Below are 52,827 nucleotides of genomic sequence, written 5' to 3'. Positions count from 1 at the left end.
CACTAATTGGTGCATCTTCTGTATTGGAAGGTGCTCCTGGAGGTGGCACCGCTGCTCTGTCAAGGTTTGACAGTGTCGCATGTGATGGGAATGCAGCTCCTGCCCATGAGGTGCTCTGACCTGAGCTCAGCCCCAGGAAAGCCTTCAGCACAGACCAGGCCAATGTGGTCACACTTTCCATCCTGCGCAAGACGCACTATTTCATATTTACCACCACCCTCCTTTATCATTGCCGTGCTCTCGCGGGCAGTAGCAGCAGCTGTTCCCACACCCTCATCCCTATTTGGGATCGCTCTGCACTTCCCCAGGGTAAATGCAAAACCAGAATTTGGCCCAAACACCACTCTGGCTTCGGGATGCAGTTGCGGGGTGCAGGGTCCCTGCCGGTCTCCCCACGAGCCCCCACCAGCCTGTGACAGGAAATAGTTATCCCATTGCTGCTTAATTGCCGTACCAGCCACGCTTTGCTTGAGGCCAAGTGCAGTGCCATGCCTGCAGCTGGCGGGAGCTGCTCTCCATAAATCATGCTCCAAGCATGACAGAAAGGTGTGCCTGACTTAGGAAGAGCTCTGGCTGACCAAGGAAGCCTTCCCAGTGCCACCTACAGCCACCTTGATAGCAGATATGTGTGACAGCTCCCACACTTCAGGCAGTCCCCCTTCACCTGGGGGACCCAGAGGAGCTGGATGGAGGCACAGGACAGACGTGCAGCCACGGCAATTCTTTTTATCCCTAGCAATATTTCCTACAAAGTCATATTTCTAGTTCCCTCTGCAGTTGCCTTACTCCGTTGGGTATTCCTGAGTGCATGGTGCATTAGGAGCTGGCGACAGGAGGGTGACCCATGCCAGTGGCTTGGACCCATGGGACCAGCCATCCTGGGATCCTGTGACACCCATGGCCCAGTGCTACTGGAAGAAAACAAGCCCTTCACCAGGCAAAGGAGCCAACAGCGTGGGGGAGGCATGTGGGATGCTTTCAAAGTCAAGGAGTCCAGGCTGTCTACCAGCCCTTCAATTCACAGCTTGGCGGTGCAGGGGAAGAGCAGGACCAGCCTCAGCCCAGGGGGGGCTCTCCTTCCTTCAGCTTCAATCCCATCCCTCCAGCTCAACCAGCATTTTCCCTGGAAAAGGCAATTGGGTAAAGAAATCCACGTCAGGCTAAGGAGGACAAAGTCTATGGTGAAAGCACGTTACCACGCACCTGGCATCTCAGCCATACCCATTGAGTAAAAGCTCTCCAGAAGAGCCTTGGGTCCTGTGCCAGGAACATCCGAGCCTCCAAGACACAGAGCGGGACCAAGGACAAGCCACTGTGCTCTTTGTGCTTTGGTCCCCAAATTCCAGCCTCGGATGTGCTGCAGGAGGAGCTGTCTACGCCTAAGCCAGGGTCATCACCCTGGCCCTTTAGCCTGAGTGCCACAGTGTGGGCTTGGCCAGGCATGTGTGGGAGCAGGTATGGTGATGAGCAATTCCTCAGAGAGGTTCTTCTGGCTCTGAGGCAGCATGAGAGTGCTCCTGTGCTGAGAGACCCTCAGCAGTCCTGGCACAGCCGTGATAGGAGACTGTAAGGTTTAAGTCTCCTTAGCCGTTCTTTTCCCTTAGACCAGCTTCCTTTGCACACAGCATGGAGCCATTGGTCTCCTGGTGCTCAATGCTGTGGATCACCCGTGTGCCAGCTCCACTGCCTTGAAAGCACCTAGCAGGGATGGTGACTTTGTAGAGGATCTCAGGGCAGCTTGGGCACTGGGGACAGCATGGATAGATGTCTGAGCTGGGATTCTGGGGCAGGCTGGAGTTGGGGACAATCCGGAGAACCATTTGAGATGGGATACCACTCCTGGGGCAAGTCAGGACAGACATCCTTATCTTCCAGCAGGAAAGTCCTCTCCATGGCCTGGAGGTTCCTGTGCTTTCTGATGAAGGCCTCCAGAGATACAAGCTGCCTTGTCAGCTGGGAGCGTGCAGAGGGCTGGCATGCGCGTAGCACTGCCCAGATTGTCCTCTCCAGCACTGACCAAGGGATGAGGTGCTCTTCATGCAGCAGAAAGCTGAGCCCCACTTCTTAGCACTGAGAGGAGCTTTGTGGGAGGCAAAGACCTCGTGGCAGGTCTTCAAGGTGCACAGGGTGCCTGCACACCCCATGCCTTTTGCAAAATAGTCAGGACAGCTTTGCTTTGGGACAGAGCTGATGTGCAGAAGCGGGGTGAGATGGAAGGGCAGGTGAGATAGAGTGAGAGGCAAAAGGAACCATTTTCCGCTGAGCTTTAGGGTGCTGAGCTGCTCAGGGTGAGCCCAGAACCACCCAGCATGCAGCTTGTGTGGGATACGAAGGCATGGGCTGGTGCCTCAGCAAAACTCAGGCAGTTTGCTTGGGGCAGGGTTGGGAGCCGTGGTTTGGAGCAGGTGAACCTTAGACGCATCAAAAGAAGCTCCACAGATGCTCAGCTCCACTCGAAGTCACCCTCCTCTCTTGCATGGGGTGATGGTTGGCGCAGAGGCACCCATGGGCCTCCAGCAGGACTGAACACCCCATGGGTGGACTGCAAGTGCAGATACCCAAAACCAAGTCTAAATCTCCATCAGAACAACTCAGGCATCCTCACGGTACCTACAGCCCCTCGCACAGCCCTTGGAAGCCCGAAATCCTCCCTTGTGAAGGTAGCACTGCCATCGGTGGTGCTGCTGCCTGTCCCGATGCCACGACAAAAGCCATCTGCAATCCATCACCCATGGGTGTCTGCTTCAGCAGCACCCCTGCAGCCCAGCACTATAGGCACTGACTCCCAAGTCCAGGCAATGTGGGTGATGCTTACCTCTCCTGTCACACACTTGGGCTTTGAGCTCCTCTCCCACAAATGAGAGACCTTGGTAGAAGAAACCAGAAATAACCTCTGTCCCTCTCCCAGCTGGAAGAGGAGGGGAATCCTGGTCCCTGAGTTGTTTCTGTTTCTTACCCAGGATAAAAATATATTAACTCTTCTGGTAGTAAAATCTCACTAAGCTATGGAAACCAGCTCACATGTTGCTTTTCGTGGACACTTGCATCTAGAAGGTGGCTTAGCTTCATTCAGAGCCCTTCCTCTAATCCATGCAGGCAGTCCTTCCTCCTTCTCTGCCCAGCTGCTCTCACGGGCTGCTCTACAGGAGAAAAAGGCTCCTCCACTGGATAATTTCAAGAGGAGAAACCACGGACAGGCTTTAGAGCCCAGGATTGTCTCAGCCAAGGACACACTTCCCCAGTCTCCAGCCTAGTCCCTGCTGTGCAGCTCTGGGGGACGGAGGAGCCGTGTGGCACAGAGCTTTGGGCACTGCTGCACTGCGTGGGTTCTGAATTTGGCTTCCCATGAGTGTACCCCGAGGAGCTGCACACACATTGCATCGAGGGGGTCTGCGAAGCCCTTGCTCCCCATCCAAGTCACCAGGACACACAGGTATGGCAGTGCAGCTACATTGGTCCAGAACAGAAATTTGGGAAGAAAACCCCATTTCAGTCAGATAAAGGAAAAGTACTTTTAATGATTTTATTCAGGACAGTTTGGATTTATTCCTGACAATAGCTCTGGAAGCAGGAGTTTGTGATGGAAGTCTTTGGAGACCAACAATTAGACAGAGGCAAATCAAACAACCAGTGCAAAGATCCACAGGATTGCATATATGATAATTCACAGCAAATTGTAAAAGGGGATTTAGGCCCAAAACCTGAAAGAGTAATGTCATAAATACCTGCTCACTTTGCATGCTCAAAACAAGGACCGAGGAGCTTCCAGGCAGCTCAGTGGCAAAGAACCTCTTCTTGGCCTCACAGGACTGGGACAAGCCCAGGATTCCTACTGCTCTCGGCCCAGACAGCCCAAACTGCCTTTTCCAGTGTGTGTTGCTTAATATATGTCAGTTGCTATTTCGGGCTTTCTAGATAATGAGCATGGTGAAGTGCACCCAGAAACAAAAAGCGGAAGAGCTCTCAGGACGAGTTGTCACCACCAGACCTGAAACAATCCGGTGGTTATTTCTGCACCGACTGGCACAGCCGGGCAGTCTTCAAGGCGAGTCCAAACAGACTTGCAGGGCAGAAATCTCGCTGGAGGTGCCAAAGGTGAGCTCAGGTATGAGCTCAGAGGAGCAACAGCTCAGGAACAGGTCCAAAAAGCAGTCTCTGGAGCACACGGTCACGTAGGAGCTGGAGAAAGCAGAGTTCTGACTGCCCACGCATTTGGGGGAAGAGGAGCAACAACTTCTCTCAGTTCTCCCAGGCGTCCAGCACTGCCTCTGCTCTGCACACCACCAGCCAGGAGCAAGAAGAGTGAAGAGCTGAAGACGGTGAGCCTGGAGAAGGAGTGATACACGGCTACGTGTACCGCAGGGACAGTAACCCGGTTATTATTTCCTCCTCCTATTTACATCCCACAGCCTCTGTTCTCATCTCACAACTCCTTAATGACAAGTATCCCAAATGAGAACATGAGGAACAAAGCAGCTCACAATTAATGGCAGGTTGCTTGGGCTTCGTTGCCTGTGCCTTATTCACAGAACATTAGGAACAAGTGAAGCATCTGGAGGAGAACAGAGACCACGTTGCAGAGGAGCCCAGGCTGCCGTCCCTCTACCTCGACCAGGACAGAGTCAGTGCAGGGCTGGGAAAGGACACCTTGGCCACAGCCTGCTGTAACGTACTCCTCCATAAGCCCAGAATTTTGCAAATCCTGAAAGTAGTACTCGGTCTCTGCAGTAAATCACTACAGCAGGTTGACTTTGGCCACAACTTGCTTGCAGCCCATCCTGGAGTACTGCTTGTCCCCTGTAGTGTAGTAACTCAGCTGACTCGCTAAATTTTCAATATGCTTCTGGTCAGGATACAGCCCTTCCCTCCTCATCTCCTCTAGGAAGCAGTTTATGATGTGGGTCTTCTCCAGAAGAACAAATGGGATGATGTCTGCAGATTTCCAGAGAGGGTGGGCATCAATCAGTACAGGCTGGACGATGCTCAGCAGTTCTTCAACTCCCCTTTGCTGATGCAGAAGCTCGGCAGACGCATTCTGGATAACAAACTTTGTTATTTCAGCACCTCCTATGTTGCTTATTAAAATGTAGATGGCATTGAGGAACTCGTTAGTTTGATTGGGTTCAAAGAATCGGCTGAGAGCGTCCAGCAAGACTGGAGACATGAGTTCAACCTCATCCAGAATAAACAATGGTATCTTCTCCTCTACTTCGGCTCTTGTAACCATGTCAGAAATCTTCTTAGACAAATCTATTTCACAAGTAAGAGGAGCCGCCCCGCTGGGGCAGTGATGCATAACAAAGTACTGAAGCACAAAGTCATTGTCCATGACCGAACGAAAATGTTTGGCCAGCAACCAGCCAACATGACTCTTCCCAACTCCTGTTGGGCCATTTAAAGAGATTACAAGAGGCTTATTGTGTATGTGGGTAGCCAGATAGTCTTTCAGTAATTCCATAATACTTTCCACAGCAACCTTCTGCCCAAATACTTCCCGGTGCATTGTTTTCTCTAAACCATCTAGGTCATATTTTTGGAGGTTATCATCCAGGTTCTCTATCGCATTGAGAATCTGGAAGAAGATAATGGCAATGAGCAAGAGGAGGCAGCGTTTTGCCTTGCTCTTCTCCTCTGTTGGAAGGTATCGTTTTGTTTTATCTGGATACAGGACTATCCTAGATTTCCTTCGATTCTTTTTCCGCCTGCATTTTTTCATCGCATACTGCTCCACAGACGTGTCAAAGGTGAAGTACTGGGAAGTTTCAGAGCTGGTCTGATTAAAGAAGGACATGGAAGGGCCATACAGGCTAGTTCGGTTCAGGGAAAGCTGCCTTTGAAGCAGCCTCGTATGGACAAGCTCTGAAGACTTTTCTCGAGGGATCTCTAAATGCAGACGGCTTTTCTTTTGCACCCGGTATTGTCGTCGCAGGCGGATGATTGCCCGCAAGGGAGAAGAAATAGAAGACATTTTCTTTGAAGCAGCAGGGATTTCAGTATCCGGTACTTCTTCCCCATCACTCTCATAGCATGACGCCTCTCCTTTTGCATCACCCTCGGCACACGGCATTTCCCCTTCCCCATCGCTGTCAGTGCCGGGCATCTCTCCTTCCACACTGCTCTCAGCACAAAGTGCTGCTTCTTTTGTGTGGGTCTCAGCGCAGGGCATCTCTCCTTCTGCATCGCTCTCAGTACAGGGCACGTCTCCTTCAGTATCGCTCTCCGCACAGGGCATCTCTCCTCCCAGATCCTCGGTGGCAGAGGACACTTCTCCATCCACCTCAGCGCAGGGCAGCTCTCCGTCCATCTTGTCTGGTTCTTACAGCCCATTCACATCATCTTCTTTTTAAAAGGAAAAAGGACAATGTAAAATCAATCTTTGTAAGATCAGGAAGTGAACGATAACAACCAAATTAGACAGATATCCCGCTTTCTAACAGGCAGACCGATTACCTGCAGCAATCGGCAATGAATGGCAAGGTGGCAGAGAGAGACCTTCAGACCTAAGCTAACTTTCTGGAAGACACTCTGGACGCACAAAACTACAGATGAAATTCAGCGTAAATAAATGAAAATTGATGCATATCACAAAGCCAACCCTGCCTTCACATGGGGAAGGAAAGCCCGGAGCCGGCTGGAGCCGAAGCCGGGGGCTCTGCTACGTGCTGGAGGCAGGACACCGGGCAGACAGACCCACGGTCTGAACCGGAGCTGCCCAGTCCTGTTTCCTTACAGCTGCTAAATATAAACAAGGCACAAAACCGCACGTCTGCACCAGCACACGCACACACGCGCATACACACCCCTATAGGAAACAGTCACTCGTGCGCTCACGGAGACCTTTCGGGGCATGGGAGCGTGCACGGGGGCACCTTGCTGTGCAAACGCTCGGGCCGTGCAGGTCGTGGTGGCACGGCATCTCCCGTGGGGGTGATTTTTCCAGGCTGTGCCGACAGGTAGGCCAGGCAGCACCGGTCACTGCCGGCACGGAGAGGAGGTGAGGGCAGCGTCCGGCCAGTGCTCAGCCCTCGGCACGCCGCTCCCCAGCCTGCCCCGGACCGGGAGAGCTCAGATGGGCTGCAGAGAACCGACGGGGTTGTGGCTGAGCCCACCCGCAGCACGTGGCTCTGGGGCGAGGAGCAGGGCTGCCCCATGGCACCCCGACCCTCCTACCCCCACGGTCCTTCCCTGCCCCCTGTGCCCACACACTCACATCCCTGGACCCGTGGCGGCTGCTGTGTCCTTCCCACGCGGGACCCTGGAGCCACACAGGAGAGCGCGGGGACACGAGCATCCCTACGAAAAACCATCTGCATAGGAAGCGCATGGACAAACCTGAGTAGGCAAACAAGGAGGAAGAGGAAAGAACACGCTCTGGCAGTGGGATGCAATGACAAGAGGCACGGACCTGGCGAGGAAACCCCTCAGAGAAAGCGGATGCGACTGTGTGGCAGGACCCCACACACGACCACCTCCACGTGCTGCAGCGCCGGGGATGGCTCCGTCCCTGCGTGGCACGAAGTTGGTGGAGGCAGAAGCTGTGTCACAGTGGGAGGGTATTTCCCCACCGCCTCCGGACAACAGCAGCACTGACGCAAGGGACAGTTTGCCGCGGTGACATTGCCAACCCCGAGACCAGGAAGCCAGCACAGGCAGGGCAAGGAAAGCTGCTTTCGTCAGCTACCCAGAAAAATCGACCCTGGGTCTTGCCAAAAGCACCATGTCTCTGGGGAGGAGGAGGAGGGCCCCGAAGGATTTGTTATTAACTTGTTTCAGCTCAGCAGGAAGTAACCAACCTGCAAAATGTCACGCTCTGGCGAAGGTTTTACTTCCCCCACCACCGGGCTGACGCAGGCGGCTGCCTGCCGGTGTGCAACAAGCAAAGGGGCGGCCGAGGAAGCTACACGGGGAGTTGCAGGCGCTGGGAAACGCTCCCGGCCGCCTCCTCGCTTTGCCCCGCGCCTTTCCCAGCTCCTCCGAAGCGCCGGGACATGCCAGGCGAAGCCTTCGCCCCCGCCCCAGGGATGAACTGGGTTCTGGACCATGTGCCGGCAGCCAGCTCATCACGGGAACCGAGCCCGGGCGAGCGGCTCCCCCAGCACTAATCACTGGACGAGCTACTGCCGTGCAGCAATTAGCCCCGAGTGCTAACTGCTGGCCATGTGCAGGATTTGGCCTTGCCCAGAGCAAAACCAGCTGGACAAGATTCCTGCAAGCCGGCGCGGAGGTGCCACTGGGCAGCAAGGCTGGGGACCACTGCCACCCGGGGTGCCAGCGCTGGGGATGCCACCGGGGACCCCGGGCTGTCCCCATGCCACCCTGGGGTCACCCCCTTGCTTCTCTCCCTCTTGCACCCTTCGCCTTGCTCACACAGCGCCTGAAGGTCCCCAACGGGTCCCCAGAGCTGCTGGGGAGCAGCTCCCGCAACGCAGACGGGCACAGGCCATGGTCCCCAGGGAGCAGGGACACCGCAGAGCTCTGGGGCCAGGACAACCCTCCAGGCCGTCACACACACCGACACAGACACGCGGCGAAGCTTTCTCAGCCCCATATCCACGCAGGCGTGGAGGGAGTTGATTAAATGCGGGGGGGAGATGTGGGAGTGCGTGGGAAAAGGTTTAGGGAGCACACGGGCACTGGCAGGGAGACGTGAGATGCCCCCAACGCTCCCCCGCAGATGCTGCCCACCCACAGCGGGGTGCTGCCCCTGCCCGTAGCCCCGGCTGAAGCCCACCGTCCCACCAGCAGCGCGTCCAAGCGCTCATCAGCCAGGTGATGCCCCAGACCCTCTTTCCCAAAAGCCGAGCGCCCAAACGCCGCGTCCATCCCGCGGCACGGGATGCCCAACCCTCCTGATGAGCCGAGCGAGGCAGGGTGGAGGGACCAAATCCCGTCCTCAGCAAGAAATCTGTCCAGTCACGCATATAATAACCCTATTAACGCCATGACTCAGTTCCTAATACCTGCTGGTATTTACACAGGGCTCGAATTTTGTAAGAGCAGCCCCTGCTTGCCCGACGTCAGATCGGGGCTGGGGCAGGTAACTGTGCCAGCCCGGCGGCGCTGCCAGGCCGCAGAGATGCGCTTTCAGCAACTTAATTAGATATTTGGTAAAAACGATAGGAAAAAGAACCGGGCAATTAGGTCCGCAGTATCACAAGCGCTCGTGTAATCACCGTTAGTCTCTTCTCTGTGCCAAGTCCAGCTGCACCACAGGAAGACTCACACTTAGCTCCTGGAAATGCTCCTGAGAAACCTCCAGCTTTTCTCCTTGGGCTCTGCCCCCCCCCCCCATTTGCATCCGTGTGTCACCCTGCTCCTGCCAAAGCAAGGTTTCCACAATGCAGGAGCCTGCGTGGGCAGAGGGAGGCAGCCGGGCCGGGGGCAGCCCCGGGGCAGCCGGCGTTCCAGGTACAAAGCACCCCGTTTGCAGGAGACATCGGCCCAACGCCAGCCAGAGAAACGCATCCCGGGATAAGTGCCGACCGCTGAATCCTGAGGACAGCGTCGGAGAGGAGGGAGCTACGCCCCAAACTCGGGCTCTTTGGGTTAGCAAAGCTGCTGGGAAAAGGGACCGGCTGGAAAGTCCCAAAGGCGGATCCCCCCCCCCCGCCCCGGCTGGAAGCCAGCCCCTTCCGTCCCAAAGCGTGCGTGTTTCCAGAGGGAAAAGCGGAGCAAAACGGCCTCTTGCAGCGGGGCCCATGGATCCAAGGGCATCAATGGCCTGGAGCGGAAATCCTGTGTCACAGCAAAGGCCCCAGCACCCCAAGTTGCAGCTCCCCGGGGGCACCACTTGGGAACAAGCTGAGAAACACGGTTGGCTTCGCAGCTTGAGCCTGGGGCGCGCAGGTGTTCACCCTCCCCAAACGCACAGCGCAGCAGTGACAGCCAGGGTGATGCAAAACCCACCTGTGCCACCCCGAAACCCCGCCGGCCCCGCTCCCAGCCCCAAAGACGGAGACTGACAGGAAGGGCAGCAAGCGGAGGGGAAGAGCCCGAAGCATCCGAAACCCGCAGGAACAGGAGGGTCCCCGTGAAATTGGGATGGGTTTTGCCAGAAAGGGGCCATTAGGCACGAGCAGGAAGGCGGTGGCAGGGATGGAGCTAGAAGTGGCTGAGGGGTGCCCTGGTGACCCCCCGCGGGGTGGGGAGTGGGATAGGGGAGCCGGACCGAGTGCAGTTACCCGCAGCGTCTCCCTCAGGACCGGCCGCTGGCGCTTCCCTTCGGCCACCGAGCCCAGCCTCTGGCCTCGGACAGGCCGGCTGCTCCTCTGCCCCCCTCTCTCTCATCTGTATAAAAACCCGACCGCGGAGAGGAAATAGCGAGGAGGAGTGGCCCGTGGCGACACTTCCTTCTCCGCGCACCGCAGGACGGCCGTCGCTGGCCGGTTTTCTCTCCCCCCTCTTGCTCAAAGCCCTCCTTGGTCGCTGCCGTCACAGCGGCATCGTGCGAAGAAGCACGAATCCCAGGCAGCCGCGGTGGGACGGGGCAGCGGGATGAGCTCATCGCCCGTGCGGCCTCAAAAGCCCCGAGTTTGGGCAAAACATCCCCACCCTCCAGGACGTAATTAGTCTGGAGCCTCTCACCAGTAAATGTCAACGCGGTGATGATGCACAGAGAGGTTATCGGGGCTGACCCCGCGCCGGTGCGGCTCGGGGACAAGGTTTCCCTAGCAGGGAAAACAGAAAGCGAAAATTGAATGAATGTGGGAAAAAATAGTGAGCCTGGAAAAAAACCAGCAAGCCCAGAGCAGTTGATGTGTCTGTCCCCAGCTCCTGCTCTGCAGCCCCGACTCCGCTGAGGCTTTTGGCCCCTTTGCAGCCCTCAGCCCCGCGGCAGAAGGACATGAGGATGGCTGGGCCAGGCTGCACGGCCGCTGCGGTACTGACCTCTGGAAGAGATGGCGTGGGCACCCCCGAGCGCTCGCTGCAGCAAAACTCCCTGGGGAAAAACCACTTCTCCCATCAGCTGCAATAAGAGAGAAGGAAGCAGCAGGGTTTTTTCCGTACCGGGCAGTGCAAAGGCTCATCACGGCAGCTCCTCCTCACCGCCGCCTGCAGCTCAACTTTCCTTTAGCCCTACCGAACCCGCCCCGACACCCCCCCCGCCTCTCACTTGTGCTGTAAAACCCGGCCGAGGCTTTTCCCCGAAAACCAAGCCCATTGGGCAAAGTCAGGGCAGCCCCAAAGCGACCTCTTGCCGGTCAAGCTCCTATTTTTGGATAAACCCCCCACTGGAACCTGCTCCCTACACGAGCCGCTGCCCAGAACCCAAAATATGGGAAATAAGAAAAAAAAAAAACAACCAAACCAACCAATTTGAGGTGTTCTGGAGCATCTCAGCGCAGATCCCACCTTGGCTGTGATGCATATGAGGGTCCCCACATCTCGCTGGGGAGGGGATGCTCTGAGCGGGGGCAAATTCTCCCCGACTGCGTGCTGGGCAGCCAGACGCGCCTCTGCTGTGGCTGGGGGGGGGATTTGCCTAACAAATCCTTGCAAATGTGGGGATTTCTGTGTCACGAAGGTGCAGGAGCTCAGCCGGAGGATGGCCACCAGCACGGAGCGGCTGGCAGCTGCTCTCGGGGTTGGGAAGCTCCGGAGGAGCTCAGGCAGGGGTTTCAGGAACAGCCATGAAGAGAGATGTTTTTCTGGCTAATTCAGGTTTTTTGCAAGGGAAGAGCTTTCCCCAAGTAGCGCGGTTGAAACCCATTTAAAAAACCAAAAACAATACAACACCCCCCCCACAACCCCTACAAGAAGCGATTAGAGGAGTGAGAAGCTCCTGGCCACCACCCGAGTGCTGTCAGCAAACCTCAACAGCCCAGAAAAAAATGTATTGCTGTACCTGGGAAGGAGCGTGAGCCATCCCCAGCGCCCCAGGACGGCTCCGAAACACAGCAGGAAACCCAGGGAGGGTGGAAGCAGGGCTGGAAGCGCAGTCACAAGGGACACTCGCCCTGCTCGTGCAATGGGGTTTCTAAACCCCTCCCAAGCTGCGAGGACAGAGAGAGATGCCGGGGGCCACGGCCGGAGCAGAGGGTGAGGAGCTCACGGTTACGGGGGGGACGTGGGACCGATCTGCATGGGACCCCCACGGTGCTGGGGGAGCTCGATGGCGTGTGGGGACAGGGACCCGAGCGGGGCAGCGTGGCCACCACCAGCCCCTGTCTGACCCGGGGAGGAGGGGGGCAAGCACAGCCGTGGGGTGCCTGTGCGGGTGACAGGGCAATGCACACAGGGTGATGCAGGGCTGGTACTTGCGGCTGGGGACATGGTCCTGGTGTCACCGCCAACCAGCCTCCAAAATCATTGGCTCAGTCTGGGGCGGCTGCCAAAAAAGCCAGGGGGAGCCCCTGGGGGGAGCAGGAGGACGGGGCAGGGGCATCGCTGGCACCAAGAGGTGTCCCACGCGGGGACGCCCCTCCGGCATAGCCCATCAGGCAGGTGGGGACACGGGGACACGGGGACAGGACCATGGGAACAGCCCCTGCTCGTGTTCCTGGCTGAAATACCTCCTTGTGCTGCTGCTGCCCCTGCCACGGCCCCGGGGGGCGGCTGAGTCCCCCCCACGGGGTTTGGGGACCTCCAGCACCCCAAAGCGGGGGGAGAAGGCTGCTGTGGTGCTGGGTGCCATGGGGGGGGGGGACATCGGGGGGGACGGACATGCAGGCACCGGGGCAATACAGCGGGGTGGGGGCTGCGTGGGGGGCAGCGCAGGGGGGAGCTGCACACGGGGGGGGCAGCTCAGGGGCAGGAGGGGTCTGCACTGGGGCCAGCCCTCTCTCCCCCCAACCCCAGTCCCCCCCGCTCACCTTGGGGCCGCAAGCCCTGTCCCCTGTGTCCCTGCCGGTGCCGGGCTCCCCCGGTCGGGCCCTGCGCGGGGAGGAAAGGGCGGCTGGGCCGGGATCGGTGAGGGGCGGCTGCGGGTGCCGCGGCCCTTCCTGCAGAGCCACGAATGCAAATCCTGCGCAAACATGGCCTCTCCCACAGCTCTGCCCCACCGTGGGACACCCTGGGGGAAAAGGGGCAAGAAAGCCCCGGGGACGGGGAGACAGCGACCTCTGAGCTGAGATTTCGGTACCAGTCACTGACCGGTACCCACTGGTTTGGGTACCAGAAGGTGACGGGCAGCCCCCGATTTTGGTACCCAGCAGAAGCATCGCTGGAGGTCAGGACGGCCGCACGGCCCCTTGCTGCTGGGCACTGACTTATCCAACAGTTTTAGATTTTTCCTCTATTTTTTGTCACATTGCCTTTTTAGCCGAAACACCCCCGGGGCTGATTAGCAGCAGTCGCATCCCGCACACGTGCCAATGCTCCCAGCCCCTCCGCTCCCCAGGAAGCCAGAATAAGGCAAGTGAACCCCCAGGGACAAAAGGTCCCTCTGGGGGGGGGCGGTGGGAGTCAAAAGCCCAGAATGGGTCCAGGGTGAACCCCAGCAGTGCCAGGACGGGGGGGGGGTCCCATACCCACAGCACTGGCCTCACCTGGAAAAACTCCGCAAAAAAAGGCGGAAATCTGTCAAAAAAGAAGATAAAGGCGGCTGAAAAGGTCACAGGCTTGGAGCTGGCAGGAAAATGTATGTAGAGGTCAGAAATACACCCCATAGATGCAAAGGCTGGAGCAGGCAGGGAGCAGGCAGGGAGCAGGCAGGGAGCCCTGAAACAGAAAGTGAGAGCCTGCAAGCAAAGGGGAAGGGTGCCCGGGGGGGGATACAGAAACCCCCGAGCAGCCCCGCGGGCCCCGACCTCGGAGCCGGCCCCTCCTGTGTCCCCAGAAAGGGAAGAATCCAGGGACTTAATAAAATACCCCAACCCACAGTGGGCAGCAGCGTCCCTGGCGTGGGGCTGCCCAAGCAGAGGGGGGGCAGCACCCCCTGGCCGGTGCTGTGCGCAGGATCCGGCCGCACGGGGTCATTCCAGACCCAAAGGTCCTTTTTCCGAGCACCGAGCTGCCCTTTTTGCGGCGCTACCAACCACCCCTGACTCCACGGCTGTGCGAGCGATGGCTTGGGCTGTTGGGTGGGTTTTTTTTCCTTTTATATCACCCACCTTGTGTTGATCTGCCCAAAATTTCTTCTGCTGCTGCTCCAGCCCCTCGCTTCCACGGGGTCCCTCCGCGCCGTCAGCCCTCCTGCATCCTAAACCCAGCGCATCAGCAAGAAGCACGAACAGCAGCGAGCTCGGTGTAAAACCAGCAGCAGATCTACGACTTCCCGGGCAGGATACGGCCCTGGGGCCATCGAGTCGGACCCTGCGCTCTTCCCAATCTCACTCTTAGCAAAAATTTCCAACCTTTGTAAGCAGCCCTGCTTTAACATGTCCAAAATAACCCAAACAGTTTATCCGTGGGCCGGGGAACATCCCTTGTAGTGATGCCGCATCCTGCTTGGGTTATCGTGGTCCTTCTAAACAGTTTATAAATAGACCAAGGTAAATGAGGGCGATCGCTCTTTTTGAGGGAAAGCAAGGGTTTTTAACTAATTTCTTCTTTTAAAGTCATTCAAGGAGCACCAGTCCAGATGACCACTCCTAAAACCCAAATTAAATCCGCTGCTTCTTTCTCCTCCAGCTGAGCTCCATCCCTATCTCACTAAAATGGGAAAAAAAGGAAAAAAAGAAAAAAAAAAAAAAAAAAACAACAAAGAAAAATGGGTTTGGCAGCTTCACCCCCTCATGTGCCGGCCTCGGTGGCGGCACGGGGCTCAGCACCAGGGCAGCAAGCAGGGTGGGTGCTGGGGCGAGCGATGGGAGACGCAGGGAGCAGCGGCGCGCGTAAACGCGTGTTCACAGAAAGGGTCTGCAGCGTGCAACGCGGGTGTCCGTAAAACATCCCAGAGGAACTGAAGCCATTTCCAAGCATCTGAGGAGTAAAGAAATGGGATTTTGCATGCATTTTCAAGCTATATATTTTTATTTCTCTTTCCTCCAAAAGTGGAAGGGATTTGCAAAGGCGAGGGACCTGGGACAGGGCTTCACCTTGGCCGGGAGATGCAGCGCCGGCCTGAAGCAACACGGCTGCGCCGCAAACGGTGGCAGAGAAGAGCCCGAAGCCCTTTTTTTTTTTTTCCCAGCTTCCTCCGTTCAGGCTGAAAAATTGCGTTTCCAGCTTGTTTCAATTAATTTTAAGACTTTTACATTCCATAAAAGCTGAAGCACTCATTAAACCAGAGTATTTCCTATTGTCACTCTTTGAAACAACCACACTACAGCTCAGCCGGTGGCTCTGGCTCAGCCGCGCCGGGACCTCCCGTGGGGAGAGAAGCGGCTCCAGGTCCCCTCGGCGGCGGCGGCATTCGCCTCCCGGCTCAGGACAGACGCACTCATCACACCCCAGGAGCTCATCCCATGGGGGGAGCGTCAGGGCAGGAAAGATGCTCATCCCACGCCCCGACCTCCACGGCCCCGGGCACGGCGGGGAGGGCTGGATGTGCCCCTGGTCGCGTTGCGGGGTGGCTGGGAGCGCTGCCAGGGATGGGGCAGGGCTGGGGCACGCTCGCCACCCCCCCGCGCCCTGCCTGGGGCGTGAGGAAGCGCCGCAGGAGGAATATATCCACCTGCACCCACACAGAAATAAATAAACAAACTTTTTTGCATCTATAAGCAAAGCCAAACCCGCCGGGGCCCCGGAGTCACTGGCAGCCACGTTCCCTGCCCCAGCAGCCGCCCGGGCTCCTTCGATGGCCAGGGACAGCCCCAGCTGCCAGCAGCCCCGCTGCAGAGCTGGTGGCGGCTTTGATCTGGAAAGATCAGAAAGATGCTTGCCCACCCTGTCGCAGCCACAGCGTGCCCAGACGTTCGACGGTCAGCCACGAAGCGCAGAGCGAGACGTGCCGTGGCACATCCCGGGCAGCTCCGGCTCCCATGGCCAGCAGACACCGACCCTGCCACCCTGCAGCTGCCTACCTTTCCAGATGCTTCCATGTGCTCAGTTTTCTTTCCTGAAAAAACAAACCAAACTAAAATATAAAATTAAAAAAAAAAATCACTCAAAAATAAAATAAAATAAAATAATGCTGTGAAACACAGCCCTGGGGCTCTGCACCTGCAGCACGCACAGCAAAGAGGTACCCTCTAGGGCTGTCCACACAACCTGCCCGCATCTTGCTCCTTCTTGCCCTCCCAGAGCACGTGGGTCTTGGATGGAGCCCAGGCACTTGTGGGCTGCTTTGATTTATTCAGTGGCGGGTGAGCATCTAGGCAAGAGCAGAGCAAGTGCACGAGGAGCTGAGCAGCCTTTGAGGGCATGCGGAGAAGTCCCCAGGGGTGTTTGCTCCAAGGGAGTTCCCCGTATCCGAAACTGGGGAGGGAAAACGCACCAGGACCTGCTGGAGGAGCACCGAGCCGAGACCTCAGCCTGGGGTTAAACCAGCTGCGTTTCACCAAGATGTTGCATCTCGGGGCTCCCAGGGGCGTCCCCAGCCACAGCCCACGCTGGGCACAGCAATGACGAGGCCAGTGCCGTGTCCTGGCCACCCCGATCAGCCTCCGATGACAACAGATCCAGCCGGGTTGTCGTTCAGGCATGGATTTCCCTCCCTGCCTGCTGTGATTTGGGATTAGCTGCTCATCTTCCCTGGCTTTACCTGGAATAACATCCTACAGTCACAGACCAGGGTTTATTTAGGTATTAACAGAGCCCTACAGCACAAGGGACATTTTAAGCTTCACAACAGAACACACCAACCAGCTCCTAGTGCCACAAGACCCCCAGCCCGGAGTAAAGTGCCACGGGGAAACAAGACCACGCGTGCTCACCCACAGAGGAAAAGCTGTGGACGTACACAAAGGGGAGGCAAGTGCCAGACCCCCCATTGCCTGTGGCCGCACGAAGGATGCCCACAGTGTGGGGCTTCTGGGCCTTTAGGCACTGAAAAACAAGGTTAAATGTTAAATACAGGTTGTTTTCTGTGTTCCACAAGTCTCTCGTGCACCCAGACGCACAGCGATGCAGCCAGGCTCGCAGGCTGCTCCAGTGGTGTAAGCGCAGCCCTTTGGAATCTCACTTCCCGCTGCCGCAGTGCCCACAGGCTGGGACAGAAGATTCAGCAGAGAGGAAAGAGTCCTTGGGCTGTGGAAACTCATTCTTTGCTTCACAGAAAGCAAATTTTTAGTAAAAGCCAGATTTCCCCAGCGCATTCCTCCCGACGAGCAAAACCCACCCAGAAAGCAGGACTGAGGAACCCTGAATGCTGCTAAGTGGAGACAGAACACAATCTTGATACCCAGGTTGGGAGCGCGAGGTTTAACCAACGGAGCTCAGGGATTATCCCATCCAACTGCCTCGTTGATCTCAGCGGTGCCAATAACTCTGAAGCACACCAAGACCTGCACCCTCAAGAGCAGCCGCTGCGGTGTTGGGAGGGAGACGTGTATTCGTGCCATAGTAAAATGATCCTGCCGCTGCCTGGACTTACCCTCCAGGACCAAACGGCTTGCCCTGAAGAACTGCTATGTCTCATCCATCTAAAGCATTCTTCATCCCACAATAAAATTATTCCCCACAATTTAAGAGTCCCAAACCAGGGTAAGCAGACCCTGGAGTCTTCCTCCCACGTAAGCCAAAGGAGACAGCACAAACTCTTGCTTTTGTGTCGGGTCTTGCTCATCACAGCCAGCTGCAAGTCGCTGCTTTAGCCACACACGGAGACCCAGACGGCAACTGGAGCCAACAGCCCCCTCCCAAACCCTCCCGGGGCCACAGATGGAGACCCAGCGAAAGGGAGATGGTGCCCAGCAGACTGGGGAGTTTCCTGCCTGCCCTTTCAGCGTGGGAAGGCTGGTGCCAAGAGTGCTCCGCCGAGAGGAAAGAAAAGAGTTGGTACCATCTGAAAAAGGAGACTGCTGTTTTTTATTAACCAGTGAAGTGGGCCCAGAGACTCACGTGTAGGAGGAAAAGCAATGTGGGGAGCAGGCCCAGTCCCAGAAGGTGTGGGGTGCACGGCCCAGGCTGCTGCTGAGCTGTCTCCATGTGGGAACGGACAGCCTTTTGGGGAAGGGGGCACAGCAACCCCCCGGAGCAGAGAAACTGCCCAGCGGGACGCAGAGAGCTGGGCAGCACTTGGGAGCCGAGCTCAGGCACGGAGCAGCAAGACACAGGGGAAAGCAGGGACGCTCGCAGTCTAGTTGCAGTTCTTGGGCAGGCGATAGACTCCTCCGGAGTAGATGAGTTGCTGGTCCCGGACCTTTTTCTGGAGGAAACCCTGCAGCTCCTGTATATCAATTTCTGTAACCACTGGGCCGGTCATCACAAACATCTTCAGCATGCTGTGAATCCTCTCCAAGGACAGGCTCTCCAGGTTGGTCAGCATAGCCTGGATGTACGTCCAGAACAGCTGCAGAGGGCGACACGCAAGCAACAGTAAAGCACACTGACATCTATACCATGAAGAAAAGGGGTGCTTTAGTGTCCCGTATCCCAAAAGCAGAGCAGGACTGTGGCTGGCAGCAAGTTCTGCTCTCCGCCACAAGCATGTGGTCTTTAAACAGGAAATATCCAAGAACAGCATCAGGTGTTGGGACGCACAGCTAGAAAGCAGGATTTGACGTGCAGTACGTGCACGACCCGCAGTGGATAAACACCAGTATGACAACTGCGTGTTGCACAGTGGCGCAGCGCACACAGCGTGACACATGGGTAGGAAAAGCATGGGAAGCATCCAGGAACCACCACACAGAGAAGGCAAAGGTCCAGCTGTTAGTGCTGGGTAAGCCTTTTTGGCAGTCTAAGTGCCAAAAAGCGCTGCTTGAGTGAATCCAAATAAGTTATGACTATTTTCAAATATGAAATCATGTCTCGGAGTTTTTCTTTTTTTTTTTAACTGAAAAAAAATACATTTAGAGATGTCCAAGCGGTTGCCTGGTTCAGCAGCCAGGCACTTTTCTGGAGGGAAGGCTGCGATCCAGCACCTGCGCCAGTGAGCATTAATCACAAGACATCCACTTCAAAAACCCCTCCTGCTGGACTTAGCCACTTGCAGTGGGAAATGCAAATCCAAATTGCAAATTGAATCCATCATCTCAATCAGACTGCCCAAAGCCAAAAGCACGGGATGTTTGCATCGGCCTGCCGGCTTCGCAAGCAGCCAAGACACACGGATGGGTACCTGCAGCTCTTCCTCTTTCTGGTCAGCCTGTGACGCCATGGCAGAGTCCCCCTCCTCGTCGCTGTCTATCAGAACGACCTTCTCCACCTGGTCCTTCTGCTCCTCCTCAATGACAGTGAAGGTGCCTTGGGGCTCTTCGCGCAGGACACCCTGCTGCAGCCACAACGTCATCTTACGCTTCAGCGATGTCACAGGCACCTTGAGCACTTCGCTCAGCTCTGTCAGGGTCCACGTACCTGCAGAGACCACGGACATCAGAGAAAAGCACGGAACTCCTGCCCACCTCCACTGCCAGGAGCAAGCAGCCATGTGCAGCAACTGCATGAAAGCAGGCTGGGTGCTGCGTCCGAGGAGAGCTGGAGACCGGGCTGAGCCCTGTGGTAGATCCAAGCCCATGAACCAGGTCTCGGTCCTGCTGCCAGAGCTCTTGGAGCCTACAGCCACCCAAGCAACGTGGCCTTCCCACCACAGACACGGGTGGTAACGCCGAGTCTGCCATGGCACTCACTCTTGGTCTGGAAGTGCAGAATGATGGCGGCATGCACGGGAGAGACGGACAGGGAGAGGGTGCGATCTGCCAGCTCCACGTCCAAGCTCACCAGCCCCAGGTGGTACTTCCAGTTCAGGGTCCTCATGGCCTGGAAAAGGGGGAAGGAGCCGCTCACAGCAGATCTTCTAACAGGAACCACTAAGTGCTGCATTATTGCAAACACCCCTCTACCACCAGGAACCTCTGCCAGATATGAAAGCTGCTCCCCTCCTCATGAGTCATGCAGCACTGCCACCACGAACCATCCCCTGCCCCCTCATGGGAAACATCCTCCTCGTCACGAGTTGTTGTCCAAGACCAATGCCCTGAAAACCAGTCACTCAGCTCTCTGGAAGGGTAAGCACAGGTTGAGAAAGCACTGGAAGACCAACTGGGCCACTCAGGACAAACTCCTACCAGAAAATAAATAATCTGGGGCAGGATTTCCTTGGAAGAGAAGCAATCTCTTCTGATACTGATGTGAAAAGAGGACTGTTTGCTTTGAAGACTGAGGATGCTTGAGGAGGCTGCTTTCTCCTTGCATCTCCTCCTGCATCCTCTCCTAACTAATTTTTTGCAGGCACAGAAATCAGCTGGCATCTACATCTAGCACGTAGCTACAGCAGGAGAAGAGACAGGATCTAGAGCTATGAGCTCCCCACCCTCATGGCATGCATCACCTGGGGTACATTAATAAGTCCAAGAAAGGATATAGAAAACCTAGTCTGAAGTGGAGTCAGAGCACAAGTGGACAGGCAAAGAGGAACATCTGCATGAGACACCAAATTGTGTTCAGGTTGACTGCAAAGAACCATCTGTGTGCACACACACACTACACTGGCATAACAGCTAGATCTGAATCATCCGTGTTCCAGATGTGGGCTCTGCACTCCACCAGAAAAGAAGCTGCAAGGTAAGAAAGCCAAGACCACAGCTCTGGAAGTGACCTAGATCTCTCCTTGACTTCCAGACAGATGCTCCTGCTTCCAACCCATTCTGTACACACAGAGCAAGATGCACCTCAGCTTCCTCTGTCTGACTAACTGCTGTGATCAAGCGCCTGGAGAACAGAATAATACTGCACAGTTGCTTATATTTGCTCTGTATGCCTCGCTTCCACCTTCCCGTGGTGTTTAGAAAGGCACGGATTCGGTCTTTGTCTGAGCCACAGCCAAACTGCTTGTACCTGAACGGTCCAACGTGGAGTTCAGGGACCCTCTAGAAATGAATGAAACAACCCAGGAGAGACCACAGACAGAAGAGGAAGCAACGTTCACCTAACTCCAGACTAACAGTGAATCTTAAAATGACACCATGTTAAAAGAGCTTCTTTTCAAGAGGACAAACAGGGGAGGAGAGTGCCAGAGTACTGAAGAAGAGAGGCCCACCAGGGACAGGGTGTCACTCTTACCACTATAGAACAAGCTTAGACCAGACTTAAGATGCCTAAGAACTTCCACCTCAGTATGCATTTAACTAATAAACATTGGCATATTTTAGAAAACTCTCTTCCCTAACTGCAATCACTACGACGACCCAGGCACCCCCTAGACAGATAAACCCTTCTCTTGGCAGTAGCTAAGCTAGAGCAGCTTCTAACCCCGATTCAAAGCTGAAGGACTTTGGGATTCCACCTTAACAGCGTGGGTGTACCAGCAGCTGAAGTTTAAGGGAAGTTAAAGGGGACTTTGTGAAAACCAAGCTATATAACAAAGCCTGAACAGCATACATCTTTTTTAAAGAGGGTTAAGGTTGCCTCACCTTTAATTTCTCATACTTCTTGGAATAGGCTTCCATGGCTTCCTTGACCTGCTCTGGAAGCTCTAGCTTCTCCTCTTTCAGCGGTGGCCAGAACTCACTTGACAGGATAACAGCAACGAGGCTAAACGGTGGCCTCTCCTCCTCTGGGAGCTTCTCTTCCTCATCACGAATGTTGGCGTTAATGCGTCGCGAGTCAGCCATATCCTGGAAAAGGCAGAGGAAGCTAAGGCAGCTCCTTCTCTTCCAAGTCAGTGCTGACCCTTAGTAAAGGAGAAGCTTTAACAAGGTGACTAGCATTGTCTCCAAATGATGATGGGGACACTGGAAAGGACGTGATCATGTATGTCTACTAGAAAGTCTGCTATATACTCAGAAACATTTGTGGGAAGGTTGGGGAGGGGCTCAACATGAGCCTACACTGGAGTCCCTCCAGACCTGTGTCCTTCCCACAGTGCTCCAAGCAAATGAAACTCCAGACTCCCAACCCTACAGGAGCAGGAAGAGCCCAGCTCTTCAATGCCAGAATATTGTACTGCAGGAAGGGCAGGAGAGATGACAGCACCACAGCAACCATCCCCCAGAGTCGATAACCCAACCCACAGGGCTTAAAAAACAGACATGATTTTGAATGCACTTCTGCCTGTCACAAATCAGCCCCCTCACTGGGATTTTGGGAACTCCACTTTCCTAAAAGACCCTTTTTGGGTCACTCCTCAAGTTCCTCCCCTTCCCCAATGAGCTCAAATACCCAGGACTTGAATTTAAAAGAAAAAAGTTACTTTTAACATGACTTCGCAATAGTGCATCTGAGCTTCACCAAACCGCAGCTTCAGCAGCTCCACGTTGCGGATTTCCCTGACGAGAGAAACGACGGATCAGACACGGGTCCCTCAGACAGACAAGCCTGGCTTCGTCTCCACCCCTTGTGGCACAGCCAGAAAAGGCAGTCCCTGGCACAAGAGTGTTCCTTCCTAGGAAGCCTTGCAAGGCACGTTATCTGAACAGGATGTCTCCTAGCGTCTAAATGAGGAACAGTCACTTCCTCTGTAGGCCAGCAGCTTTTTGAAGACCTTCCTATCCCTTTCATTTGGACAAGTACAGCACTGGGCCATCCCCCTCAACAACGCGATGCATTTGGCGAGCTGCTTGCCTGAGACTGCCCATCCAGACGTGGCTTGCACTAGCTGCATTTCACAGAAGGGAAAACCACCGCAACTGTTGATTCAAGAGACACAGTTGGGCTGCAACTGAGGTTTCCTGATGCTTCATCCCTTTTTCTTATTTTGACACTTTCTGCTGACACTAAGCACCCTGTGCAGGTTGTGAGAGCCACTAGAACATGCGGGATGGAGCTAAGAGGGTGTCGGGGCCTCCAGTTTCCTACACGCTGCCCTATTAGTGCAAGCCAAGGGCAGGACGGAGCAGGAAGCAGCCCAAGAAGAGGTGAGCGCATGAAATTCTAGATGCAAACCCAAAGCTGCAGAGGAAAATGGCCAAAGACATTCCTGGCTCCAGAAACAGCCGTTCATTGGATCAAGTCTAAAGCACACCTTTATCATGGAAAGCCCTGGGGGTGGGCATTTGAACCTCACCTCTCAGCGCTGTAGTTGAACTGATGTAGCAGCCGGTCAGCCAGAAGCGTGCGGTATTCGTTGATAAACAGGTCCTTGCTGCCATAGATGCTCACCAGCAGGCTGATGATGTCTGAGGAACGACGCTTAGAACTTGATTTTCCTAGTGGAATCCAGCAGACGACAGTGCGAGATTAACGGAGACCTGCCCCAGCCCAGCTCAGCTCCAGAGGACTAGCAGACGAGCCGCTCGAGACTACAGCCCACCAGGGAAAACAAGGGGCTGCCGGGACTTCCGGTCTTGGCATCTAACCTGGATCTGCATCAACCGGGTCAGGAACCCAGTCCCCTGGTTCTGAGATGTCATCGTCACTCTCCTGGCCATTCTCCAGGGTCACCGGGTCAGCTTTCGAGAGCTCATTTGCAAGATCACCGGAGCCCTCAGCATCCCCTGTGAGACCGGCCACAATCTGCCGCACTGTGTCTTCCCGAGTCCTGCCAACAGGCAAGAGAAACAGAGCAAGTGAAGGGAAGGGGAGGGACGGGGGATGCGTAGGACTGTCCTGCTGCAAGCCTCTTACCTCAGATACTTCCTGATGGGCTCACAGGCGACCTCCAGGATAACCATAGAGGGGTCAAGCTCCCGCAAGGCCTTGATGGCCGAGATATACAGAGTGATGATGTCGGATGTGTTGACTCCTACAAGAGAGGCAGACGGAGTCGGAGTCTCAGATCACGGACTAATGGCTTGGATGCAAGGAGCTTGGATGCTCCAAGCCCTCTGTTCAACCTATGGAGTCGGAGGTGAAGGGCTTGCTGCCCTACTGCCCCAGCCAAAGGGAGAGATCAGATCCGCAAGTCTGAGAAACCACTTCCAACCACAAACGCAGGCTAGAAACTGGCTGAGCCCAGATTTTGCGTTTGGAGCTCAGACCGCACATAGCAGAGAAGCCTTTATCCACCTGGACCAAAGCTAAACTTCCAGCTCAGCTCCTCACCACACTGCAAAAATGAGGCAAGAAGGGGCTGGGACATATCAGCTCCTGCTGCCCACGTGCACTCCAACGCAGAGAGCACATGATGTGCGCAGCCTGGTGGCCTCTCTCTCATCAAACATGAAATGAGATGATGGCTCCCAGTAGATCCCCACTCATGCCCAGGCTCCTCACAGTGTTACAACATATGTGGGGATGTAAAACTCACCAGGATGCAGAAGTCGCATTTCCAGAGCACTTTTCAGGGAGCTGAGCAGCTGCTGCCTCTGATTAGTCCTTTCTAGGCAGAACTTGAGGTCCTCCACAGCAGGCTTCGACTCTGGGAAATCTACAAACCAAGCAGTGATTAGAACCAGTGCCATGCTCCGTGGGAAGGCAAGAGGAGACAGCATGGCACATCAGGAGAAGACAGACCTACAATTCATCCAGTCCAAGTCCAAGAGTGAATGAACACTGAACTGGTCCTACCCTACCTCGAATAATGCTGAAGAGCTCTTCAATGCGCATGCTGGCATAGATGCGGTAGAAGAACCTTTGGACGTGGCACCGCCAGCGCTTCAAAATGCTGCTAGCTTCTGGAGAGGAGCGTGCCAAGGGACCATCTTGCAGAAAAACCCTGCTGAGCCAGCCAATCACTTTCTCAATCCACTGCACAAGGAGAGGGAGAACACAGAGATGGTGAACACCACAACCAGATGCACAACCACGTCCTGTCACCAGGCAGCTACCACAGCAAGCAGAAATGAGCAGCTAGCCAAGCACAGCATTACCTCCAGCTGCTCTCCAAATGCACCCTGGCCTGGGTTACAGCCAGGGAAAGCCTAGCCGAAAGAATATGAACTTTAACTAAAGATACAGGATACGCACTATGCAGATGTGTATGAGAAGACAAGGGGTGACCGAGGATTGTGCATAGGCACCGGGCTCCAAAAACTTGCAGACTATTCTACCCTTGCAGAATTCCATTCCACTCTATACTTGCAGAATTATTCTCTTTATGAGAATTTAAGAAAATTGACCATCACATCAGCCTTGCCCCAAAATTTCAGTGAGGAGCAAGGAAGCCATCCCAAGGACTCACAGACACACTCTTGCCAACCAAACTCAGGCACTTGAAGCCAAGACCTCAAATACCAGCCTAGTCACTGAATAATAAAATAAAAATCTGAACAGAAAGCATCAGAATGTTAATTTTTTTATATTTGAGGTTTAGTTTTCTACATAGCAATGTGGAATTGTAAAATTTCAAATGTACTCAGCTCTAACACCCAGATATTCAAAATAAATGTTTTTTTAGAATTTTATTTTTCCTTTAAACTGGCAAATGTGTAGCACTTCCTGGGACAGTATTTGAGTATTGAGTCAATACTAATCTTTTTTGACAACTGGATTTGGACAGCCTAAACCAAAAATGCTAAGTCCAGATCTGCTTTGATTATGTTAATTTTTAATGATCTGCTCAATTGAGGAAACACTGAAAGAATGCACAAGTTCTGCTAATTACAAGGCAGGACAAACCCGAGAACTACAGAACACCTAGGCATCAATCTGGGCAAAACTGTGGACAGGCTGATATGGAATTCTCCTAAAGAACAAAAGGAAAGGACGATAACTTTGGAGTTATAGTTGTGGAGTCTCCTCTGGAGAGATTCAAAACCTGCCTGGACGCGACCCTGTGCAACCTGCTCCGGGTGATCCTGCTCTAGCAGGGGGTTGGACTAGATGATCTCCAGAGGTTCCTTCCAACCCCGACCATTCTGTGATTCTGTGATAACCGACGCAAAGCAACTCAACTTTAAGGAATACAATTATTATCAAACCAACCCATTTTTCCCCATGGGTTTATCTTTGAGTGTTCTTGCTATAGCCTGATAAGCGACTGACACTCCAAACTGTTGCTGCTGTGTCTGAAAAGGGGGTTTGCTGTCAGCGCTTGTTCTTTTAGCAAGCTGTTTCCCAGTCTTCTATTCTACCTTTAGCTTGCTAGGCTTGTGCTTTTTTTTTTTTTTTTTTTTTTTTTTTTTTTAACATCTTCCCAATTTGGATACTGCTTCTACTTTGTTTTTTTAAATTGTCTCTTCCTAGTTCTGACATGCTCCAATATTCTGCAGCCAAACACGCCGGCCTTTCTGAAGAGGTGGGAGCAAGGGGACCTTCTGCAATGTCTGACCAGCGGAATGCCGTTGCATTTTCTCTGGTGCCCTTAAAATATCCTTAAACAATCTCCAGGTCACCCCTACTAGGTCCAATAAAGAGAGTGTTGCACAGCAACTAAAGGGAAGTAAATACAAAATGACCGCTGATGTTTGCAGACCACAAAAACAGCCGGCATAGCAAACAGCAAGGAAACTAGGACAACCATAGAGAGCAGTCTGGTTTGCATGGCAACCTGACTTCACCCATTGTTCTTCACCGCAGGCAACGGCAAGGTCATGCATCGAGGGACAAAGAGTGCAGAGCCGGGACTGTATCCCGGAAGAGCCATAACCTGGAGAAGAATTTTATTTTAAGGTCATACTGGGTAAACAGCCCAACACAAACTCGGCTTAAGGTGTGAGGAGGGATTTTAATTCTGTATGTGGCCCACTGGCGAGATCAATACCAGAGTATTGCCTCCCATTTTCGCTTCCTATTTTAAAGTGATGCTGAAAAATTGGAAAGAAGAAAGAAAACAGCCACACAAGTTCAAATGATGAGCCCACCTACAGAGAGGGAGGGTTCTTGGCAGGCTAGGTGGCACCACATGTTCTCATAGTTTGTAAAACAGCCACAGAAATTCCCTCATTACTACGGACATCACCAGGTGAAATACAACGGTCCATGGCACAGGTCAGAGCAAACCTTCCCCTCTAGTATAAACCAAAATGGGGAGTTTTACCCCCCTCTTCTGCCAGGGACGGTGGGAGTCACAGCTCAGGATCTGGTGTTTTCAGGTGGAATCTGCTTTTAGCCTGAGCAGCTAAAGCAGTAAGGGGAGCAGCTGCACATCCCCAGTGAAGGGCCCTCGCTGCCCGCACGCCTGCCTTACCTCCTGGAACTCATTCAGGAAAGAGTGCTCGTATTCCCCCCTGCATCTTTGCTCCATCCTCTCCTCTATCATCTTGTGCAAGATGGTCGTGACAGCGTCGGCGCTCACTCTCTCCAGCAAATTCAGCCGGCGGCTACAGACACAGACAGTGACGCGACTCAGTGTGTATGGAAGCCAAGGTACAAGCAATAAAGAAAATCTAACAACCTGAAGGCACCTTCCTCCCTGAAGGCTCCACAAATGCAGACCTAGCTCTTCGTTTAAATGCTCTGATAGCTGCATAGATGCACTACGTATGTAACACATGACACTACTGCTATCCCATCTTCCTTAGAAACAGTATTTTCTAGCCATCAAAAGCTTTTTCAGTTAGAAGAGTTTGCTCCTTTGTTGACAGAAGGCCTTAGAGCAAGAGGAAGATATTCCCATATCCAGGGAGAAGAACTTTCTGTCTAAAGACCTGCTCTAGTTCAACCACCAGCTGGAAACCAGCTGCAGAAACCCTCTGTCAAGTTCTTTGCCCATTATCACGGCACAGCCTGACCCCACGCGGAACTCCTCCTGTTTTCATATATCAAAAGAACCTGCTGCTGCTCCCCATGGGACCATCTCTTGTTCCGCGTGACAGCCACCCCCCACAACCTACGTACAGAATGTCATTGAGCTGCTGAAACTGCTCCATGGCTTTGGGGCACCAGCACTGCTCTCTCTTGCTGCTGCAGCCTGCACACAGCAGGCTCTCTCCTCCGCCCTCCTCCGTATCACTCTCCTGCTCGGTCTCACTCATGCTGCTCTCGCACTCATTTGTTCCATCTTCTCCTTTCTTCCACTGCCGCATGTATATCCTGAAAGTGCGGCTGTAGAACTGCTGGATCATTTCCTGGAAGGATTTGGTAGTGGAGAAGAAAAGGATAGCTTTGAACATGGTGTAGACCTTCTCTTGCAGCATCTGAGCGCCTGTCCCCAGAAGCAAGCCTGCCTTGGTCCACCTCTCCAGAAGTTCCAGGCTGTTCAGGTAGGGATCCAGGCGGCACTTGAGAAGACAAAACGCGTCCAGAAGGAGCGAGGAGCACTGGGGCTCCTCGGCTGTGTTTTCATACTGGCCGATGCAGTTCCAGAACTCAGGAGCTATATTTGCCTGAAGGTCCGTCTGCAGCACCTCGATGAACCACTCTTCCACAATCGAGTGCAAGTCGTAACACCGCAGCACATCCAGGGCTGCCCGCAGGTCGGCATCCTTCAGTGGCCCTGCAGCTTCGGACCTCGGAGCTGCCTGAAATACAGAGGGAATACCGAGTTAAGCATGTGTAAAGACTCCTCTAGGAGGAACTGTGGCAGAAGACACCCCTCATCTCAAAGAGCGGGGGCCAAACACACACGGACTCTGCTGTCAAACAGCACCAGGCAGATACCGTTCCTCCGTGGAACCTGCTGGAAGCCAAGCGCCCAGCTCCCAGGCCTAACACCCAAACACGTCCATTGCTGTCCCTGTTGGCGGCTGCTGCAGGACGCATGTGCTGGCAGGAGCGCCTCGAGCCACCTCCGGGTCCCCAAAAAGCCAGGCTCTAGGGCAAAACCTTCCCTGGGAAACGTTAGCTCCCTCGGGGAGTGAGCAGGAAGCAAAGCAGCAGCACGGTCGGGGAAGCAGCACATCTTCTTGGCACACGTGCTTTCCTGGCTGGTGTGATGGGGAAGAGAGGGGCGGCCGGACCCTGACAGCCCGCCGAGCAAATACGAGCCACCGCACCCCCCTTCCCCTCTTTCCAAGCCGGCAGCTCCCGCCGTTTCTCCCCCCAGCCCCAGCAGCTCCCACCTGCCCCGCGGCAGCACCGAAAACCGGCCCCAGGAGCGGAGGGGACCGGCCAGGCCGCGGGACGAGCCTGGGGCCACCTCAGCCACCCCGGGGGCGGCGGAGCGGGAGCCCGGCGGGGCCGGGGCCGGGGCCTGCCCTGGGCCCACGGGGGCTGCCAGACCCGACAGGGCGGCGGCGTGAGGGGAGCGGCGCGTCCTTCCCCGGGCCCTGCCCGCCCCCCCGCGGGCCCGGCGTCCCCGCACCCCCCCGCCTCCCGGCCCGGCCGGCCCCGCTCACCAGCCCCAGGGCGGCGGGCGGCACCAGGGCGGTGCTGAGCGTATGCCAGGCGGCCGAAAGCCCCGCGCCCGCCGGCGGCTCCATGCGGGCCGCGCCGCAGGAAGAGGCGGAGCGCGGCGGGACGTTGGGCAGGGCCGGGCCGGGGCGATGAGCGGGCCGGGGGCCGCGCTGCGGGGCTACAACGCGGAGCTGCAGGAGGGTGAGCGGGGCCGGGACCGGGGCCGGCGGCGGGGCCGAGGCTGGGGCTGACGGGTCCGTGCCGCGCAGGGCTGGCGGAGCTGCGCGCCCGGCGGGAGGAGCTGAGCGGCCGGATCCGGGAGGAGGAGGCGGAGCGGGGCCGGCTGCAGGGCCGCATCTGGGCGCTGACCGAGCGCCTGGCCGGCACCAGCGAGAGCCTGGCGCGGCACCTGGTTGCCCGCGGCGAGCTCGACAGGACCATCGCCGAGACCGAGGCGGCCTACGGCAAGGTACCCCCCGCCCGGCCCCGGGGCGACGCGCCCTGCCGCTGCCCGGGGCCGGGCGGGACAGAGCTGCCGGCACACGCAGTGCCCCTGCGGGGGGCTGGGGTTGCTGTGGTGCTGCGTTGCCTGAGCTGGGGAAGCGAAGCCGGATGGTGCCGGGGGGCACAGGCGTCACCCCGGCTTCGGGGGCCCAGCGAGGCCCTTGCCTGGCTCCCGGGGGCAGCGGGTCCCGCAAAGCCCGTCTGAAGGGGAGGAAAAATGGAGGAAAAGTGAAGGGTAAGTTAAAGCATACTGTCAAAATACATCAAAATGGTCCTTGGAACGGAGCCCTATAAAAAAACCAACCAAACAAAAAAAACCCTCCACAAAACCAAAAAAACCTTTCTCTCATCATTCGGGGGAGGAAAAATAGGAGGAAACCAGAGGCAAGACATTGACCCAGAAGACCACAAATTCATGCAGGTAACAACAACTGCGATGACAGAGCTGTTGGCCTACTAGACACTGGTTTTACCCAACTTTTAATGTAATTTCTCCTCTCTTTAATGGAATAACATCATTAAAAGAGTAGAAATGTTGGACCAGTAAAGGGGTGGGAAGGAGACAAACCGCAGGGGCTGTTATTCTGGTTCCTGGGATGCCTCTATCCTTTCACCTTTCCTGTATTTGTAACCTGCCAGCAGGGACTGCTTGATCCTGGCATAGAGCTGAATTCACTTTAGAATTACACACTTATCAGCTTTTTAAAAAAATAAAAGGATATTTCCAGCCCCCTTTCAGAGAAGCGATTCTCTTCCTTCTATTAGTAAGAAGGAGCTGTTTGGTTCAAAAGCACCCCTTCCCCTGTTAGCTGCTGCCTAAATTCTCCTTTTCTCATGTGTTTTTTGAATGTGATCAACTATGTCAGATCCTCTTCATTTCCCAAAGTCAGTACTTTCCCATGATGATTATTTTTCAGGTGAGGCTGGAGCTGTTTTCTCAGCCTACCTCAAGAGTTGATGGTTTGGGGTGAAGGGGGGAAACTCACATAAAAATTTAACAGCTTAAAAATTGTGTTGCAAAACTACACAAAAACACACCACCTTTTAAAAGAAACCTTACCTGAGATACAAGTCACAACCCCCCCAGCCTACAAATGAATTCATGTTTATTGAAATTAAGACAGTCACAGAAGGTAAAAAGCAGAGGTGGTTAGGAAAGGGAACGCAGATGTCCTGCAAACAGAAAACAGTACAAAATTCCTTCCTGTGGATGTACATCTCTTGTCCATAATCAAACTTCTTGCCTTCCCCCAGTCACAGGACTCCATCTCCATCCATGGACCAGATGGTGAGATCCCACCAACACATTCTGCTGGTTTCTCGTCCTGCGGGACACTTACCTTCATCTCTGAACACTTAGTGATTTCCACAAGTTTGCAGGAATGTAAACGATCTTTGGGACTACAACCCTACTATCACATTTTGTTACAGTTCTCCACAGTGTTGAAACTGTAAAATGGATAGGCAGCAAGATCTCCTAAACCTGTTGTAAGCATAGCAAGTGGGAGTGTTAGATTACATATAAGCTAAAAATAGAAGAAAATTAAGAAAAGGAAAGATTTAGTCTGACTTAAGGTCATTGTAGAGTTGAGTTAGTCTTTAAGCAAGAAACATAAAGTGTGCAGTTTTAACAGTGGAAGACAGGTGAAACTGGGTCAGCTGAACACAATTTAATCCCAGTCTAAAAAGCCCAGGTATCAACATCTCCCTTAACAACAAACTAAGCTTCACCCCACCCAGCTTCAGGAAGTTCTCTGCCTCGTGCTCCAACATGGATAAATCCCTTAAGGTGTTTCGTATTGAGAACATGGGCACGAACCAGAGAAATTCCTCCACAGATATTCCCGCAGTGAGATAGGACGATACATCACTGAGAATGAGATATTGTAAGGGCCTGAGAATCCCTCTTGCTGCAAGGTAGATCAGCTGAATTCGAAGGGAGCTCATAAGAGAAACAGTTTATGTAAAAGTAAGCTATTTTTATTTCTTTCTTTCCCAGATTCTGGAGAGTTCTCAGATATTGCTAGATGTCCTGAAGGGAGAAATTGGGAATGCTGGTAAAGCCAGCGAGCCGCAAAGCACTTCAAAAGAAAAACAAGCACGTGGACAAAAGCATTCCTAAACTTGTTCTGCAGCCCAGAAAGGCCTGTGGGTCTGGGACAGTTGCTGTTCTGGTACAAGGATGCTACATTTAATAAAAGCCTTTGTTTTGCAGAAGTAAATTTTCCTTTCAGATGCACTTTGGTATTAGAGATGTAAAATTAATCCTCATATGTTAGAGATCAGGGTAGGCATCCTATGAAAAAAAAAATACCCTTTATTTTGAGCACAGTGATACTGAAGCATTTCCCAGTAGGTGACTGATCAGCTGACACTTCTCCCCTCAAAGCAACATTTGCCTTGCTCTGCCATGAACAAGCTACGAGTTCATCTGGTGCCAGCAGGGATTAGAGTACAAAGCCAGGAAGCGCAAAGGTGGCACTCAGCAAGGTGTAAATTGCAGCTGCAAGGTAGAGCAGGCAAACTGAAAGAAGTAGAGAAGCCAGCAGCACGCCGGGGCACCCCATGCTCCTGACGAGAAGCACACTCTGCACCCTCACACCTCCGCTGAGCCTGTCCTAACCAGAGAAGTTGTAGGCAGAGCTAATTCATGGAGGACAGCACGCAGAGTACCAGAGCAGCATTTCAGTTGGCTGAAGGCAGTGGAACAAGCTGCAGGGTATTGTTGGCTTTAGCGTTCCTCATTGATCCGTAGCAGAATGGAGTCAGGACTAATTCAGACACCTTGTCCCTAACTTTAATTGCAAGCAGCAAATTGCAAGCAGCAGCTTTACCACCTGCATGTATTTTAAGTTGCAAATCTAGAGATAGAGCTGCCTTAAACTGGCCTGAGCTTTTCCACAGTGAAGATGCTCACCGGGATCTTTTCTGCTAGGAAAGCTGTGCATAACCTTTTCTTCATAGTCCCTGATCTCCTTCGGCTGTGTGCAGAGCTACTGGCTGCGGGCACTACTCAGTATTTAACTCCACATATCTGATAACTTACTCATCCCTTAAATTTAGCAGTCACCGGCAGTCCTGCATTTCTCCTCATTCTACCCCAGTCTCAGCATCTCGTCCTGAAGGATTTCATTAATGGGAGAAGCCTTAGCACGTGGGATTGACTGCTCTTTCCACTGTGCTTGTGTCGTGTCACAGGCAGATGTGCTGCCAGCCACGCTGCTCCGGGGAGGTCACATGGGGAGCAGATCTCCGGTTAGTGCAAGGAGGTGGAAAGTCTTCCTTTGTGGCCCCTCCAACCAACATTTAACTAGCTGATGAGTATCTCTTTTTTTTTTTTTTCTCTTTCTTTCTTTCTTCATTATCTTTCTGGAAATATTTAGGCACCGGGGGCAGAAGAGAACACCTAGAAGTAGGTATGTCCTAACGTTTACTCCTGATTGTATGTTTCAGCAGAACAACCTTCCTCCTGCTGCTAAAATACACACCAAGTGCAAGGTATGCAGAGCATTTTCAGTTCATAGACCAGTGTCAGCTTGACTAGACGTTCATCGTCTAATATATAATAGACGAACCAACAGAAGTATCAAGTTTAAAGATACCAGCTTGTGCCTTTGGATAGAGCCACATGCTGGAGTACCACTCACATAAAGCCCAAAGAGGCCGTTATCCATTCCAACCACATCTCTTTTAATCCCAGAAGTACAAATCACTTTAGCAGCAGTGTTCCATCTTTTCCAGAGTGCAATTTTGACCCTGAGTTTACAGTAGTAGAAAACTTACATGGAAGAGTCTAGCAGATTCTTTTGCATATTGGCTGCATTAAACAATTACAATAGAACTATAAAAATCCTAGAAAAAAAAAACATATTCCTTGTTCAAGTTCTGCAGAAGAAAGGAGTGAAACAGCCCTCCTGTACTTTGCATTAGAGGAGCGGAGCGAGCACGGCAAGAAGGAAGCCTCCCTGCCAACCAAGACAGATAAATCTTGGGCCTGGCCCTGTTAGATGCTGGAAGAAAGCAACATAGAGGAACTGGCAAACTAAGGTAGAATCAGCAGTTATTGGAGACTGGACGCCAGCGTTGGGTATGGACAGACCAAAGCTATGGCCAATGTTTGGGAATCTTCAAGAGGCTCAAGCCAGTCTGGACACTTCTTTACAGATCAGTGCAAAAATGACCCCTAAAGCTAAAGGCATTTATTCCCCTTCCCATCCCTCACACAGTGCGTTCAGCTTCCTTCACAAAAACGTAACTGGCACATTAATTCCATGATGGTTCAGTGAAACTAGACCCAGAAACATGCCGAGAACAAACCATGAGCCTTCAGTGGTTTTCCAAACTGACACCCAATCTAGCTGTCAAGTCACAACCACTCCTGTGAATCCAGCTAACTGCCCGGGTACTCCCAATGCTCCCACTCCAGAACCGTTCTTCACGGGGGCCTCTGACGGGAGAAGTGTTACAAAAGCCGTCCCGACCTCGTACAGTGCCTGGATGAGTGGAGTCAGATAAGCACTGAGAGAGTCTACGTCCATCCCGAGATTACACAACTGTTCTTAAGATGCTTGCCTAATTGGCAGCTGATCTTGAACAAGGAATATGCAAGGCCACAAGTAGAATAAATCATACGCCTTAAAAGTAGTAGTTAGGTCCCAGAATCCAGTGCAAATATTCTCCGAAGATGCCCGATAGCATCTAGTCCATCCTTGGCATCAGGATCCAACAAAAACCGTGGTGAGGGAGGGACCCAGAAGCTTATGTCCATGGTGCTTGCATGGGCATTCGGAAGGTGCACTGACACGTTTTGTCCAGCAGCCGCTGCTGCAGGCCAGAAGATGGAGCAATCAAAAATACAGAGCGGGCTCACTGCTGAAATCGGAGAGTCCGCCCTTCTCTGCTGGGGTGAGCTGTGGAGAAAGCAGAGTTGACATGGAGGTGTGTCACCAAATCCAAAGCAAACGAGTACCCACACCTTTGGGCAGCGAAGACTGTATTGGCACCTTGCCCAGGGCTAACGCTCATTTTAATTCCCCCCTCCAAACATGCCCTGGAGTACAAAGTGTGCCAGCTGCCCTAAGTCTCCGTTACAGGGACGGGCAGGTCTGCTAGTGACAGTGGGGCCTCGTGTTGATCCCTTTGTGATGGTGGCACACCTTCCTGGGCAGCAAACACAAACACAGGTGTTCAGTGGAAGGCACATCCCATCCCACCATCCCAGACCAACCCAAGCACCAGATAAGAGCAGAGCAGGACAAAGCCAAATCCTGCTTATTTAAAGTCTCACCATGACTTGGCTCCCGTGGGAATCAGCTTCCTTTGGGAGGGGTCCCTCTGTGGCAGGCATCTCCTCATACTTCTGCTCCTGCCACTCGCTGAACTTCACGGAGTGCTTTGGGGTGTAGCTGGATAAATCTGCTGGAAGGACAAAGCTGACATAAGTATTTCTCACCACCCCAAAAGGAGGTGGGATCAGGATCCTAGCAGGGACAGCATGGAAGCTGCCCATCTGCAGTTCCCTGTGCTGGTTGGAGCCCTGTCCTCACTAAGCCAGACTCAGAGGTCACCTCTGTTAGCATTTCTACCTGCATGGAACCCCATAAGGGTCTGTAGGAAATGTGGACAGTGTCAGACACCACCAGTAACCCCACAGTGCCAGCACCGTGCCTCACTCACCTGAGTTAGGTGTATTGGGATGCAAAGGGCGTGGAATGTAAAAGGTGCAAGATTTGTCCTCCTCTGTTTCAGAAGCATGTCCTTCTCCTTCCTCTTCCTCCTCCTCCTCCTCTTCTGCCAGTGAGCTCTCTGATGGGTACTCAAACATAGTCTGCAAACTTGTCTCATTGAAAGAGATCTTCATCTAGACAACAGCAAAGGACTATTATTAGAAAGCAGCACAAGAAACCATTGATCCCAATGCTTGCTCTGGCAAAGGCCACCTCCCACCCCAGGGCTTCACCCTGGTTTAAGGGAGCCATGGCATAGCCCCTCACCCTTCTCTATGTGCCTTGCCCAATCTCATACCACACTGAGAGAAACCACAAAAGCAGATAACCATAATCGATGGGATGGAGGCAGGAGGCCAAGAGGTCCAGAGTACCTCTTACTTTTTGCCCTGGTACATACTTTGCCATCTTCCAACAGTGATGCCCAGCAACCAGGAGGAGCTGCCAGCACGTCCCTCAAGAGGGATCGGTGTTGCCAAGGAGGAAAGGAAAGCATCCACATGTTGGGAAGGCAACATCGCTAATGCCTGCCAACTCATTTCTGTACCCATGCTCTAGACAACAAAAATATCAGTGATCATGACTACATTTTTGGGAGGGCATCCTGGCAAAAAACTGTTTAAGCTAGATAGAAACAGGGCTTAATACCAGAAGTAAGGAGATGGAAGCAGCTAAAGGAGAGGTGGTAACAGGTGGTAGCAGAGAGGGAAAATACTGGACAAGTGGGAGGCCCTTAAAGGTTCTGTTTTGAAACCAGTTTTATTTAGCATTCTCACTAATGACCTTTGCACAATAACTGGGAGACTAAGAAATGAAGACAACTCAAACATGGGAGTCAATCAAGGGAAAAACAAAATTTTATGAGTCACAAAGAAAACTAGAGAGCAAGAACGCTAGAAACGGGATGATGTTTAAGACCGACCCTTGCTCTAAGAGAAGTTCATCACCTGTGAATAACTGAGAAAGAAAATTCTGGATTGCCTACAGGACCGTAATCATCATCATGATGCTGCTTAAATAAACCCAGAATAAAGCAAGGCATTTCCACTGGAAATAGGGACTGCCTGGCTCCATCCTCCCTCTAACACCCAGCAGGTAGTACGAGGCAGCAACTGGACTCCCCTGCTTCTCTCCTCCAGGCTGAAGAAACCAGCTCCCTCAGCTTCTCCTCATGTGCCGTTTCCTCCAGCCCCAGGAGCACTGTGGTAGCCTCCACTGGGCTTGCTCCAGTTTCTCTGCATCCCTCCTGTAGCAGGATGCCCAAATCCAGACACAGTAACTCCAGATGTCCTCCTCCAAGTTGAAAGGAAAAGCTGAGGGAAGGGGTTGTTCCCCTGCAGCTTTACATGTCCTAATCATTATCCACCGTTCTACTTAGAAGATCTAGTTACAAGTCATCTCCACAGGTGAAGAGATTCAGCCTGCTCACACCAGTAAAAATGAAGGTTGAGAAAAAGCATAATAGCTCTTTGTAAGTACACCAAGAAAACAAACACCAAGGAGCAGAGAAGAACTGCTGATGCCAGCATATAACAGACAAACAAGGAGGATAAGCTTGCCAGGAATAAATTTACGCCAAAAGTAGGGAAGTATCTAGCCAACACGGATCAAGGTTGAGGAGCAGCTGCCTAAAAGCGTGTTGTGATCCCTTTATTTCTAACTACAATTAAAATTGAGCCAATAGGGTTATGAACAAAATTACAAGGACGTGGTTGCTTGTGACAGATGGTAGGAGCTGGATGGTTCAGAAGATCTCTTCTGATGCTGTGCAATAACTGGCAAGAAGAAAGTGCAGCACATTTGCCCCATGTGCCATATTTGCAGTTTCCCTCATATACAAAATACCCCACAGGCTGAGAAACGGCACCTGGCCCCAAGCAGCTACCAACGCCACCACGCGTGCTGCCCAGATGCATGTATTCTTGCAACAGCAGCAGCCGCCTCTCTGCGTCTCCTGCACACGGAGCACCGGTGCGATGCTGCTGCTGCCAATGGGGTCTTCTGAAGCCAAACCTGCAATTGCAGGGGCCGGAGCCTGCAGACCACAGCGAGGAGGAGCCACCCTGCTGCTGTGTTATCCTGCGCTGCCCGCAGACAGACACGCTGGAGCTATGTGGGTCATACGGGGCTCCAAGAGGAGCGCTGGGGCAAGACAGTGAGCATTTTACTGCTGCTTTTCAGAAAAGCAATGAGGGGAGCTTGAATCAAACCCAGGTAACAGAGAACCTAACGCCTCCTCTGCGCTGCAAATAAGCATGATGGAGCTGTGCTATTCTGCCTGAGTCTGGGATGTACGTCAGACACAGGCTGGCTCCCTTCCCCACGCTCCCAGGAGAAGATAGGATGGAAATAGTGGAGAAGGCAACCAGCTGCCTTTCCCCATTCCCTGTCCCAGCCCTGGCCAGAGCTGCTCTGACCTTCTCCAGATGATACATGGCGAGAGGAATGATTATATTTCAGAGAAAAGAGGCTGAAAGAAAATGGCCCTGAAGATGAGAGCATCCCAGTTGCTGTTCCCTGAATTTCTCACCCCTGCTGCTGACCTAGATGCTCCCTGATCCGAGCCAGACAGCGGAGCAGGCAGTGACCACTCACAATGTGGCGTCTGTACTGCGGGGACAAGCCATGCTGCCAGGCACAAAGGCCACAAGGGCGGAGGTGCCCAGGGCTCCTGGAAGCTCAGAAGCTATCCCAGAACCAGACATTGCGTGCAGGCTGCTTACCAGTGCTGGAAACCGTGCTGAAGGGCAAGAAGTACTTGGCTAAACAAGGAAAAATAAAGGGGACGGGAGAGTTGTGCCTTGGTTTTAGAGTTTAAGCTTCAGAGATGGAACTAAGTTTTCCCGGTTTTCTGCTATCAGGAGGAAATCTCTGAGAAAAATTACTTGGAGTCCAATTTGGACTAAAGTAGTGCATGTAGTGCAGGAGGAGTAAACAGACTCACCAGGGAGTAAAACCAAAGAGTAGAAAAGAGCAGAATGACCAGGAGACATCCCCCATGCAGTGCCCAGAGGCAACGTGCCAACAGCCCAGCCTAAGCCCTAAACTAAAGCAGCTCCCACTTGCCCACAGCCAATTCGACTAGGGCCAGGCTCGCTCCCCAGAGCCAGGTGTCCTGCAGCACGCTCTGCCAGCGGAGTTACTCGGGTACCTGCTGCAGAGAGTCCGCAATGCTGCAGGAGGCAATGCTGAAGCTGTTCAGAAAGAGCAATCATTAACCACAGTGGTGCCAGCCCCAGGCACCCAAGGCCCCAGCCTGGGGGAGAGCTCATAACAAGATAATTTGCTGCTTCAGCAACACCTCCAGTTGGGCCAGCGCAGCCTACGCGAAGGCTGACACCAGGCAGTCCTGCTTGGCGTGAGGCCACCTCGGTGCAAACCCCCCCTCCCTCCCCGCAAAAACCCACATTGGCTTGCTCTACGGTAACATCTCCCCACCCTGCACGCTGCTACCAAGAAGCAGGAAGAGCCCTACGGCTGCTCTGTAATAAAGCACTCGGACGCACCCAGGCAAAGCAAACACCAGAGGAACAACCAGGTGCTGGCACAGGGTCGGACTCTGGTGAACAGGCTCCACACGAGCGGCCGCCTTCCCCACACCTGCACACACCCCGGCGCGCTCAGTCGACCCTGCCCATGCAGAACGAGAGCCCCAAAACCCAAAGAGATAAACCTGCTGTGGCATTGCCCGGGCTCCCCACGCGAGCTCCCCTCCCCAGGCACGGGGCGGTTTTAGGGAAGCACAAAGCAGCTCCAAGAGAAGATGGAGGGAAACTTAGGCAAAACTAGGGGACACATGGGTCAACATAGCTGCCTGAAGAAACCCTCCGAGCAGCTATCGAGCAGAACTGAGCACTGTGCATAGGGAACATGGGCAGATTCAGTCCCAGGAACCATCTAAAAAGAAAAATCAAGAGCCTAGTAATGAATGGCACAGACAACAGGTTTGCACAGCCAGCAGCCCCTTGCCAGACCATATAGACTTTTATGGAAACACAAATGACAGGGAGCATTTTCTTTAGAAGAAAACCGTATCCCAGAAGAGCCAGGCACACTCGAGCCCAGCCAGAGAACTCTGCTTGTTGTCTCTCAGCAGTGGTTCCCCCATTTCTGCCTCAGCAGCAGCTGCCAGTTGTGGAAAGGAAGAATTTCGCACCCTTCCGCTGTGGATGTTTGCAGGGATTTGTCACTATTTGGTCAGCTGAATGCTTCACCCAGACCTGTGTCCCAAAACCAGGGTCCGGCCGAAATCCATGTATCTATATATTAATATTCTGCCCAGCAATCAGAGCCACCCTGGGAAGAATAAGGCAGGCTTTTCAGGGAATATTGTGCTGTTCAGCCACCAGATTCTTGTTGCCATAGCAAAAATCATTTATTTATTTGCTAGGATTTGAACAGTAATGAGTAATAGAGTACCCAGAAAAGAGAAGCCAGGGTAAACATTGCCCAATGAGCATAAACCTGAGTAGTCATACAGGGCTTACTTGGCAAAGAAAAAAAAAAGTCAACCTTGTTTCAGGGGATGCAGGCTGTCAGGACCCAGCCTGCGGCCAGACCAACACCACAAGAGTCCCCATGTACAGAGACACATTAGAAATAAAAATAACCAGTTTACAGAAACCGACCTGGGATGTGAACAATGAAAGTCAGCAGACACCTTGCCACCAAAAGCTGCAGTGGGAAAGTCTGCAAGACTCTGCAGTTAATGAGAGAGCAAACACCCCATGGCTTCTCCCAAACCAGGGATATCACTCTAAGTCTCGGGAGCAAATCATGGGGTTAATCTGCATCCTCAGCTCCAGACGCAATCTCTTTAGTGTGGCTTTTCTCTTCTCCACCCATTATCACATTTGCTTCTTGGCAGGTGTGGCAAAGCCACCTACATGATAATGTAGGGTGCTTTACACCTCTTAAACAGGAACCTCTTTGGCATGCCAAATCTTCACCTTATAATAGTAAGAAAACAAATTGTTCTAGGCATTAAAAGAAAAAAGGGGGGGGGGTAAAATCACCTTTTAACTATTTTCCAGCAAGAAGAGTTGGAATCAGCATATCGATCCCCATCAGAGCAGCCTACGATGGGACTGAAAATGACTGAGCCCATTTCCCCTTCCCCACAGAGTGATCGTGAACAGCCACATCCCAAACCCAGGGCTCTCGCAGGAGGCTGCACGGGGCACCACCGCCGTCCCTGCTCAGCGTGCAGAGGAGCTGGATGGGATGGCAAGTCGTGAAGCACAAGCTGGAGTCGATTCCTGCCCCTGTTAACATCACACGGTGTCTCCAGCACTTCCAAACCTGCTGCAGAGACTCAATAAGAGGGACATAGCAATTTTTCAGTAACGCAGTTATGCTACCCAGGTACTTCACAAGATCCCAACAGCTGAGTAGCACCAGGGATCAAGATTTGCTCTTTTCAGGTACTAATTTTCTTTAACCATCCTCTCTCCCCAGGCAATATAATCCTGAAATGACAAAAATTAGGGACCGCACTGACTCCCTAGGACACACACGAGCTGCTGGGTGTGACTTAGAGCAGCTGGTTTAACAGCTTTTCACACCTGGGCAGCCAAATGCCTCCTCCTTTCTCAGCAACAGCAGCAGGAGGGTTTCGGCCGATATCTGCAGGAAGGGTGGATAACAATTCACCATGAATACAAAAGAGTGTGCTGGAAATCACTGACAGAACAAGCATGGACAGAAATGAGCGTTTTGAAGAAAAATCACCTTGTGCTTCAGTGCAGTCTTACACTGAGCTTTGCTGCATTTGTTGCTGCACTGGTTGTCCTAAAGAATTGGTCGGTGAGACAAAAGCACAAGACATCGCACCAGATACCCGAGAGCTGCAGCAGCAGACAGCTGGGAGTGCATCAGCAAGGCTGCTGCTACAGAACATCCCACAGAGGTTTGCAAGAAACAGCATCCCAAGCCGGGCAGGAAAGCCCCTGAAGCACCAACACCCATTCGGTAGGTTGGTGGAGGCTCTGCCCAGCGTGAAGAGGAAGGTCGCTTAACACCGAACAACCTCCCACCTCCGAGCTCCACACTGCCATGGGGTGAGAGGGAAGGTCCCTGCACAGACAAATACCTGCTTGTGAGACTGGAAACAGAGGGTAGAAGCAGGTATTTTACGGTGGACAAAGATCCCCAAAGGGTTTCCCCTGGTCTTTCCATCTGACCATTCTCACAGATCAGCAAATTTAGTAAAAGGAGGTGGAGGAGCAGTTCCTAAACTGCATACCTCTGCGGGGACCTTCCCTTTTTTCATTACAGCCTGAAGTCAATGATCTAGACAACTCTCATGCAATGCAGTTTTCTCTTTGAAACTTTTAGATAAAGGATTTTGGGGGAAATGAGCCATTTCATAGGAGTTAGCAATAAGCTTATCTACATGCCTGTACTTGTCCTGAAAACATGGGCATGTGTCAGCCCAAATTGTTGGATAACTGCAGGCACTATCTCTAGCACAGCAGCCTGGAATAGTACCCTGGGGGCTGCAGTAGCATCAGCACATTACCAAGGCATTTGCTGTCATTCGGGAGAAGATAAAAGAGCTTTTGTACCTCTAAAACCTTTCCTGACACAGGAGGAAAAGGGTTTTCCCTTGACAGGTACCCAGAGGAACTGGGGGGACTTGAGACTTGGTTCTGATATCAGATTAACCCTGTACTGCTATGGCTGAAACAGCCTAAGTATGCCCAGAAAATTGCAAATGGCACTTCAGAAATGTACTTTTCTGTCATTCTGTACAAAAAGAAGAGTTTTGGGGCACAGGAGTTGGCTGCTCCACCATAAGCTCACTTGATCATGCATTTTCAACAAGTGTTTCCCAAGAGTAACAATGAGTTTTGCTCAACAATTAACTGCATCACAGACTTAGCTACTGAATAGAGCTAGAAGATTTACAGCAGCAGCATGTCAAGGAAACACTGTCGCTGGCAAAGGAGAGGTTGCCTCCAGGATCACGTCCCAGCTCCCAAGCCACAAGGCAAAACAAGAAAGTCTCCATTTACAAGGCAACCCACAAAGCCAGCTCTGTGTAATCAATATGCTGAAGCACATGGTAGATAGGAGCAATGCATGGAGATTCGAAATATTAAACTCCTTGTGCAAGACACAGGGAAGTTTCAAATTCCTGATGAGAAATGACAGGGTAGGGACAGTCCCAGAGAGCATGGCAGGGCAGGCAGCTTTGTTAACTCTTCCCTTGACAGTGTTGGACAAGAAGATTCAGCGCCCAAACAACCACAGGGCAGATGGAGGCTGAGACGGTACAAAGCAGCTATTCACCCAGGGACCCCTTCATTCCTTCGCACATCTGCGCACAGAGGAGCCAGAGCCTGCCACAGTTTAACAAGCAATTCAAGTATTACTTACTTGGCCCACAGGACTTGGACAAACCTCCCTACATATACGAAATGGATCTCATCTGAATACACAAAGAGAGCAGGCACAAACAAGATACAATTAGTGCCAAGACTCGGTATCTTCATAAACAACATGCAAAACTCCAAACAGCAGAGGATTCTGCTTTACAGGCAACTCCAAGCCTACAATTTGTGTCTACAACGCGGTGCAGCGCTGGGAGATGCCACTCACAAACATTTCTGTGTAACCAAGACTGACCGGAGCAGTCCAAGCAAATACCTCGGTTTGGTGAAAGTGAACCATCTCCAGCTGCAATGGGACAGATGGAGCATCGTTTCCCAGGAAATATTGGGAAGATAATTACTTCCCAGCCTGGCAAGGAGCTTATTCTAGACTTCAGGACCAAAAGGCTTCAGTGACATGAACACTATTAGCTGCACAACAGAGTTCATATCTCTCTTGCCCTTTTTCTGTACTACTGATATGCAAAAGATACTTCCTTGAAGAGAAGTGATTAAGTGCAGCAAGTTCACCATAGGGATTATGAATATGCCCTCAGACTTGCATTTTCCCTAGCTGCAAGCTATACAATTTCCCTAAGGATGCAAGAAGTTTGCTCTCATAGTCTCTGAGATATTTTCTTCAGCTTGCTTATAGTCCAAGTGCCTACGAAACAGCAGCTCCATCCTGCCAAGTTCCCAAGATCATCTGAAGGGCACTTCTCAGAAAACATCAGCACCAAGTTCCTTCAGTCCAGATTTTCCCAGAATGTTTGCGAAGTTTCTTTGTGTGATACAGACGCTTCACATGACTCTTCCTACACAAACTGTCCAAAGAGATACGGTTACAGTTTCGTGGCATACCCACGTCCCACTGCAGTCACTATGGGTTTATAAATAGATTTTAAATTGCCCAGGTTTCACTCAGAAGGGGAGCGAGCAGAACCCCAGAGATGAAGGAGATGCTGCTGCAGCAGCTCTTACCGAGATTTCCTTTACTGCCACTGAACCTAGAAACTAAACATTTTAATTTCTCCTGCCGTTTCCTACGTATAACACAAACCAGCAGGGCTTCTCCCCTAGGCAGCCTGACTGTACTTCCTCAGGCCTTCTCAGCAACACCGTGACTGACCATGTACTGGAAAAAGCAGAGGGGGGAGGAAAACCCAAACCCAAGACAAGCTAAATACTTGAGATGGAGGGAAATTATAAACCATCTCCAATCGGGTCCACAGATTAAGAAAACCAATTAAGATAATGTTAACTGTAATCCACATGATCAGAATTCAGAGTACAAAGCACTCCAAATCTCCTCTCAAGCTCTGGGGCGGGCTGAGCCCTGGGCACGTCCTAACCAGCTTCAAAGGCAGCCTCGTCTCTTATTTGCGTAAGAGTTTCTATTTTAGCTCTTCTGTCCCGTTCCGCATACTGCCGACAGCAGCAGGCAAGAAGGGGACGGGAGGAAGAGAACTGGGGGGAATTTGGGAGCAGCTCAGACTGTCGCTGCGGCACAAGGCGATGGAGAATCCGAGTCGTAGAAAATTTCCCACTACAGAGATGAGATAAATACGAGTCATCTGCTCTGCCAGGGGTTTAGTACAACAAAGTACCAGCACTTCAAGGAGCTGGCAGGCTGCAGGGAAACAAAAAACAACCTACCACCCCACTGACAGCCTCAGGTGCAACTTCTGAGGTGGTTTAAAGACTAGAACCACAATAAGATCCTGGGTTCTAGAGTCTACGGCCATTAACAGCATAGACTAAAGTCAGCAGAATTAGAAAAGGGCAGGGAAATTGCGCTGTCTGGGTGAAACAGCCTGCTCACATCTGACAGCTAGTGGAAATCACTTCCGCAGGGGAGGAACCACGCCTGATCATCTAAGACGTGCATTTTCTGAGTGGGACTTGTCACTGCTGACCTCATCTACCAAAAATTCAATACATCCATGTCAGATATGTACTACAGCCTCTCCTTAAAGGTGGCAGATGTATTTGCCCCCACGGAGCACAGCCACGAGACAGAAAATAGAACAGGAACACGCAGCTCTCTGAGAGCTAGTAGCACAAATCTTTGTCCTGATCCCTCCAAAACACAGAGACAAGGGAATCTATGTAACTTTTGCAGAGAGATTTTTGCTTCTACCACCAGGTTAATTTATTTGTGTTATGGTTACTTTACTTGTGTTAAACATTGCAAAAAAAATACTTCAGGCAGCCACAGGTATTTAGATTCCACACTGTGCAGACTTGCTCCAAACAGGTCTGGGCAACAGCTGGAAGTGTTCATCCCTGCCAGCATCTCGAGCCTACACCTGGTTCTCACAGGAGACCATCTCCAGCAGAACTGAACAGATGGAAAGCTACAGAGCAAGAAGTTCAACAGGTTACACCAACAAAACTGCTGCCCGATCCCGCCCATGATGAAAAGCTGAGGGATGTTTAGAATATATTTTTAACAGACATTTAAGTGGGCATTTGGAAGCCATGTTCAGGCATTATGCAGCTGAAAAGGTTAGAAAATGGACCATGCTAAAGTGTACCTAAGCTGGAACGTTTTAAAGTTCAGCTTCAGCTGAACATCTTTGAAGACTGTTTGGATCCCACCAACCTTGTTCTTGTGAGACCTGTTCACGCAAGGCTGCAGCTCACCTTCCAGCACTCAACCTGCCAACTGTGACAAGCCAAAAACATTAAAACCATCAACAACCTGATGTCTGTTGGCTCTCAAGTCCTGTTATTTACAGGACTTGGGGTAGCCTGGCCAGAAATCATCTCTCCTGCAGGACCCCCAGGAGGTACCTGGTCCTGGAGGGGACAAACACTGTGTCTTGGGATGAACTTCAGAAGCAACCAGACATAAGGAAGGAGCACAGTTGGGGCAAATTCTGTACATGGAGGACCTTCATGGCAGAGTCCAGCCTCCAACAGTATGGGAACATGAAGCCTAAAGACAGTCAACTACTTCTCAGGCCCCCAGCTGGCTCGGCAGTTGGCAGTCCTTTCCAATCACTCGCTCCAACATGCCAGTCACATGTTTTACAGAAACCTAGATTTCTATCTTGCTGACAACTTTATTGTAGGTTATTTTGGCAGGTAACCAAACCAAGATGGGTTCTTGTCAGCTCAGCCAAGCTAGATCTTATCCCCCGAGATCCCAAAGATCCACATCCTGCAGCAAAGCCTTCCCTTCCTCCTGGGGCTGCTATCAGGCTGAAGTGCCTTTAGTGCTTCTGTAATAACAGAGTACGAAGATGAGCACTCAACAGAGGTCACCGACAGCGCTCTGCATCCTCTCCCCAACTCCCTGCTTAGAATAAAGGTCAGTAGGTCTCCTTCCACCACTGCGCACGTATCCTGTCCTCACCGTGAGAGGTGACAGCTCAGCCAGCCTCTTCCAGCAGCTCTGCTTGAAACCCAGAACATCCGTTCAAAGCTGCAAACGTTCACCTAGTTTTCAAACTGAAGTCGCACCCCCACTGCTTTATCTGAACTAACTGTGATAACGCTTGGAGAGGTCTCAAAACAGCCACAGAGTAGATGAACAGTCCTGAAGGACATCTTAACACTTGTAGGAGGATAAGAGCTCAAACTCCCTGCCAACACAGGCAGCCAGGTCCCCGGGATAAGCACAGCTGGGGCTCTGCCCTCCACCTGCAGATCCTGACCGTGTCCCACCATACACAACCCCATGTTCACCTTCACCGCCCTGGGTGAACGACGTCTGTCCCACCACAGCAGCTCTAGCTGCACAAGAGAGCTGGGAGCCCATTTTTTATTCTGACGCAGGAACAGCATTTCTCTCTCTCCCTCATCAGCTCAAGATCCAGCTCCAACCCCAAAACAAACAGCTGCTTCAAATATTTGAAGCATCTGGAAGGAGCAATAAAACTATTTTTCCTGAAAGGCCTTAAACACCAGCAGCATCCTTCAGGCCACAGCAAAGTCACAAGTCCTGCAGCCACACAGCTAAGAGCGGGGGGCTGGAGCTACCTCCGTGCAGACAGAGCGGCACTGGAACCCAATCCCACCCTGCCCCAGCCACCCTCCCACTCCAAGAAGTCATGGAGGATGTGAATCAGAGGACACGAATCGAGTGAGCTCCATTTTGCTGGCATCTCTACCATAGTCAGGCAATCAGGGGACAGAAAAGGGAGGCCGAATTTCTGCATTTGAAGAAAAACACAATTTGCATCTCACAAAACAATCAGTCTATCCATCACAACCACTTCTCTCCCTCCTAATAAATCATTAGCCCTGGCTATAAGTACAGACTCCCGCCGATCCGCAGGGACGCAGCGTTTCCAGGCTGTGCTAGACCTGCTGTTTATCTCGCCCAGATTCCTGGTGGGCATCAGCAAGCGGATGAAGTTTTCCAAGTCATCGAAGTTTCACTAAACAACACTTTCCTGAGCCTGGAGCATACTTAAAGATCTTTCAGCAAATGCAAGACAAGGTTTGGAAAGGAAGATGCTCAGCAGGAGCTGGGCTCAGCAGGTCTGCCTGGAGAGAATCACCCCAAAAGACCCTGGTAGCTGCTCAGTGAAACCAGCATCAGGTTTGATTTTGAGACCCCCAGAAGACAAAGGGACAGTGGTTTTACCAAAGAACTGCAGCTTCCAGCTCACACGAAATGTCTGCTTCTGCCCAATGCAGGCCAAAATCAAGTTTCTGAAAACCCTGACATATCTACAAAACAGAACCCTTGTTTTTGGCTGGTTGCCTTGGCGACACACAGCAATCTCTTGGGAAGAAACCAAGGAATGTTTCCCAATACTAGCTCCTTCCTTTTCAGGCATCAACACTCAGCCTTATTACCCAGAATAAAAGCCACAAACATCCTCTAGGTTAAGAGTAAACAGAAATCTTTCCATTTGCTACAGCATCAGCATCTTCTAAACCCTGGCTACAAAGTCAAACTCCATGCTTGCCACCCCTAGCAGGAAGGGAACTGACAGAAAACCTGGTGTTTCTCCCACTACATTGTCACATTTAATTTTACCCAGAAACTTGTGTCTCTACTACTACTTCTTAAGCTGGATCCTGTTTTCTGAAGGGTTCCCATTTGTTTCAGCCTCCTGAGCTCTGCAATGTAACAGGCAGTTCCTCCCTTGCCTTTTAATACCTCTCAGAAACAAGATCTTATGCAAGTTCCCATGCAGGACATCCCCCACGTATAATTCTTAGCAAACGCCGTTACAGTTGTATATGCATCTTGCAGTATTTAGCACGCTTCATCTTCAGAGTGCCTACAGAGTGGGACAGTTAATGCTATTAAGCTGATAAGAACACAGGAGGAGAAGCTACGTGACCTTCCCAATGTCACACAAATCCAATGCTGAACAGACAAAACAGTTGTTAACCAATTTCAAAGAATTATATGGTGGTTTAGGTTGAGAAAGGACCTCTGGAGGTCTCTAGCCCAAACTCCTGCTCCAAGCACATCTGACCCAATCAGTAGCTCAAGCATGTCCCCAGGCAAGTTTCAAATAGCTCCAAGTACGGAGATGCCTCTGCTCCTGTGGGTTCCCGTTCCAGTGTCTGACCAACCTTAAACAATTCAGTCACTGCACCAGCCTTGTCCTTGCCTCCCTCTCTCCTTTTTGTACTGCTAAGGATGGCTTCCACGGCACACCAGTTAATTGGGTTTGCTTATTTGAGGTTTTATTCTTTTACCAGCAAGGCTGCTGCCCTGCACAGAGCAATCGGCTCCTCTGGCTGCATCAGAAGCTGGGTTTATCTAAGAGTGTCTGTCCCACAAGGTTTCCACCCTAAGAGTACCCATAACTGTAATGCATTGTCTTGATATTTTCACCACTTATACCACACACCTGATTTGGTGTAAATCCAATTAATGCCCCAAATTGAACTGAGTAGAGCCAAGAAAACAGCTAATATGAGTGCAAGGCAGCAGGTATTTAAGTAGCAGAACAATTCCAGTCTGATCAAGCACTTCCCTGTAGGACAAGGAAAAACTGCAGAAGCACTGAATGAGAATCAACACTCCTGCTTATTTCCTTATTCTGGATCTCATGGTGCTCACGCTCCAGATCTGCTACCTGCATTAGTCACAATCAATACAGACTGTGCGCTCTTACGAAGGAATTTAACAACGCTAAGCCACGAGAAACAGCACTCCCTGCCTCCCTTCTAAATGACATGCACTCTGTTCAAAGGATTTCCTCAAATTCTAATGCTCAGTGCCTCAGGCACCCATGTGGATTCAGTCCATCAAAGATTTAGTCGAATTTAAGTAACGGAACGTCAAACAACTCTTCCCGCTATGGAAAAACATGTCACATCGCAGACCTAGAAATCGGGATTTGTCACCTCAGCGTGCTGCTTTCAGAGCTGAACAATTCACGCCTACTCCTCCAGCGCAGCAAAAATAACCCACTCTTTCAGCATGACTGTGTCTTTATCACATCCCAATGCATTTCACCATGCCACACAAAGATTAATTCTCAATTTAAGGCTCACAATGATCTAAGTTAGATCCCAAGCACTGAGCAAACCTGGCACTCGCTCCAAAGACACTTGGAGCAATCGACGTCTCACAGATCTCCAGAGACGTGGCTGCACGTCCAGAACAAACAGTCAGGTGGTATAATCCTATCAAGGGGAGTTAAGTTGTTGCTGATCTCTTTCTGCCTAACAAAGACCTAATTCTTGAGCCTCTATCAATAGATCACTAATGCAGGGAAGATGCCAGTGCCACGCCGCCCACCGTACTGTCACAAGCCGGACAGCAACTGTGGGGAGATCAACGTGTCCAACACCCGCAGACACAGCGAGCAGAGCTAGAGAGCGGGCAAGTCCACAGCTGTTCAAATCATGTGACTCACCTCAATTTTCTAAATACCAGAAATATTTTACTTTCCGTTACCATACCTCCAAGAAGTGACTGTGGGAGAGGCCCTGCAGTTATCAGAGGTCATATCCCACCCTCATCTACTTGGTGGAACAGCACCCAGTGCCGCCTCCTCAAGGGTGAGCCTCTGGCTCTCAAAAGGACAAGAAAAACCCTGTCCATCTTCCCACCCGGTGCCTCAAGGGAAGACAAGCCAAAAGTAGTACCAAGCTACTTTCAGCCTGGCTGCTCAGCGCCAAGGCACTCCAGGCAGTTACCTTCTTGCGGCGGGAGCCCGTCTTGCTCATGCAGGACCTCTCCAGGGACAGGTACCCCCCAATCACTTCGATCTCATTCACCGTGGGGTAGCGCTTTTTATGGGACGGCCCCGCTTGGGGCCCGTCAGCGTTCTCCATGGCTTTGCCTTTTCCTTTGCTCTCCTCCTCCTCTTCCTCCCACTGTGGCCTTCCGCTGGCATCTGTGAGAGTCTGCAGCCCCGAGGCAACAGGCTTCCTTTTGGGCACGACGGTGAAGGTGCTGCCTCCCTTCTGGTGGGGGGCAGAGTGTGGTCTGTAGACAGGCACAGAGGAAAACTCCATGTCCAGGTCAGGGCCGGCTCCTCCAGGCTCATCGGCCAAGTTCCCCGTCCTCACGGCCGAGCCAGCCCTGGGAGAAAGCTCCCCGCTGTCTGGCTCCACAATGTCATCGATGTAAGTCACAGGTACCAACGGATCCACAGGCGCCGGTGGGGAAGCGACAGGCTCTTCCTGCTCCGGGGCGGAAGCCCTCGGGGGCTCCTTCGGTGCCTTCTCCGAGGACGAGGGTGGCGGCAGCCCCAGCCTGGCGCTCTGGGCCGGGGGCAGAGCTGGGCTGCCCTCCCGGCGGGGCACAAAAAGGAAGGAATTGCGCGAATTCAGGCGCAGCTTGGCCAGGGCCTGGGCCTGCAGGTCATGGGCCGGGATGGCAGCCAAGTCAGGCTTGGGGGCCGGGTGGATTTCAAAGGAGCCCCCGGCCTGGGGGGCAGAGGCAGAGAGCGGCTGGCTGGAGCCGGTGGCACTGGGGGCCAGAGTGGCACTGGGGGGGGGCGACACGGCCGCTTCAGCCTCCTCCGGCTTTGGCCTCCTGGCATTGGCTCTGGCATGGGGAGCGCTGGCAGATGGCACTGGCGGCCCCTTGGGCAGTGCAGGACGGCTGGCGGACACAGCGCCGGGCTCAGGGACGCGGCTGCCGGGGGGCAGCCCCCGGGGGGTGACGGTGAAGGAGTTGGAGCCGATCTTGTGGAGAAAGCAGTTGGCCTGGGGAGCTGTGGCCTTGGGGGTAGCTGGGACCGCCTGGGGGGCTGCAGCCCGAGGGGGAGCTGGGGCTGCCTGGGGGTCCACGGGCTGGGGGGTGACAGCCCGGGGGGGAGCCGGGAGAGGCTGAGGGGTGACAACCCGGGGGGGAGCCGGGAGAGGCTGAGGGGTGACAACCCGGGGGGGAGCCGGGAGAGGCTGAGGGGCCGCGGGCTGGGGGAGCAGAGCCCGGGGGGAAGCCGGCTGCAGGACAGCGGGCTGGGGGGTGGCCGGCACCGCTGCGGGGGTGGCGGCCCGGGGGGGAGCCGGCAGCGGCTGGGGGGCGGCCGGCACCGCCTGCGGAGATCCCGGTCTCGCCTTTGGAGTCGAGGCCCTGGGGGAGCCCGGTCCCCTCTGGAGGGGCGCCGAGGCCCGAGGGGAGCCGGGTGCCCCCTGCGGAGATGGCGGCCCTGCCCGGGGGGAGCCCGGCACCGCCGGAGGAGCAGCCGGCCCGGCCCGGGGGGAGCCCGGTCCCACCTGCGGAGGGGCTGCCGCCCCGCCTGGCACGGCGCCGGGCCCGGGCCCGGTCAGCGCCTCCCCGCCGCGGCGTCGGCGACCCCGCGGCCGCTGCCCGAACTTCTCCAGGAGGCGGCTGACGGTGCCCGGCTCGGCCGCCTCGGGCGGCTCCGGCGGCTCGGTCGCCTCGTAGATGACGACCTGATCAGCGCGGATCTCGGCGAGGGCGGCGCCCCGGCGGGCCAGCAGCTCTCGCAGCGGGTCGGGGCGCCGCGGCGGGGAGGACGAGGAGGCGGCGGCCGGGTCCCGGCGGCGGCCGCCGGGCACCGCGTCCCCCTCGGCAAAGCAGGCGGCGGCGTCGGGCTGGGACTCGATGATGAGGATGTTGTCGGCGCGGATGGTGCGGATGCCGGGCACGGCGCTGTACAGCTCCAGCAGCTGCTGCAGCGGCCGCACCGCCTCGGGGCCGTGCCCGGGCAGCCCCTGCCGCAGCCGCCGCCGCTCGCTCTCCAGCCGCATGAAGGGGTTCTCGCGGAGCGGGCCCAGGCTCTCCGCCACCACCAGCCGCTCCCCCGCCGGGGGCTCCGGCTCGCCGCCGGCCGCCCCGGCCAGCTTGGCCCGCTTCCGCTCCAGGATCTCCCGCTTCCAGGCGGGCTGAGCCCGCGGCCCGGCCCCGAGCGGCAGCTCCGCGCTGCTCATGGCGGCGGCACAGGACACACTGCGCTGCCGAGCCGCCTCCGCCCGCCGCACCTGAGCAGGCCCCGCCGCCGGCCCCGGCACCGCCCCCGGGCCGCCCTCCGCGGGGCGGTGGGAGCGGACGGGGCGGGCGCCATGACAGGGCCCTCGGCCGGGGCGGGCCGTCCCTCCCCCGCGGCTCCCTGAGGTGCGGGCAGGGGCCATGCGGCCGTCCGGCTCCCCGCCAGCTTTGGGGTCAGTGTCAGGGAGATCCGCCCCTGCGGGCCGGGCAGGCGCTGGCCGGCGGCGAGAGCCCCTCGGGGCGCCTGGAAGCAGCTGGGTTTTGGCACGGCGGCGGTACCTGACGTGGCTCCCCGGGGCTGCGGACCCGCCGGCGCCCCTGCTGCCCGCACCGCCCTCCCCTGCACGCAGGAGCCCCCAGGCACTGGGGGGACGGGCTGGGGGACACGGCTGGGGACGGGCCCTGCGGGGTCTGCAGCCTGCCAGGAGCCATGGTGACCGACGCTACCCAAAAAACCCCGATCTGCTCCTTCCCCCCATCCTGGACTGTCCCGCATGGTGCCAGCCGAGGACGGGAGTGAAACGCCTTTCGGGGTCACCCCACCATCCACTCGGCCAGAGTCTGAGGAAGAGCAGGGGCCTGGGCATGAGCAGCCATGGTGGGCAAGGAACAAGCCATTGGCACTGGAGGAGCGTCTTAAGGAGAGCTCTGGGGGAGACAAGCGGGGGTTTCCACGGCACATGGCAGTGGAGTGGGAAAACATTTTTCCCACTGGCTTTGCTGTTCAGCAATGGCCGCTTGTTGGGCACAAGAGCACGAG

At 53.5% G+C, this 52,827-nt stretch overlaps 4 protein-coding genes across 13 annotated transcripts; 1 reads left to right on the top strand and 3 right to left on the bottom strand.

The window, feature by feature from the left end:
• Nucleotides 1-3,498: 3,498 nt before the first annotated feature.
• TOR4A (torsin family 4 member A) lies at nucleotides 3,499-12,843 on the bottom strand. 8 transcript variants are annotated; one of them, XM_054849029.1, is made up of 2 exons: nucleotides 12,813-12,843; nucleotides 3,499-6,339 (listed from the first exon to the last, which is right to left on the bottom strand). In XM_054849029.1, the coding sequence occupies exon 2, from the start codon at nucleotides 6,302-6,304 to the stop codon at nucleotides 4,736-4,738; it is 1,569 nt and encodes a 522-aa protein (XP_054705004.1). In that variant the 5' UTR covers nucleotides 6,305-6,339; nucleotides 12,813-12,843; the 3' UTR covers nucleotides 3,499-4,735. The 8 variants fall into 8 exon arrangements, with proteins under 8 accessions (XP_054705004.1, XP_054705001.1, XP_054704998.1 ...); XM_054849026.1 differs by lacking the exon at nucleotides 12,813-12,843 and adding an exon at nucleotides 10,182-10,494 and having other exon boundaries at nucleotides 3,499-6,336; XM_054849023.1 differs by lacking the exon at nucleotides 12,813-12,843 and adding an exon at nucleotides 10,182-10,493.
• A 4,978-nt stretch (nucleotides 12,844-17,821) lies between these two features.
• Nucleotides 17,822-29,199, bottom strand: ANAPC2 (anaphase promoting complex subunit 2). The gene is made up of 13 exons (XM_054848528.1): nucleotides 29,079-29,199; nucleotides 27,640-28,262; nucleotides 26,990-27,122; nucleotides 24,435-24,609; nucleotides 24,170-24,289; nucleotides 23,548-23,665; nucleotides 23,280-23,461; nucleotides 22,988-23,129; nucleotides 22,175-22,250; nucleotides 21,396-21,599; nucleotides 19,614-19,743; nucleotides 19,106-19,341; nucleotides 17,822-18,334 (listed from the first exon to the last, which is right to left on the bottom strand). The coding sequence occupies exons 1-13, from the start codon at nucleotides 29,160-29,162 to the stop codon at nucleotides 18,122-18,124; spliced, it is 2,436 nt and encodes an 811-aa protein (XP_054704503.1). The 5' UTR covers nucleotides 29,163-29,199; the 3' UTR covers nucleotides 17,822-18,121.
• LOC129215439 (microtubule nucleation factor SSNA1-like) lies at nucleotides 29,121-31,788 on the top strand. 2 transcript variants are annotated; one of them, XM_054848530.1, is made up of 3 exons: nucleotides 29,121-29,277; nucleotides 29,346-29,815; nucleotides 31,580-31,713. In XM_054848530.1, exons 1-2 carry the CDS (start codon nucleotides 29,121-29,123, stop codon nucleotides 29,783-29,785), a joined length of 597 nt encoding a protein of 198 aa, XP_054704505.1. In that variant the 3' UTR covers nucleotides 29,786-29,815; nucleotides 31,580-31,713. The 2 variants fall into 2 exon arrangements, with proteins under 2 accessions (XP_054704505.1, XP_054704504.1); XM_054848529.1 differs by having other exon boundaries at nucleotides 29,147-29,277; nucleotides 29,346-29,545; nucleotides 31,580-31,788.
• Nucleotides 31,789-33,249: 1,461 nt separating this feature from the next.
• Nucleotides 33,250-52,099, bottom strand: TPRN (taperin). Of its 2 annotated transcripts, none has more exons than XM_054848526.1 (4): nucleotides 49,802-52,099; nucleotides 35,257-35,440; nucleotides 34,868-34,998; nucleotides 33,250-34,490 (listed from the first exon to the last, which is right to left on the bottom strand). In XM_054848526.1, the coding sequence occupies exons 1-4, from the start codon at nucleotides 52,007-52,009 to the stop codon at nucleotides 34,428-34,430; spliced, it is 2,586 nt and encodes an 861-aa protein (XP_054704501.1). In that variant the 5' UTR covers nucleotides 52,010-52,099; the 3' UTR covers nucleotides 33,250-34,427. The 2 variants fall into 2 exon arrangements, with proteins under 2 accessions (XP_054704501.1, XP_054704502.1); XM_054848527.1 differs by having other exon boundaries at nucleotides 34,868-34,995.
• Between the last annotated feature and the right edge of the window lie 728 nt (nucleotides 52,100-52,827).

The sequence above is a fragment of the Grus americana genome, chromosome 20, assembly GCF_028858705.1.
Source record: "Grus americana isolate bGruAme1 chromosome 20, bGruAme1.mat, whole genome shotgun sequence".
NCBI lineage: Eukaryota > Metazoa > Chordata > Aves > Gruiformes > Gruidae > Grus > Grus americana.
This window is presented reverse-complemented; position numbering and strand designations above follow the sequence as displayed.

What these genes read in the sequence shown, in the direction of transcription:
- TOR4A (XM_054849029.1), bottom strand. Translation starts at nt 6,304, where the DNA reads ATGGACGGAGAGCTGCCCTGCGCTGAGGTGGATGGAGAAGTGTCCTCT.
- LOC129215439 (XM_054848530.1), top strand. Translation starts at nt 29,121, where the DNA reads ATGCCAGGCGGCCGAAAGCCCCGCGCCCGCCGGCGGCTCCATGCGGGC. An exon ending in CAACGCGGAGCTGCAGGAGG is followed by an intron (nt 29,278 to 29,345) that starts GTGAGCGGGGCC and finishes CGTGCCGCGCAG; the next exon opens with GGCTGGCGGAGCTGCGCGCC.
- ANAPC2 (XM_054848528.1), bottom strand. Translation starts at nt 29,162, where the DNA reads ATGGAGCCGCCGGCGGGCGCGGGGCTTTCGGCCGCCTGGCATACGCTC. An exon ending in GCTCTTCAGCATTATTCGAG is followed by an intron (nt 24,290 to 24,434) that starts GTAGGGTAGGAC and finishes CTTGGTTTGTAG; the next exon opens with ATTTCCCAGAGTCGAAGCCT. An exon ending in ATTGCGAAGTCATGTTAAAA is followed by an intron (nt 21,600 to 22,174) that starts GTAACTTTTTTC and finishes TGCCTTTTCCAG; the next exon opens with GATATGGCTGACTCGCGACG.
- TPRN (XM_054848526.1), bottom strand. Translation starts at nt 52,009, where the DNA reads ATGAGCAGCGCGGAGCTGCCGCTCGGGGCCGGGCCGCGGGCTCAGCCC. An exon ending in TCCCAATACACCTAACTCAG is followed by an intron (nt 34,999 to 35,256) that starts GTGAGTGAGGCA and finishes TTGTCCTTCCAG; the next exon opens with CAGATTTATCCAGCTACACC. An exon ending in CCCACGGGAGCCAAGTCATG is followed by an intron (nt 34,491 to 34,867) that starts GTGAGACTTTAA and finishes CTTTCTCCACAG; the next exon opens with CTCACCCCAGCAGAGAAGGG.